At 34.8% G+C, this 72,089-nt stretch overlaps 3 protein-coding genes and 1 pseudogene across 5 annotated transcripts; 3 read left to right on the top strand and 1 right to left on the bottom strand.

The window, feature by feature from the left end:
• The first annotated feature begins 23,554 nt into the window (after positions 1–23,554).
• On the top strand, positions 23,555–26,347 carry LOC132054036 (U-box domain-containing protein 13-like; annotated as a pseudogene).
• Positions 26,348–42,160: 15,813 nt separating this feature from the next.
• Positions 42,161–43,852, top strand: LOC132052837 (dof zinc finger protein DOF3.6-like). 2 transcript variants are annotated; one of them, XM_059444532.1, is made up of 2 exons: positions 42,161–42,471; positions 42,678–43,852. In XM_059444532.1, exons 1-2 carry the CDS (start codon positions 42,421–42,423, stop codon positions 43,587–43,589), a joined length of 963 nt encoding a protein of 320 aa, XP_059300515.1. In that variant the 5' UTR covers positions 42,161–42,420; the 3' UTR covers positions 43,590–43,852. The 2 variants fall into 2 exon arrangements, with proteins under 2 accessions (XP_059300515.1, XP_059300516.1); XM_059444533.1 differs by having other exon boundaries at positions 42,421–42,552.
• An 8,086-nt stretch (positions 43,853–51,938) lies between these two features.
• LOC132052833 (heat shock cognate 70 kDa protein 1) lies at positions 51,939–54,999 on the top strand. Its single transcript, XM_059444527.1, has 2 exons — positions 51,939–52,214; positions 53,107–54,999. The coding sequence occupies exons 1-2, from the start codon at positions 52,001–52,003 to the stop codon at positions 54,834–54,836; spliced, it is 1,944 nt and encodes a 647-aa protein (XP_059300510.1). The 5' UTR covers positions 51,939–52,000; the 3' UTR covers positions 54,837–54,999.
• A 962-nt stretch (positions 55,000–55,961) lies between these two features.
• Positions 55,962–59,552, bottom strand: LOC132052836 (uncharacterized). 2 transcript variants are annotated; one of them, XM_059444529.1, is made up of 3 exons: positions 59,408–59,552; positions 56,559–56,745; positions 55,962–56,350 (listed from the first exon to the last, which is right to left on the bottom strand). In XM_059444529.1, the coding sequence occupies exons 2-3, from the start codon at positions 56,727–56,729 to the stop codon at positions 56,279–56,281; spliced, it is 243 nt and encodes an 80-aa protein (XP_059300512.1). In that variant the 5' UTR covers positions 56,730–56,745; positions 59,408–59,552; the 3' UTR covers positions 55,962–56,278. The 2 variants fall into 2 exon arrangements, with proteins under 2 accessions (XP_059300512.1, XP_059300513.1); XM_059444530.1 differs by having other exon boundaries at positions 56,559–56,741; positions 59,408–59,484.
• Between the last annotated feature and the right edge of the window lie 12,537 nt (positions 59,553–72,089).

Raw genomic sequence — 72,089 nt, 5'->3', positions numbered from 1 at the left:
AATCTGACGTAGTCCATATCTTTCGTCAATTTAAACTTCTCATTGAAAAACAATTTAACACAACAATAAAATCCATTCAATCGGACTGGGGCGGCGAATTTTGTTCACTTTCACCTATTCTCGTGTCTTTTGGAATTGCTCATCGTATTTCTTGCCCACACGCTCATGAACAACAGGGCAAAGTTGGCGAAAACATTGGCACATAGTTGAAACTGGGCTAAGTCTCTTAGCTCACAGTTCCACACCGTCTCGCTAATGGCACTTCGCATTTGAATCAACCGTTTATCTTATCAATCACCTACCATCGCCCCCTCGAACGCTAGCCACTCACCTTTTGAACTCGCTCTACATAAGTCTCTTGACTATTCTTTCTTCCGAGCATTTGGTTGCCTTTGTCCCACATATTCGACCATATAACAAACATAAATTTGATTTTTGAAGCGTTCCGTGCGTCTTTCTTGGGTACATCTCAATGCATCTTGGGTATCGATGCCTAGATAGGGTGTCAAGTCATTTATGTATTGCTCGTCACGTGCGCTTTGATGAATCCAACTTTCCAGTTGTGTGCCCCTCTATTTTAGGTCCTCATCCCTCTACACTATCCTCAGTGCAACCATGGTCTTCTTCTCCAATTTCTTTGCTTCTAACATTGCCGTCTCAGCAATCTGCTCCTCCTCAAAAAATTATTAACCCCTCACCTATTCAGTTAACTTTACAAACAGTCCCTCCATCTCTGTCCGACACTAATTCAGTTCTGCCCACTGCCTCGCCTCCCGACCTGGTCCGGCACTTCTAACATCCCAATCCGCCTATCTCGGGCGGCCCGCCTTCTCGTCGCTATACCCCTCATGGCTGACCTCCCGGGCTACTCACCTGTCCCTCAACCACCCCCGACTACTTCCCAGTCGCCTACACCGCTTGTTAGTCTCCCAGCTCCTTCTCAACGTACCCATCACATGATTCTTCATCATATGCCTCATTCATCACATCTATCCACTATTACATCCGCTTCTCTCCAAATTGAACAATCCATCGAACCTACCAGTTTCACCGAAGCCAATAAACATAAAATTTGGCGTGATGCAATGGCCTCTGAAATGAACACTCTTTTACGCAACAGGACTTGGTCTCTAGTCCCTTTTAAGCCTTCCATGAATGTTTTCGGTAGCAAGTGGGTATTCCGAATTAAACAAAACTCTTCTGCTAACATTGAACGTTACAAGGCACGTTTAGTTGCCAAAGGATTTCACCAACTTGAAGGTCATGACTATTTTGAAACATTTAGTCCGGTAGTAAATGTTATACCCCATTTTAAACGGGTTAAATTAGAGTACCACATATTGGTGATTCCTATTTTGCTTATTTTAAGGAGTCGCCACCTAATTAATTTTAAGGTGAATTAGGGCACCTAATTATTAACTAAGGTAAAGCTAACTAAACCGCCGTTAATGGTCTGCTTAATTTCAATTCTAGGTAAGGGTTCTAGTTATCCTAAAGGGAAGGGATTAGGCATCCTTTAAAATCCGTTAACTACGGTTATCCGGTCAAACTTAGGTTAATTAATGAAGGCTAAATAAGATGCCTGAAATTTTAAGAAAAGGAGCTAAGAAATGTTGCTAAGGTTTCAAGAAAAATATAAGAATATTGCGTAAAATAGGATTTAGAGAAAATATAATGATTTGCATAAAAGAAGATTTTAAATGCCACTTAAAACAAAACCTATAAAAGTTACTAGGCTTTAAATAAAAAATGCTATTTAGAATGAGATTTGTAGACAATATAATAATTTGTATAAAAGGAAACTCCAAAGTGCCATTTAAAATAAATTTATAAATATTGATCTGATTTTAAATACTAATGCTATTTTTATTTTATTTTAAAAAATAAAACGTGCAAAAGATAATTTGCATTATGAATAGATGAAAATGCGAGTTTGTGCAGCGTTTTACAAAATACTTGAAATAATTCAAATGACAAGATATTAATTGATTTTTAGGAGTATAAGCAAAATACGAAGAATAGCTAATGATAGTTTATCTCTTTTTTTTATTTTTTTTTTATTTTTTATTACCTATGCTTAAATAAGATGATGCGTGATTGACTCCAAATTTGAAAAGCTGTTTATAAAATATATATGACGTTTGAAAGGTCTATGATAGCAAAAATATGATTCCCTTTAATTAAAAAAAAAAAATATATAGTCACGTCATTTTGCAAATCAATTATTCCCAATAAAATAAATATCAGACATTATAAATAATATTAATGTGAAAAGAGAAATAAACTTATGAAATTTGTTAGTCTTCCTTAAACTAACTACCCATTCTAAAACTAAACCTACTGATTTCACTAAGGTTAAGCTAAGAAAAACAAAACAAACAAAGAGTTAGTTGCATGATTAAATGCACAAAATAAATGAGGAATGAAAATATAAATGGGCTCAACCCATTAAAAAAATCTTCTTCTTGCAATGGGATCGTTGTTGTTTGGCCCAATATGTTGCTGCGTTTATGGGCTTTGGCCCGGATTTTGTTTTCCATTTTTTTGGTCGGAAATTTCAACGAGAGAGGATATAATATTTCGTTGGGCTTTTAGCCCAACACCGAATGCGGAGGGAGACGAGTCCCTTGGACTCGTATGCGAGGTTCATGCAAAAGAATAAAAGAAAAGGATTAGTATGTAACCGATAAATATGGCTAAACATATAAGATACAGACCCAAAACAGATCAGTAAGTTAAATATATATACTGTGTATATTTAAATATATATATATATACACACCATTCAGCCAACACACACTCTTGACATACGAACAAGGCAACACTCAATATAGACAGAATCAAACAGCTTAATATTTATTGCACTTAAACGTGTATGAAGTTCAGACCTAAACAGAGAACACAAATATAGTAATCGTGGTATCAAATAAAACAGCATGAAACTGGTCTAGCAGGCTAAGCAAAATGCGGTAATCAAATGACAGGGAAAGACCTTTATAAGAAATTGAATAGTCATGGAACCACCATAACACTCATGCAACTTTCTTATAACAGATTGAGGGAAAGGAATAGATTTCAGTTTAGGCCTAATACACTCCAAATCATACTATGAAAAAGAAGCTAGCTTTCCTAAAGTTAATCAACCCATAATTCTCGAAAAACTTTAAAAGCATGCTAACCATCAATCTTTCTTTAAACAGAACAGCAAATAAAGTTGGAGAATCCTGATGTTAAAGTTTCGAAGAAAACCAAAATGGAGAAGTGAATCTTCGAGAAAGTTAAACAAATTTTCTTTAAAGGAGGAAAAGGAGCAGCCACATAAGCAATAAAAGAAGGATGGGGCAGCAATCAATTTTCCCGAAAAATCATCAACATTTAATACGATCATTATTTCACTCGGCTAATGTACAGATCCAAACAAAGGGATAATGTTGTTTACTCGATCCAAACAGTGGGCATACTAGATTTTAAATCAAAGGTAATATGCAAGATGAATGATATTCAGGCAGCAGGAAACTTGAAACGAAACTAGCAAGGGCAAACTCAATTCGCATACTTTAAACTAAGTAAGCACATGGCAACCTCCCTAACATGATGCCAATATAGATTCAAAGAAAGCAAATTCTTACTAGCCTCTTTTATAATACATCAGATTCAAATAAAGAACAGAACCTTATGTTGATCTTTAGTAAGCTTGTTATCCATTAACTAAACATTTACCCCAAGCTAACCATGCATAAATCAACTAATGCATTAACACGCAGAACTATCACATATCTGGATCTCATGAATTCTTAAAGCGTGAATCTCAGCCTAACAGAGCATTTTAACTAAGCAGAGAGGAAATCAAGACCAGCCCCACGCCGGCCGATGACAGGACAGAGGCAAAACCAGCCACCCGACAAACAAAAGAAAACACAAAGCAGAAGCAGAAGCAGAAGCGGAGCTACTGAGGATAGAATCAGAGTCGGAATCGGCCGCACAGACAAACAGAAGTAGAACCAGCCTCACGACTAATAAAAGACATAACTAAGGCATGCCACTGACTTAGCATTGTATGAAGAAAAATAGTACTGACCAAGATGGACTCAGACCTTATTTAAACTGATACTTAAACATACAGGATCACGCTACAGGTTGACATATCACATATCACTACTAGTTGACATACTTAATCACGCACAAGCCCATATGAACATATAAATACAATTAACACCGAGATTAAACTAAACCAAACTGAAATCTAAATATAGAAATACTGTTAACCACTAAGCTGCAAGCTGAGCCGAATGAAGACGTAAACATGTGAATATCCTAAACTACTTAATCGAAACTGAATTAATTAAAACGAAAACAACAGCGTGCATAATGCTACTAAAGTGCTACACCGAACCTATAAAAACAAGGGAATGAAGAATTACCTTCTTCGGGTGCAGCGAAGTGGGGCTCGAGCCTCCGATATAACCTCGAACACTTCAAATCTCCGAGTTTGCGTAGACTTGGATGCGAAACAGTAATAAGAGCAGAAAATGAGAATAAAACAAATGATTCGACGCTTCGGATATCAAGAAAATAATGAGCTCATATTTTAGGGGGGAAACTGAGGCGGCTAGAACTAATATTTTTAAGGGGATTTGGGCGGTTGGAAAACAGAATTCATTCTTAAGGAATTTTCCCCCCACTCCAAAAAAAGACTCCTCTTTCAGATTAAGAAGCGAATATTTATAGGGAGTTTCTAGGGTTTGCTAGGGTTTGAAAAGCTGAAAATTGGGCGGGATTTCTGGTCAAATATTTTCAAATCCACATTGGAATCCCTTTTCTGTTGTTGAATCAGAAATCATGGAGAAAGAGAACAAAACCATTAAAAACCTTCCTACCCGAAAATAAAAGGGAACTCATAAATGGACGATTTGGTTCATGAACCAGACAAAACTCATTAAGATTTTCAGTAGCACGCGAGACAGAAAGAAGAAGAAAACAAAAACTTTTACCTCTTCAACGGTTGAAAAAGAAACGAGAGGATACAAACATTAATTGCCTTCCCCGAAATGGCCATGCGTGGTCTGTGGCCATGAAAGGGGCTCCGCATTTGCCATTTTTGTTGAAGAGGCGAGAGAGAGGGGAGGTGAAGGAGAAAGAGAGAGAGAGAGGAGGGGGGTGTGCGGGCCGAGGGAAAATGAAAGGACCCTAGTGGTTCTTTTGTTGAAATGGGGATTGGGCAGTCGGGTCGGGTAGGTTAGCGGGTATTTCGGGTCAATTTTCTTTTGGGCTGGGTATTAAAATGTGGGCTGGTCTGAAAATTGGGTTGGGGTGAATTAAAATGGTTGGGATGATGAATTAAAATATGGACTGGATAAAAGAAATAATTTGGGCTTCTAAATTAAAACAAAAACCTATTTTAATTAATTATATAGTAACGGGTGTCGAAATTAATATAAAGTATATATTTATTAGTGCTCAGGTAAAATAAAACTATATGACGTTGTAATAGCCATGCATTAATTATTTTTGAAAGTCAATCAATAAATAAATGCTATTATTTAGTTGTGCGAAAATAAATGCGATGCGTGTGCGTAATGCGGTAAAAATGCTGAAATGATTATAATGCAAATTATGAAAATGCCGGTAATTAAATAATAATAATAATAATAATGATAATAATAATAATAATGATAATAATAATAACAGTAGTGACTACAACAGGATAATAAAATGCCGGTATTAAAAAATAACAATTATAGTAAAATACAAATAATTATTTTTAAATTGCCAAAAATATTATGAACATAAATAGATATTTCGGGGAAGACGGGACAAAATTGGGTGTCAACAGTAAAACCATCCACCATTCGGGTTGTTCTTACAATTGCAGTTTCAAAGGGATGGCTTTTGCGCCAATTAGATGTGCAAATTGCCTTTTTACATGGCCACCTTTAAGAGAGTGTGTTTATGTCTCAACCGGCTGGTTTTGCTCATCCATCATATCCTAACCATGTTTGTCGACTGCACAAATCTATTTATGGTCCCAAACAGGCGCCTCAAGCATGGTATATGCAACTCAATCAGTTTCTTATTGTCATTGGGTTCTCGCCTTCAAAAACTGACACCTCTTCATTTGTGTATGATGATGCGGATGTCCGTGCATATTTACTCATTTATGTTGACGATATTATACTCACTGGCAGCTACCCGAAATTTCTCAACAATGTGATCTTAAAGTTGGGAGCTGAATTTTCCATTCAAGATTTAGGCCCATTAAGTTTCTTTCTAGGTATTGAAGTGTGTCGCACGGCTGCTGGTATGCCCCTCTTACAGCGGCAATACATTCACAACCTGCTGTCCAAGACGAAAATGTAAACCAGTTCGCACACCTATGGCACTGAATACCAAGTTGCATACAGGTGATAGCTCCTTGTTTGACGATCCCACAATGTACTGCACGGTCGTTGGTACATTACAGTATGTCACACTCACTAGGCCGGATCTTGCTTTTGCCGTTAACAAAGTATGTCAATTCATGCACTCTCTGAGTCAGAATCACTGGGCAGTAGTTAAACGCATACCTCGTTATCTCAAGCATACTATTGATAGTCATTTTTCATTCCCGTTTCTAGTGGTCTCTTTCTCCAAGCGTTTACAGATTTCGATTGGGCTGGTTCTCTGGACGATCGTAAGTCGACCGGTGGTTATGCTATTTTTCTTGGGAATGTATTGGTTTCGTGGTCCTCCAAGAAACAACGCACTGTAGCACACTCGTCCACCGATTCTGAGTACAATGTTAGAAAAATGATCTTAAATTTAATATTTCCTATTTTGATATTTTTGTTTAGTTTGTAAAGGAATGGTGCTCCTTGTTTTGTGGAATATGTCTTGTAAGAAAGGACAATAGTAGTTGGATAAGTAAGGTGTCCTACTAACTTTTGAAATATATTATGTAAATATATGTATGTATGCCTTTTGGACTATGATATGAATGAAAAAGTTGCTACTGAACCTTCTTTGTTTTCTCTCGTGGTTTCAAATAACTAACGGTGGCATCGTGCCCTTCTTCTGAGGGATGCCGGAAGGAAAAAGAAAAAGTTTTTTCTTCAGTTTTTCTAAGGTGAGGGGAGCTAAGCAGCAGTAACATAGCTTCCAATAACTTTTTTGGTGCAGGTCCTCCTATGTTTACAGGGAAGAATTATCACACGTGGGTGATAAAAATGAAGGCTTATCTCAGAGCTCTTAGTTTATGGGAAACAATTGAAAGTGAAGCTGATCCTCCTCCACTTAGACCAAATCCAACTGTTGCATAGATGAAGATTTATGAAGATCTAAAGTCAAGGAAACCAAAGGCTCTGACATGTCTTCATTCAACACTCTCAGAAGTGATTTTCACAAGAATAATGGCTTGTGAGACACCTAAAGAAGCATGGGAGAAGCTAAAAGAGGAGTTCGACGGAAGTGATAGAGTGAAGATTGTCAAACTCCTAACTCTCAAAAAAGAAATTGAGATGTTAGCGATGAAGGAAGGAGATACTTGTGAAAGACTACTGCGCAAACTTTTGAGATTGTAAATAAAATCGGATTGTTTGGTGAAGTCCTTTCTAGATTCAAAGGTGGTGGAGAAGATGATGATAAGCTTACCAAAGAAGGCTCGAGTCCAAGATTTCGGTAATAGAGGAATCTTATGATTTGAAGACTTTATTAGTAGCAGAACTGATCAGCAAGTTGCAAGCCTAAGAACAAAGATCAATTATAAGAGATGAAGAAGTAACAGAAGTGGCATTTCAAGTAAAGCATAAAGCCAAGCAGCCTGTGAAGGAAAATAAAAGGATGGAAGGAGATAAAGTAGCAAAGGGGAAAACATGGAAGGAATCTTTAAAGAAAGGGAAGTTTCCACCTTGCAACTATTGTAAAAGAACCAATCATCAAGAAAAGGACCGCTTGTTCAAAGGAAAGCCATCTATTCAATGCAGATTCTGTAGAAAAATGGGTCATATTGAGAAGAATTATAGGGTCAAGTAGAATCAACCACAACAAAACCATGTGCAGCAGGAAAATTTCTTGAAGAGCCGGAAAAGGAAGAAGAAAGCTTGTTTATGGCTTCTCATAAAGAAAACACAACCAAAAAATCCACATAGTTCATAGACAGAAGGATGTACTAGTCATATATCACACAACGAGCTTCATTTCACACACTTGACAAGTCAATTAGAACTAAAGTCGAGAATGGGAAATGGTGAAACGGTAGAAGCACATGGAAAGGGTTCGATTGCCTTTGAGACTAAACAAGGTACAAAATTTATACATGATGTGATGTATCGTTCCTTGTTTAGCATGTGCAATACGTGCTAAATGTTGCTCAAATGACGTCGAAAGGTTAATCCTTATTTTTTAAGGGCAAGCATTGTTTGGTTTTTTGACTCAAGATAGTTTGGTTGTTAAAGTAGAAATGGTGAATAAAATCTTTCCTTAGAAGGAAATCTTGATAGTGTCAATTTTGCAAGTTTGGACGAGTCATGGTAATAAAGATATAGGCATTTTAACTATGCTACTTTAAAGTCTATGTATGAAAAAGGCTTGACTAAGGATTTACTTGAGATCACACTTGTCAAAAGAAGTTTGGGGTTCATGCCAAATGGGTAAGGTACACGGAAAGCATTTCCTAAAAGTGCTACACGGAGGGCATACGAAAAACTTGAGCTAGTTCATAATGATGTGTGTGGACCCGTACGGACACCATCTTTGGGCCAAAAATAAATATTTTGTGCTCTTTATTGATGACTTAACAAGGATGACTTGAGTGTATTTTACGAGTAACAAGTCTCAAGTATTTTCGGTTTCAAGAAATTCAAAGCTTTTCTTTGAAAGATGAGTGGTTGTAAGCTAAAGGCTTTGAGTGGACGATGGTGGAGAATACACTTCAAATAAGTTCAATAAGTATTGCGAAGATGAGAGGATTGATCACAAGTGACAATAAGCTATGCACCGAACAAAATGGGGTATCGGGGAGGAAGAACGAATTTGTAGTTGAAATGGTTAGATGTTTGTTCTTGAAAAGAAACTACTAAAAGCTTTTTTGGGCGGGGAAAATTTGTTCATACTTCGGTGTATTTGTTAAATAGGTGCCGACGAAAGTTTGTGGATGGAAAGACTCACTATTGAGGCATGGAGTGGAATAAAGCCAAAGCCTATTCTCGTATTCCTTCAATCAATAGAAGCAAACTTTAAAAATCTTTTTATTGGATATTTGTCTCATATGCTTATATTTTCAACCTCACAAGAAATATTTCCATTAGACGAGATGTAGTAGTGGATGAGCATGCTTATCTAGGATAAGGAGCAAATTGAACAAGAAAATGCTTGAACTCACGCTCAGCGACACAGGTCGAAAATTGGAAGAAGATGAAGAATCAGACGAGGAATCCTCACTTGATTCACCAATTTTGAAGACAAGGTCCCTTTCTCATATATACAAAAGGTGCAATGTTGCCTGTGACACCCCAATTCTTTTAAAACTAGCTTTTGAATTTTTGATTGACCATTATTTGATAATAAGGGTATGTTTTACTTCACACTTCCCGAATATGAACTTGACGATGTTTGAAACTTGTTTGAAGTGTTATGGTGTAGTTATTTAAACTACTCCTATTATGATTATCTTATTAAATTTATCAAATGGATTAAATATTTATAAAAGGTGGGCAACCTTTTTAATTTACTCTAGTTTATTTTATTATTTTCCTTCAATCTTCTCATGGAAGATACAATTATTTTACTAATTTTTTTCCTTCTCATCAAGTAAGATAAATACCCCTTTGTCTCTTATTTCCCCCACCTCTATAATTTTCGGTTCCTTTCTAGAAAAAGAAGACCAAAAACTTCCCTCCTCTCCTAACATTCATCCACCAAATCAATCCTCAAGAATTTCCTTGGTTGAAACAACTGGTTGAGCCCCAAACAACTCCACGCGATTAAGGTAAGTCACAAACCCGTTTTTGAATTGGACTGCTGTTAGTATTTTTAGCATAACTCTTTGTGTAGACCTCCGTTTTGAGTGATTCTGGATGTTTTAGAAAGCTAATTCATAGACCTAGAACTTTCATTCAGGGTCTAAAACCCAGTTTTGCCTGTATCCACCCGAAAAGGGGCGAAGAAGTACAGGGGAGGTGCTGTCCAGTTTTCTGTTTTGGACTTCCTACATGCACTGCTGTTAGTATTTTGAGCATATCTTTTTGTACAAAATTGCTATGGGGGTGATTCGAAATTCCCTGAGACCCTAAGACATATATGTACAACTTTAATTAAGGCCACAAAGTCTATTCTTGCCATTTACCCCTTCGAAACGAGCGACAGTACAAGACAGTAGAACTGTCCAGAATTCTGTTTTGACGATTTAGGCCGATTTTCACTTGATTTCATGTTTAGTTTTGATGTGCCGAGACTCTTGAACTTAAGTAGATATTTGGTTGTATATTTAAGGTATATATACTCTTGTACAAGCTAAGGGGAATTGTTTGACGAAGTGGACTCGGTTGGTCTATGGCGTAGGCGATGTGAGCTCTTCGGGTTGTGGTAGAACTTGTCGTATGGTAAAACGCCAAGGTTTGTGTATAAACTCGAACTTAAAATACCTTTGTTTTCTGGAATTTTTGAAGTACCTTGGTGGGTTGTTTCCTTACTTTTCATCTTATGTCACGGTATGATTATTGTTTCAAGCATTGCAAAACTTCCGCTAAATCGCCCACTTGTACGAATTGCTTGATCATTTTGCACCCTTGTTGGGACTTTGTCCTTCTTGTTACGGTGACTTTGTCATCGATATTGGCATGCCCCTCAATTCGGATCTCGGCCATCTTGACTTTGGATTTACATTTCGTCTTGACGATGGATTTTCGTCCATTCTCAAGTACGAGTGGAAGGCCACTTTCAACATGGCTCTTGATTCTCTTGACTATTGGGTGACGACCCTTCTTGATATGGGCTTCGGTCCTTCTTGATTTGGGGCTACGGCCCATCTTGATTTTGATTGTGCTTGGTGGGATGGCATGACGTACACATTGGGCGAAATTGGTTATTTGACAACTACTCTTGAATTCAATTATAAGCTTTCTTGATACTTAAGCCTACGAATATTAGCATCGATATTTTGAAACTCTTCAAGGTTGGTATTTGATACTTTGATACACTTGTTTGCTTGGTTTATTGTTATCTTATTGAGCTACCTACGACGAATAAGGGAATTGGAGAATCTAATGGCTCCAAGCCCAAAGTACATACACCACTAAGCTTTATGCTTAGCGATAGTTGTTTTCTATCGTAGGTAAGGTGCAAGATGAGATGTGAAGATGGCCGATTGGAGTAGATTTTTGGGAGCCCTTGTGAAGATCACATTTGCATTTGCATCCGGTTCTTGTAAAATTTTGGGGACTTGTACATGATACACGTGTGACACTTATGTATGAAATTTTGAAGGCTTGTGGAAAACAAGACCATATGCTTGCAACATGAACTTGGTGACTTGTTTTGCCATTTTAGGGTGTGCTTTTAACTTAAGTCATGCCATGTACTTTGGTCTATATTTTGTCTTGAAATTATGTACAAAGAAAGACAATAGTTTTGCGATAATCACTAGTTTGAGTTTTATGTATCTTATGAGCCTGCAATGGTCTTGGATTTGGAAACGAAATTTCAAAACGAAGTTTCTTAAATAAGTTGAATATTTGAGAAGGGAATTACCACTTTAAAATGATACCCTGATGTTACATTTTATCTAAGAAATTTTTGAAGGGCGTAATGAAAAAAAAAAAAGAATGCCGCACTTTTTCCCCTTTTTCGCGTGGGCTTTTTTTTTTCCGCTGTTAAACCTATTCGTGAATATCCTTTGGCATAAGCTTCTTCTAAAGGTCGTAAGTGTAAAATTAGCTTTGATTCGAAGGTGGCACCCTCCCAAAGGGGATGCTACAAGTTTTGGTATCAGAGCCTAGGTTTGTGATTCTAGGACTTTTGTTATGATTTGTTGATATGCTGTTCATTTTTGTCACATGTTTTTGTCCATAGCGCATATGCATCATGTACATGTCCCTAATGCAATGTGATCTTCCCTTATGAAGGAATCAAGTCGTGGCATCTTCTACTTCAAATAGACTTATGGAAGCCGCTCGTGAGAGTTTAAACAACTCTAATGTCCAACCTCATCTACAAGAAGGGGTTGGAGAACATTTTGCCGATTCTAATCCTCCTAGTGCAAGTGGATCTGAAGCGGGAGATAATCGAGGTACAAGAGTTGGGCCACACCTCAAATGAGTCATAGTGCTCCTGCTATTGATCCTCCTTTTCAACAAATGGCTGATTTCTTTCGTCACATGGCTAGAAGAATGCCCGACCCTGATGAAGTGAACTTCGAGAAAATGAGAAAAATGGGTGGAGTTGAGTTTGAAGGCACTGTTGATCCTACGGACGCGGAGCAGTGGTTGGAGCGGATTGAAAGAGTGTTTGAGCAATTAGAGTGTTCTGACGCTGCCAAATTTAAGTATGCTGTTTCACTATTACAAAAAGATGCCTATGACTGGTGGGTAAGTGTGCCGAATGCCAAGGCAAAACCTCCTGTTCTTACTTGGAATGATTTTGTGAAAGAGTTTCATATGAAGTATGTTCCACTCGCTTATCATGATGCAAAGAAGAAGGAATTCTTAAATTTAGAGCAAGGGAGTATGTCTATTGCTCGAATACCGCAGGTTTCTCAGGCTTTCTCGTTATGCTGGTGGTATTATTAATAACGAAAAGGATAAGTGCAGGCGATTCGAGGACGGTTTGAATAATTCCATTAGAAAATCGGTGGCGGTCCTACAACATGAAAACTTTTGTAAATTAGTTTCAGCTGCTCTTACTTGGGAAAGGATCGACAAGGAGCAAGCTAGTAGAAATGAAAACAAGCTCAGAAAAGCTGACGCAGATTCAGGAGGTCCATCTAAAAGGGGAAGGTTTGACAATTCCAAAGCTAGTACTGCTCATAAGTCAACCCAGCATAAGCAAAATAGATCAAAATCCTCTACTGCCAGCACTCCAAGCTATGGCCAAGGCCAGACTCCTATACCCACTTGTGCACAATGCGGGAAGAATCACTTTGGTACTTGTAGGAGAGCCTCCGGTGCTTGTTTTAATTGTGGGAGCTTTAATCATAGAGTGAAGGATTGTCCTCATCCTAATCCCACCTCTTCGCCGCGTACGGAAGGCTCAGTTCAAAAACCTATTACCACTCCCTCCCAAGGGAATAGAGGTGCAAGATCTAGAAACACACAAGCAACAGGTGCAAGTGGAGCCAATCAAGCTAGTGGGTCAAGAGCTACAGCACGAGCTTATGCTATGAGACAGAGGGAAGACCAAGATGGAGCAGACGTGGTTGTTGGTAAATTTCACTTATTCGGCTTATGTGTTGTTACATTATTTGATCCTGGTTCTACACATTCCTATGTTTGCTCATCATTGGCTTTTCCTGAAAATGTGAAATCTGCGAGACTTGATTGTGGTGTGCTTGTCCAAAGTCCTTTGGGTCAACAAGTTGTTTGTGATCGGATCTATCGAGGTTGTCCCTTGGTGATTCAAAATCTAGTCTTCCCCGCCGATTTGATTGAAATGCCTTTCCAAGACTATGACGTCATTATCGGTATGGATTGGCTTTATAAGTACCATGCGGTAGTTGATTGTAGGTCGAAGCAGGTGACCTTTAGAGCTCCTTCGCTTTCACACATCACTATTCAAGGTGAAAGATCATTGACATCTAATATTATCTCCGCGGTTGTGGCAAGGAAGATGGTTAGACAAGGTTGTGAAGCTTACCTTGCTCATATATTTGATACCCACTTGGAAAGTCCAAGCCTTAAAGATATACCAGTGGTGTGTGAATTTCCTAATGTCTTTCCTGAAAATCTTCCTGGATTGCCCCCGAGAGAGGAGGTTGAATTCCCTATAGAGGTTCTTCCTGGAACTACTCCTATTTCTATAACGCCTTATCGAATGGCTCCAGCAGAATTGAAGGAGTTGAAAAATCAATTGCAAGAACTTCTTGAGAAGGGTTTTATTCGCCCGAGTGTTTCTCCCTGGGGAGCTCCTGTTCTATTTGTGAAAAAGAAAGATGGAACTCTTAGGCTTTGTATTGATTACCGGCAACTAAACAAGGTGACAATTAAGAATAGATATCCACTGCCTAGGATTGATGACCTATTTGACCAGTTAAAGGGTGCTAGTTTGTTCTCAAAAATTGACTTGAGGTCTGGGTATTACCAACTGCGGGTAAGGGAACAAGATGTCCCTAAAACTGCCTTTAGGACTCGATATGGCCATTATGAATTTTTGGTAATGCCATTCGGGTTGACGAATGCTCCTGCAGCATTCATGGATCTGATGAACCGCGTGTTTAAGCCCTATCTTGATCAATTTGTGGTGGTTTTTATAGATGATATTTTAATATATTCCAAGAATAGTGAAGATCATGGAAGGCATCTCCGAATGGTTTTGCAAATTTTGCAAGAGAAAAAGCTTTATGCTAAGCTTTCCAAATGTGAATTTTGGCTTAGTGAAGTGGCTTTTCTAGGACATATTGTGTCAGCTGAAGGTGTGAAGGTGGATCCTAGTAAGATTCAGGCTATTGTTGAATGGAAACCACCTAAAAGTCCAACTGAAGTAAGGAGTTTCTTGGGTTTAGCGGGATACTATAGAAGGTTTGTCAAAGGCTTTTCCATTATAGCCTCTCCTTTGACTAAACTTTTGAGGAAGGATGTCAAGTTCGTATGGGATGACAAATGCCAAGAGAGCTTTGAAAAGCTCAAATCCTTATTGACACAAGCTCCTATACTTACTCTACCAACTGAAGGGAAGGAGTATGTGATATATAGTGATGCCTCTCATCATGGTTTGGGTTGTGTCCTGATGCAGGAAGGGAAAGTGGTTGCGTATGCCTCTCGAAAATTGAAACCGCATGAATTGAACTATCCTACCCATGACCTTGAGCTCGCTGCCATAGTGTTTGCTTTGAAAATTTGGAGGCATCACTTATATGGCGAAAAGTGTCACATATTTACTGATCACAAGAGTTTGAAGTACTTGGGTACACAGAAAGAGTTGAATTTGAGACAACGTAGATGGCTTGAACTCATTAAAGACTATGACTGCATGATTGATTATCATCCAGGTAAAGCCAATGTGGTGGCAGATGCTCTAAGTCGCAAGGCCCTTGCTAGTTTGTCTTTAAGTCATTTGCCTTTGTTTCTTGAATTAAGAGCCATGAAGGCTTGTCTTGCATTTAATTCTGATGGCTCTATTGCTGCTAGTTTGCAAGTCAAACCAGTTCTACTTGAGCAGGTGAAAGAAACACAGAAGGTGGATGAGAAGCTTGTGAAATTGATCAAAGAAGTTCAGTCTGGAGGAAAGCCTGATTTTAAATTAAGGGAGGATGGTGTTCTACTTTATCAAAACAGGTTATGTGTCCCTAAAGATGACCACTTGAGAAAAGAAATTTTAAATGAGGCACATACTTCACCATATGCAATGCATCCCGAGGCACCAAAATGTACCAAACCATCAAGGAACACTACTGGTGGAATGGTATGAAGAAGGACATTGCGGAATTTATTTCTAAATGCTTAGTTTGTCAACGGATAAAGGCTGAGCATCAAGTCCCAACGGGTTTGTTGCAACCCTTGTCGATACCTGAGTGGAAATGGGAAAGAATAACTATGGACTTTGTTTCTGGGCTTCCACGCACTCAAAGAAATCATGATGCAATTTGGGTTATAGTTGATAGGTTAACCAAAAGTGCCCATTTCTTGGCCATCAGAATGGACTACCCGCTTGAACGTTTAGCAGAACTGTACATTAATGAGATTGTAAGGCTACATGGTGTCCCTGTTTCTATTGTATCTGACCGAGACCCAAGGTTTACATCCGTTCGGACTAGGTTGCAAGAAGCTTTGGGCACAAGGTTGAACTTTAGTACTTCCTTCCATCCTCGACAGACGGTCAGTCCGAGAGGGTGATTCAAATCTTGGAAGATATGCTTCGAGCTTGCATTATGGAATTTGAGGGTAGCTGGGACAAACACCTAGCTTTGATAGAGTTCGCTTACAATAATAGCTATCAATCAAGTATTGGCATGCCTCCCTACGAAGCCCTATATGGGAGAAAGTGTAGAACTCCCCTTTGTTGGAGTGAAGTTGGTGAACGGGAATTGGTTGGTCCTGAGATTGTGCAACAAACTGAGGATAAGGTAAAAGTCATCAAGGATCGTCTAAAGGCTGCTTCGGACAGACAAAAGTCTTATGCTGATCTTAAAAGGCGTGAAATTGAGTATCAAGTGGGAGATAAAGTATTTTTAAAGGTTTCTCCATGGAAGAAGATTATGAGATTTGGCCAAAAAGGAAAACTTAGTCCTCGATTTATTGGACCATACGAAGTGCTTGAGAGAGTTGGCCCAGTTGCATATAGATTAGCTCTTCCACCGGAGTTAGATAGAATCCATAATGTCTTCCATGTTTCTATGCTTAGAAGATATCGCTCGAGATCCATCTCATGTTGTTCCTATGGAATCCATTGAGGTCACCGACTTGACATATGAAGAGGAACCTATACAAATCTTAGCGCGTGAGACAAAAGAGCTTAGAAACAAGAAAGTTCCATTAGTAAAAGTTCTTTGGAGAAATCATTCTGGCAAAGATGCTACCTGGGAGCGAGAGGAGGATATGCGAATTCAATATCCGCAGTTGTTTCGAGGATAGTATAAGGTAAATTTCGGGGGCGAAATTTCTTAAGGGGGGGAGAGTTGTGACACCCCAATTCTTTTAAAACTAGCTTTTGAATTTTTGATTGACCATTATTTGATAATAAGGGTATGTTTTACTTCACACTTCCTGAATATGAACTTGACGATGTTTGAAACTTGTTTGAAGTGTTATGGTGTAGTTATTTAAACTACTCCTATTATGATTATCTTATTAAATTTATCAAATGGATTAAATATTTATAAAGGTGGGCAACCTTTTTAATTTACTCTAGTTTATTTTATTATTTTCCTTCAATCTTCTCATGGAAGATACAATTATTTTACTAACTTTTTTCCTTCTCATCAAGTAAGATAAATACCCCTTTGTCTCTTATTTCCCCCACCTCTATAATTTTCGGTTCCTTTCTAGAAAAAGAAGACCAAAAACTTCCCTCCTCTCCTAACATTCATCCACCAAATCAATCCTCAAGAATTTCCTTGGTTGAGCCCCAAACAACTCCACGCGATTAAGGTAAGTCACAAACCCGTTTTTGAATTGGACTGCTGTTAGTATTTTTAGCATAACTCTTTGTGTAGACCTCCGTTTTGAGTGATTCTGGATGTTTTAGAAAGCTAATTCATAGACCTAGAACTTTCATTCAGGGTCTAAAACCCAGTTTTGCCTGTATCCACCCGAAAGGTGCTGTCCAGGGGCGAAGAAGTACAGGGGAGGTGCTGTCCAGTTTTCTGTTTTGGACTTCCTACATGCACTGCTGTTAGTATTTTGAGCATATCTTTTTGTACAAAATTGCTATGGGGGTGATTCGAAATTCCCTGAGACCCTAAGACATATATGTACAACTTTAATTAAGGCCACAAAGTCTATTCTTGCCATTTACCCCTTCGAAACTGAGCGACAAGACAAGACAGAGAACTGTCCAGAATTCTGTTTTGACAGTTTAGGCTGATTTTCACTGATTTCATGTTTAGTTTTGATGTGCCGAGACTCTTGAACTTAAGTAGATATTTGGTTGTATATTTAAGGTATATATACTCTTGTACAAGCTAAGGGGAATTGTTTGACGAAGTGGACTCGGTTGGTCTATGGCGTAGGCGATGTGAGCTCTTCGGGCTGTGGTAGAACTTGTCGTATGGTAAAACGCCAAGGTTTGTGTATAAACTCGAACTTAAAATACCTTTGTTTTCTGGAATTTTTAAAGTACCTTGGTGGGTTGTTTCCTTACTTTTCATCTTATGTCACGGTATGATTATTGTTTCAAGCATTGCAAAACTTCCGCTAAATCGCCCACTTGTACGAATTGCTTGATCATTTTGCACCCTTGTTGGGACTTTGTCCTTCTTGTTACGGTGACTTTGTCATCGATATTGGCATGCCCCTCAATTCGGATCTCGGCCATCTTGACTTTGGATTTACATTTCGTCTTGACGATGGATTTTCGTCCATTCTCAAGTACGAGTGGAAGGCCACTTTCAACATGGCTCTTGATTCTCTTGACTATTGGGTGACGACCCTTCTTGATATGGGCTTCGGTCCTTCTTGATTTGGGGCTACGGCCCATCTTGATTTTGATTGTGCTTGGTGGGATGGCATGACGTACACATTGGGCGAAATTGGTTATTTGACAACTACTCTTGAATTCAATTATAAGCTTTCTTGATACTTAAGCCTACGAATATTAGCATCGATATTTTGAAACTCTTCAAGGTTGGTATTTGATACTTTGATACACTTGTTTGCTTGGTTTATTGTTATCTTATTGAGCTACCTACGACGAATAAGGGAATTGGAGAATCTAATGGCTCCAAGCCCAAAGTACATACACCACTAAGCTTTATGCTTAGCGATAGTTGTTTTCTATCGTAGGTAAGGTGCAAGATGAGATGTGAAGATGGCCGATTGGAGTAGATTTTTGGGAGCCCTTGTGAAGATCACATTTGCATTTGCATCTGGTTCTTGTAAAATTTTGGGGACTTGTACATGATACACGTGTGACACTTATGTATGAAATTTTGAAGGCTTGTGGAAAACAAGACCATATGCTTGCAACATGAACTTGGTGACTTGTTTTGCCATTTTAGGGTGTGCTTTTAACTTAAGTCATGCCATGTACTGGGTCTATATTTTGTCTTGAAATTATGTACAAAGAAAGACAATAGTTTTGCGATAATCACTAGTTTGAGTTTTATGTATCTTATGAGCCTGCAATGGTCTTGGATTTGGAAACGAAATTTCAAAACGAAGTTTCTTAAATAAGTTGAATATTTGAGAAGGGAATTACCACTTTAAAATGATACCCTGATGTTATATTTTATCTAAGAAATTTTTGAAGGGCGTAATGAAAAAAAAAAAAAAAAGAATGCCGCACTTTTTCCCCTTTTTCGCGTGGGCCTTTTTTTTCCGCTGTTAAACCTATTCGTGAATATCCTTTGGCATAAGCTTCTTCTAAAGGTCGTAAGTGTAAAATTATCTTTGATTCGAAGGTGGCACCCTCCCAAGGCTTGTTGTGAAAGGTTATGCACAAGTTGCTGGTCTGGATTATGGAGAACCTATTGCTAGACATGATACAATAAGGCTTCTATTTGCTTTGAAAGCTCAATCAAATTGGAAGTTGTATCATCTCGATGTGAAACCCGCGTTCTTAAATAGGCTGTTGCAGGAGGAGATTTATGTTGATCAACCAGAATGCTTTCAAGTTGCATGAATGGAGGATAAAGTCTACAGACTACATAAGGTATTGTAGCCAGGTACAGTAAGATTGATGCTGATCTTATTCATTGTGGCTTCAAGAGAAGTGAAAATGAAGCCACTTTATATGTTAAGAAAGCTAAAGGCAGAGATGTGCTTGTGTTGTCGCTGTATGTTGATGATCTTCTGTTAACAGGAAGTAATGAAGCTATGGTGAATCAGTTCAAGTAAGAAATGGAGACCAAGTTTGAAATGTCGGATTTGGGTGACATGACTTACTTTCTGGGAATGGAGATTCACCAAGCTACTGATGGAATCTTTATTTCTCAGAGAAAATATGCATGGGATATTCTTAAAAGGTTCAAGATGGACAGGTGCAAGCCTGTATTGACCCCACTGGTTCGCAATGAAAAGATTTCAAAGTTTGAAGGAGGTGATAGGGCTAATCGAACAGTTTATAGAAGTCTAATTGGTAGTTTACTGTATTTGACAGCAACAAGACCTGATCTTATGTTCATGGCAAGTCTTTTGTCGAGGTTCATGCATGCTCCAAGTTTAATTCATCTTGGTGTCGCTAAACGAATGTTGAGGTATATCAACAGAACTGCTGATTATGGTATTTGGTTTAAAAAGGAAAAGCAAGGGCAATTGATGGGTTATTCGGATAGTTATTGGGCAGGAAGTCTTGATGGTATGAAAAGCACTTCTGGATATGCTTTTACACTTGGTTCAGGCATGTTCTCATGGAATTCAAAAAAGCAAGAGGTGGTAGCTCAATCTTCTACGGTAAGCGAATACATCGGCCGCCCCGGTGCAACTAATCGTGCTCTATGGTTAAGAAAGATTTTACGTGACTGGAGCAAAATAGCATTTTACCGTCATTAAGGTTGACAACAAGTAAGCAATATCGATGGCCAAAAATCCAAAGTGCAACATGGTCGTAGCAAGCATATAAATGTGAAGTTTCACGCTATTAGGCAAGCAGAGAAGAATGGCTAAGTTAAGCTTGTTCATTGCGGCTCGGATCGCAGATTGCGTACATCATGACCAAGGCTCTTCCCAGGGGAACTTTGAAGTTCTAAGGTCTAAGTCGGGAGTATCCATGAAAAATCTCAAGGAGGAGTGTTAGAAAAATGAGACTTTTCTGGATAGTCTCAAATTTAATATTTCCTATTTTGATATTTTTGTTTAGTTTGTAAAGGAATGGTGCTCCTTGTTTTGTGGAATATGTCTTGTAAGAAAGGACAATGGTGATTGGATAAGTAAGGTGTCTTACTAACTTTTGAAATGTATTATGTAGATATATGTATGTATGCCTTTTGGAATATGATATGAATGAAAAAGTTTCTGCTGAACCTTCTTTGTTTTCTCTGTAGTTTCAAATAACTAACATACAAGGCCCTAGACGATGCCGCAGCTAAACTTACTTGGCTTCAATCTCTATTGTTTGAACATGGTGTAACCATCCGCAATGCTCCTGTTCTTTGGTGCGACAACTTAGGGGCTGCATACTTATCCCTCAATCCTGTGTTTCATGCTCGTACCAAGCACGTGGAGATCGACTTTCATTTCGTTCGAGACAAAGTGGCAAGAAAGGATCTTTTTGTACAATTTCTCTCAACAAAAGACCAACATGCTGACCTTCTCACCAAGCCTCTAGCTACTGCCCGGTTCGAGTTTCTTAGCTCCAAGCTGAACATTGCTTTGCCACCATCATCTTGCAAGGGGAGTATTAGATAGTGTCCTACTCCTAGTGCGAGTACAATACCTATAGACACATAGCCGACTTACTTGTAGCTAGGAGTCCAAGTTCTAATGTGTTTCTATGTATTTCACATGTCTATATATTCTTCCCTTGTTGTATCAATTAATACACACAATAATAAAACACACGACTGATTCTTGAGTCGATATCCCTCGTGTTCTAATAAGAGATACCAAAGGACTAGTCCCTCAAGAATCTATTAAAGCTTTCGTTTCCTTGAAGGAAGCTCTTGAATCAACTAAGGAATTGCTCAAATTTGGCAGCAAGGGAAGCAAGATTTATCTGGTGCGTGTTACGGTTATATAGTTTATATAAGGACCCGTTTGGCCATGAGATTTATTCTTCTTCTTTTTTTGGCAATCTTTGTTTCACTTTATTTGAAAGTCAAATTTCGCCATGAAAATCCTTTGAAATTTGGGAAATACCTAAAACCCTGTTTTCACTTTTTGCACTCTCAATACATTCAAACAACCAAGTTATTAATTTGCAAAAACTATAAACAAACACAACTCCAACTTCAAAAACTCTCAGAAAAGTGAAAATATCTGGTTTCTATGACCAAACACCTACTTATATTTTCTGCTTTTCCATCTTATCTTAGGAGACGTTTGGCCCGAGCATTGTTCACTTTTTGTCCGGAAATTTTTTCACTTCATCTAAAAATCAGTGTTTGGCCATGAAAAATCCAAATACAACTTCACAACTTGAAGTTGTATTTGGAAAACACCTCAAAACCTATTTTCACCTTTTTATTTTATTTTTGAAATTTTGCCTTAAATTTTTTATTTTTATAAAACCGACCCATTTCAATTTGATCAAGTGTGCCAGTGTTTTTTTTTTTTTGGGTCGGGTCGGTCCGATCTTTTTAATTGAGTTTTTATTTATTCTATAGATTAAAAAAAGAGTAAAAAATGTACTACTACTTAATCATGACATTTGAATTAGTGAATCAATATTTTTGTACTTAACCAAAAAAGGGATCCAATTTATGACACTTAGGATGAATCACACAGAGGGGATCTCAAACATAAGAATACACTATTTTTCAAGAGACAGAAGACCTGAGATCATTGGCTACTGGCTAAGCTTTATGTTTTTATTGAGGATAACAGCAATACCAACAATATTGACACGTTTAGTATGATAGCAGAAATTGTACTTGCTATATGGCAGAACCTTTATTGAACTTTTCTGGTTCATCTCCCTCTCCTACTTGCTATATGCAGTCACATGAAACATTTGTGCTTCAAACCAACTATTTGTTACTTGCCTATTCTGGATGTCACACTGGATTGGACTTCCTTTATTAGGATAATTTTACACTAAATTCTCTGCTGAAAGGAAACTAGTTGCAGTACCTTGGTAGGGAAGCTAACATAAAGAATCTGAAGAGAGTTAGAATGCCGGGATTACATTGTTTATGTCCTCTTTTGAGTTAGATATGTGATGACCAAATTTTGAGATGAAATATAGATTCTGAGGATTGAAAGGTGTTGAAGTGTGTGTCTATCTCATCTAAAAGCTTAAACTATTAGAGAGAGTATAGTTGATTATGTCTTTAACATGCCCCTCATGTAAATGCGGGCCTGATTCATTTTTAAGGGACCTAACTATGTCGGGGAACCTTCTTCAATTTATCCTTAGAAACGGGTAGTGTGCTACCTTTCGTATCAAATGTGATCAAGTCTAATCTGTCTAAGCACATCTATTTAACATCTGCATTTCTATTGGCGCTCATGTTGTGAACAAACTGGGTGTTAGAGGTCCATAGCACTCAGTGTCGTATAACATTACGGGTCTCTCAACCGTTTATAATTCACTTCGGTTAGTATCTCCTATTGCGGAATTATGTTGTAAATAAATTATGAAGTAGTTGTTTTCTTTAGGGATGGGACTCTTTAATGGATTTGGAAGCTATTGTTTCTACTCCCGCAAAGTGAATCTTTAATAGGCTGCCTGATCCACAGCTTTTAGGTCATCAAGAAGTCCGAACTCCTCATTTCTTCTCCCCGAAGTGCTGATTTGACGTCTACTAATTCAAGCATTTGCATGGTAAAATAATTCTCATAGAGCAGATTTCTATTTCAACCCAAAATAATTCCTTACATTGTTAATGGTTTACTTTAGTCCTCGTAGAACTATTCAGGGCTAAGGAGTAAAGTTCAATTCAAGGAATTTCTCTTTGCAGGTGTTAGAAAGGGAGCAGATAATGAATAAATTTCACAAAGTGACATCCCAGATAGAACAAGCTTTGGGTGGAGTTCATTATGAAGAGCTGGACATATTTGATGAAGTTAAAGAGCTGGTAAAAGACATCAAATTATTAAGTCTTCATTTGTTGTGGATGGATACACCTTTTGATGTGAAATTCTTCTTTTCCATCTGTGGCTTCAACTTCCAGGTAGAGCTTGTTCTTTCTCAGTTCCAAAGAGCCAAAGGAAGGGTAGATACACTTGATGCTGAACTCCATAAGGATCTATTGTCCCTTTACAGCAACAGTAATGATGCTGCTATAGATCCAGCTATCCTAAGGCCATTGGTTGAGAAGTTACAACTGACTGGTATATATGATCTCACACAAGAATCACGTGCTTTGCATGAAATGATCACTGCTACTGGTGAAGATCCAGAGGAGAGGATAGAGGGGATGTCAGTGATACTGAGGAAAATTAAGGACTTTGTGCTGACTGAGACTCCGGAAATTGATTCTTTTTCAAGGGAGAAGTCCTCAACTTGTAGTGAACAAGCATCTATCGAGGCAACTCATAAGGCCCCAGTAACACCAGATGATTTTCGGTGTCCTATATCATCGGATTTAATGACTGATCCTGCCATTGTTTCATCCCGTCAGGTACCATTATTGGATCTTCATCTTGCTTTTTGGTTAAAAATTGGTCGCCTCATTATCCATTTCTCTTGCTCCCTCATGACAGTAAAGACGTTTTTAACAGAGTCCCTCCTTTCCTTCTATCTTGCATTATTATCTTGCCTTGTGCATGCATGGATATGAGTCAGACTGTCAAAACTAGGCCTTAAATCATTTCATTCAGGTGCTGCAAATCCCCTATTGTCTAGTTTCCCTCTCTTTTCTTCCTTCAGTAAATGGAGTAAATATAGCCTAAATGATCACGGAATAAACAACCTGTCTACTAGCGAGACTAGAACGTGTATTCAGTGGCAGATGCAACTATTTAGCTGTGGGTTCATCTGAACCCAGTACTTACGACGCTGAACATAAATTTATGTGTACAAATTCATTATAATTACAATAAATAAAGTCTGAAGCCTCCATAAGTTCAAACATAGAAGGGGTTCAAATCTAAGAATCATGAAGTTGAACACATAGAGCTTAAATCTTGGATCCGTCTCTGTGTATATTAAGTAATAACTCCAACACTAGTGGTTCCTACACCAAATATTACTTAGAGGCAGATTGAACATTTTTTCCCTTTTATAAAAATTTTTACCAGCTTTCAGATCCAAGCACATTTTCAGTCTTTTTCCATGAAGTGCTTTGAAATCTTTCATATCTCTTTCAAATAGAGGAAGGAGGAAAAAGTTAGAAAGGATTTCATTGTTTTTATTTTTAAAGTAGACTGATTCATAAGCAGAAAAAGTATAGACAGATAGGCGATTCGTATTCATTTTATTGCTATGGTCCCTGCTGATTTATGAGATTATTTGTTTAGCAATTCTGCCAAAATCTTGATACATGATTTATGTCGCATCTATGCTAATTCTCTATATATCCACTGAAATATTGAGGATGCACATGCCTTATAGGTCTCATGTTCATGCAAGATGTGGTTTCGTGTTGGCAGGCTAAATCTGAACATTAGTTATCATTTCCATCTCGTAGTTTGCTAACAATATAGATGGTTTGCTCCACTGCAGACTTATGAGCGTTCTTATATTGAGAAATGGCTAGAAGCAGGGCATAGCACTTTTCCCAAGACACAAGAAGTCCTCACAAGCAATGCTGTCACACCAAACTATGTGTTCAGAGGCGGATCCAGACTTTAAATTCTAGGGGTTCAATCTTAAGATTTTTAGTAGTGAACCCATTATATTCTTAAAGTTATGAGTTCATATCTACTATTTATTACAATTTAAATAATTTTTTACACATAGACTTATGCTCCACGACGAAAGTTAGGGGTTCAATTGAACCGCCACTTGCTATGCTACATACGCCACTGTATGTGTTGCGAAGCCTCATAGCACAGTGGTGTGAAGTGAATGGGGTTGAACCACCCAAACGACCAGGTAGTTTACCCAATAAGTCAGCATCCGTGTGCATGCCTGCTGCGCGATTGAAGATAGAAAATCTCGTGAGAAATCTCACACCTGGCAGCCCTGAAGATCTTCTCTCTGCCACAGCTGAAGCAGGTGCTATTCCTCTTCTCGTCAACCTTCTTTCCTCATCCGATTCTAGGATCCAAGAGCATGCTGTTACAGCACTACTTAACCTGTCTATTTGTGAGGATAACAAACAGAGCATTGTAACATCAGGGGCAGTGCCGGTATTGTCCATGTGCTTAAGAAGGGGAGCCCGGAAGCACGTGAAAATGCAGCGGCTGTGCTATTTAGCCTTTCAATTATAGATGAAAATAAGGTTATAATTGGTACTTATGTAGAAATTCCTCCACTTGTGACATTATTAAGTGATGGCACCCAGAGAGGGAAGAAAGACGCAGCTACCTCACTTTTCCATCTGTACATATATAAAGGGGACAAGGGCAAGGCAGTCAGGGCTGGAGTTGTGTTTAATGGAGCTGCTTACGGAACCTCAAGGTGGTATGATCGATGAAGTGCTTGCCATTTTAGCGATATTGTCTAGTCATCCAGAAGGGAAGACAGCCATTGGAGCTGCAGGGGCAGTTCCTGTTTTGGTAAATGTGATCACAAATGGGTCTGCCAGGAACAAAGAAGATGCAACTGCAGTTTTGGTACACCTCTGCTCTGGGTACCAGCATCATCTAGTGGAGGTTCAGGAGCTTAGGAGTAATGGGACAACTGCTAAATTTAGTAAAATGGCACTGAAAGGGGCAGACAAAGGGCACCCAAGTTTCTTGAACTTATAAACAGATACTCTGAGCAGCAAAAACAGGCCCAGGCAAAAGCCGAAGCCGATTAATGCTCAAATTCATAACCAGCTTTTACGGTTACCAACCTCATCGACAAATGCCCTGGACAACTGAATAAATGACAATAACTATTACACCTCCTCAATCCTAAGCAATACTGGATCATTTATATCTTCATTGATCCAAGTCACTCCAGTTAAGCTGCTCCTCCCATCATTCATTGTTTTCTGGGGTTGAGGTGTATACTCCAATGTAAAAAGGGCCAAGGATTGAGGGAAAAACTGAGAAAACACAAACTCCTTTGACAATTTTGAATGTCAATTGTACCGTCACATCACTTATACAACAGTACAAGTGATATATATTCCTCCGCTTCTATAGAAGGAAATGCTTTCTATTAGAATAAAACGAAAATTTGTCCCATTATTTCCCTTTGATTAGTCAAATTCTTGATAGAACAAGATCATCGATCAGTATCTTTTTCTTTTATTGTCCAAACCTGAAACAATACAACAAATACATTTTGTTGCTCAACTAGATATCTTGGAAGCGGAATCAGTTCACAATAATTGAAAATCCATTTAGCATGTTGTTACTTGCTTTATTAATTACGGTTCCACAATCAACTGGAAACAGTTAAAATTCACGATTCCCGTAATCAGTTTTGAGTTAAGGATGCTTTGGAGTTTGAAGGCCCAAGCTCTGTCCCGATAGGTGTGAATTGCCCTTCTTTTGGGTGGTCTTTAAATTTTGCCCCTCATATTTAAAATTTTTAAATTTTGCCCTTCGCTTAAACCTAAACCCGTAAGTTCCAGTGTTCGAACCCCCATACAATCAAAATTTTAAAAAAAAATTCGCAAGGCAAAGTTTAAATTTCGCTATGCCCCCACCGGCATACACTTGTGAAGGAATTACCAAAGTTATGCCGGACCCGGCATACTTATGCCTTATGGACAGACTTGGCATAAGTATGTCGGGTCCGACATAACTTTGGTAATTTCTTCACAAGTTTATGCCGAGTCCAACATAAAAGTTTGCCCATTAAAAGTATGCCCCCACCGGCATAAACTTGTGAAGGAATTACCAAACTTATGCCGGACCCGGCATACTTATGCCTTATGGGCAGACTTGGCATAAGTATGCCGGGTCCGGCATAACTTTGATAATTCCTTCACAAGTTTATGCCGGGTCCGGCATAAAAGTTTGCCCATTAAAAGTATGCCCCCACCGGCATAAACTTGTTAAGGAATTACTAAAGTTATGCCGGACCCGGCATACTTAGGGGTGTTCATGGTCCGGTTTGACTCGGTTTTTGGTTAAAACCAAACCAAACCAATTAAGTCGGTTTTTTCTAATAGTCAAACCAAACCAAACCATTAAAGTATAAATTCTATCGGTTTCGGTTTTGTCGGTTTTATCGGTTTGGTTCGGTTTTTGCGGGTTTTTTTCGGATTTTAAGAATGTATTAATACAAGAACCTTTGAATCAAATGGTAACTAAATACGGCTTTGACAGTAATCCATTCAAATCTAAGAATCTTCTTAATTAATTCATTAACTTTATCTAGGTATAGGCCTATGGGCTATGGCTATGGGTATAGGAATTATAGACGCATAACATTTACTTTTCATGCTTGTAGTTACCTCCCTATATATAGCCTTTTGATATTACGCAGCCCTTCCGAAATTTTTGTTATCTGGATTTATCGTGTTTATGAAGCATTGAGAAGAAAGCACAAAAGTTAAAACAAAAAATGATAAACAGAAAGACAAAGTCATCTACCAAATCTTTTTAAATTCCAATTGTGTCATTTTCTTCCCTTTAATTTATTACGGATAAAATGCTAGCTTATTAGTAGTAATTCAGATGTCATGTAAATGAGGGAACCGTAAAACTTAATAAGGGAGAAATTATATTTTACCTTTAGCAAATTTCTTTTTATTTTACCTTAAACTTAAATGAGCTACACTTTTTTTACTAATTATTTGAATTTGTATTGGACTTATATATATATATATATATATATATATATATATATATATATATATATATATATATATATATATATATATATATGTATCGGTTTGGTTCGGGTTTGGTTCGGGTTTTTTGGTTTAACACCAAACCAAACCAAATGTTATCGGTTTTTAAAATTTAAAACCAAATCAAGTCAAACCAAGCCGGTTTTCGGTTTATCAAGTCGGTTTGATTCGGTTTACCGGTTCGGATCGGTTTTTCGGTCTCATTTGAACACCCCTAGGCATACTTATGCCAAGTCTGCCCATAAGGCATGAGGATGTCGGGTCCGGCATAAATTTGGTAATTCCTTAACAAGTATATGCCGGTCCCAGATACAAAGCGACCCAAACCTTGCCTTGCAATTTTTTTTTTTTTAATTTATGCTTGAGCGGGGGTTCGAACTCAGAACCTCATGATTTCTGCGTGAACGCTCAGAGTTGCAATGCGAAGGGCAAAAATTAAAGACCAAAGAATATAAGGGGCATTATTTAAAGATCACAAATATGAGGGGCAAAATTTAAAGACCACCCCAAAAGAAGGGCAATCCGCGCAAAAAGTCCATCCCGATACTCCTGTGTTATCCTCTAAAAAGATCACACAAGTCGTAGTATAATATTTGAAATTTGTTACGTAACTTCATGATTATTAATCTTTCTTTCTTTTGCATCTCCACTTGTAGATAATGCATTTCTACTCCGAACAATGTACTCAAGACATAATTGTATTTGTAAAATAACATCTTTTCTCTAATCTCTACTAATTAAGTCAATAGATGAGATGATCACACTAATTAACACTCCTTGTGTTAAACATGCAAAGTCCAGAATGATCAAAGAAAAATAAAACATCAAAGTCAAGATTTGACTCATTTGAGTGATTGAGTCTTACCAAAGCCTTTCATAAATAGAATTTGTCTCACACATGATGCAACCTGTAAAAGATTTTTGACCGAAATAATCCATTATTTAAATCGATTAACGAAAATAATACATTTTATTCAAACTTTACAGAACTAGTATAAACGTATTTTTCAGTAACGTATTAGACATTATTTTATTAAAAAACAAAAACTAACGGCTGACGGAGCAAACGGATATATAAAACGTTACTGTCAGTAACGTTTTTAAAATTCGTCACTGTGAGTTACGTATTAAGGCTAGTACGTTACTAACAGTAACGCCTTATACGTGACTTTATTATGTCTTCCCTTATTGATATCACTAATATGTGTTTCCTAATACATCTGCGATAATCAAGTATGAATTCTATTATGAGCTCCATGTGTTCATAGATATGTTATGGTCGGCCTAACATACTTAGACTTAATAGCACCAATCTCCCTAATTTAAACTTAGATTCTTATATATGACACGAAAAATATCTAGAGCATTAAGTTTTAATTTCGTATCTTTCTGTAAGATAATTGATGTAATTATCCACATATGGAAAATGAGTAATTAAATAAGGTATGGGTCTTCCTTCTACATGTATTTACCTTATAAGCTAGTAAAAATCCATCCATTTAACTTTTGCGACATGACCTAGTCACCTATTACTTTTTAAACAAGGACCCTTTTCATAAAATCAAGATCCGTGTTCAGTTATGTTCTTTGTATGATAACGGCGATTAGTTTGATTTTTCAGATATGTAGATCCTTCATATGACTAAAATTATCAGAATATCAGACGACGTTTCCGTTGAAAGTCCATCGGAAACAATTACCATGAGTACGATTCTGATAATTTTTTTTTACGAAAAGTCCCTCAAAATTCTACTTTCTAGTAGTGTCGCCTGATCATTTGATAGAGCTAGGAATAAGAGCAAAAGATCATATAGTAAGCCATAAGGTCCGCTGGATTAAGGATATAAATTTTATTGGTTCAATATTTAAAGTTCTTAATATATTAAACCCATTGTAATTTGCGAAAAAGACACTGTGTGTCCACTCAGTCAAATTAATCCCACACTTAATCACAGTTTGGGCTTAATCCCACCAGAAGTCTGGTCGGCCCAAATTAATGCCAAAAAATCGCCGGCCGACCCAAAATAATGCCAAGGCTGGCCGGCCCAATAGCCTGTGCGCGCTTAAAAAAAAAAAAAAAAAACTTTTTGTAGTGGCTCAGTCGCCACAAAAACGTCGCCACTAAAGGACTGCTACAGCATATTTACATATACACTTTATATACAAGAATGATACAGTTTATATACGTATGCTGGAATTAATCATACATTTATTATGCATAAATTATACGTTAATTATACAATTATTATACACATATTATACAATAATGATATGATACTTTTTTTTTTATATATATACAATAGTGATACATATTATATACCACAATGATACGGTTTCTATAATACATTTTTTATACGTACGATACACTTTCTATACAAGACTGATACAGTTTATATACACATGCTGGAATTATATATACACTTTCTATACAAAAATGATACATATTATATACAAAAATGATACAATTTTCTATTCTATACAGGGCAGTTGCACTGTTATATACACAAATGATATATATTCTATACAAAAATGATATATACCTTAGTGATTCATATTTTATACAGTTTCTATACATTACAGATAGGTATTGTTTTATACACAAATGACACATATTATATATAAAAATCCCCTCAAACATTTTTGTGTTTGGGTTTTTATTTGAAAATTGTCTTATTTAAGTTTTGGCTAATGGATGGGATTTGTTTAATTGCTACATTTTGGGTTTGGGAAAAATTGGGCTAGAGGATGGGATTATTTATAACCGAGCAGCCATATATGTCCTTTTCCCTTGTAATTTTAAAACATTGGTTCATGCTTATTTAATGCAACTTAAATAAAATTTTACACATAAATTTATACTCATGTTAAAAGTATTGGGTTTAGATAAACCCGGTGCTTACATGTTGCATCCGCCACTGGCTCACTCCAATTCATACCTGAATAATAGAATTTCTAGTAGCCTTTCAATATAAATGAAGTGTTATAGCAGAGAGAAAAGGCTGAGAGACATAATAAAGTCACAGCCTCAGAGGGAAAGAAATATTAAAAGGTACGTAGATGTACTTAGGAAACACTTATTTAGTGATATCAAAAAGTGGAGACATAATAAAGTCACGTATAAGTCGTTACTCGTTACTGTTAGTAACATATTAGTCGCAATACGTAACTCACAGTAGCGAATTATAAAAACGTTACGGACAGTAACATTTTATATATCCGTTTGCTCCGTCAGTCGTTAGTTGTTGTCCATAGAATTTTTAGAATAAAATAATGTATAATACATTACTGGAAAATACATTTATACTAATTTTATAAAGTTTCAAAAAAGTGTATTATTTTCGTTAATTGATTTATATAATGAATTACTTCGGTCAAAAATTCAGATATTATTAATGCATAGAAGACCAGGGGCGGAGCCAGCCCTGTCGGTGGGGGTTCGGCCGAACCCAGTAGCTTTTGTCCGAACCATATATTTGTATTAGAATTTTTGTCAAATATGTATAAATTATTAATTACGAACCCGGTAACATTAAATAATTAGAACCCCGAACCCACAAGCTCTGAATCCTGGCTCCGCCTCTGTAGAAGACACACAGTTCAATGCAACGTACACTATATAGGGTGGGTTGGTCACCTGTAGTGAAAGAACACAAAGTATATAGTATCAAATGCATACGACCAATCAGAAAATGCTTGAAAATCACTTTTGCCAATTCCTTCTTATATCAAATGTGATATTACACCGTATGACCTATTAAAGTGACCAGTAGTACAGTGACCAGTAGTACTTACATGTGTTGTGTCCATCGTAAATGCCATTGCATCTGCAATTATTATAGTTTGCTTTTATGTTTTTCATACTTCTTATTCATGTTTCTATCATTCAGACCACTTTCAATCAGTATATCTATCAGTTTGAGTACCATCTTTTAAGAGTGAGGAAAAAACAAAACCAAAATATCAGGTTTTGGTTTTGGGAAAAAAATAAAAATTAAAAGCTTTTTATTTAAATTTTAATGTTCATTAGCAATGTCAATATAGTATCTATGGACGGAGAAGGTTGCTCTGGTGGTATAATACCTGAGGTACAAATTTCGCAGATATCCTATTTGGGTTAAATAGCATTTAACCTGTATTCAATTTTTTAAAATTTCTGCATGTTTATCAATATTAGAATAATTTCAGATATGCGGTGTCTAAAGTTTTATATGATTGAAGTTTATGCTTTTCTGCCTGAAATTTAGACAAAAATTGTTGAATTTCAGTCATATGTGCATGAATTTTGGACAAAAATGTCTGCACTTCAAGCAAAAATGGCTAAAGTGAGGCAAACATGACTGAACTTCAGACTGAAATGCTTAAACTTCAACCATATGAATGTCTAAAGTCAGGCTTTGTCAAAAAGTAATTTCAACCACAGCTGGCATGCAAGATGGTACACTGGATGAATATAGGGTAAAGTTTACAAACATTACGCTGCAGTTTTGAGTAATATGATCTAAAGTGTAACTCTTGAAATTTTTGAATATTTTCTTCGAGCAAATTAATTAATCACTATATCAATCGTGGCATCACGCTCTAGTTTTGACTTTTGCAGCTGTGAGAAAGATAATATGAACAAAATAATTAAGGAGAAGGAGAAATAAGGATACGTATATATACGTTGACAGAATCAATTCCATTAAGACAAAAAATATACTAGCAACTTTCTTTTGCTATTTAGACATTTTCATCAAATCCCCACCTTATTAACAGGTAATTGTCTAGTCCAAGGAAATCGGGCAGAATGATATTTCTTTTAAGAAAGGAGCTAGGATTTTACTTTTCTTTTAGTCCCCTTTTGTCAACCTACTCCAGTATTCTGATGTGAACTTCTAACATGAAATTGTACTATCTGAATAAAATAACAACCGAAAAAATAATTTGGAAAAGAAAAAGAAATCATAGATTTAATTTCTTTTTGGCAAGCATTTTGTAATGTTAAAAGTTGCAGCTTGTGGAAACTACAGTAATTTATTAATCATTTAAATTAAAAGAAATAGTACATACATACATACATTTCTAATTATTTGTAACAAGTAAATGATGTTTGTATAGTATTTATTATCATATGTTTTTAATTATATAGTAAAGCTGCAAAGGGGCTAGCTTTCCAACTACATATGTCTGCAATATAATTCATGAAAGGGTAAGCTTTTCGCGTGGAATTGCGCAAAAGCCCATATGTCTGTGAAGGGAATTAGATTCTAACACCACCAACGTTTCTTTATTAATTTAGCAGATCCCATCCTCATAATCATGCATTAATATAATGTTTTTTTTTCCTCAAAGTGTAATTACGCGTCTAGTTATATGATTCCCTTGAATTCCAACAAGATTTTTTTTAAAAAAAAAAATACAATGAATTACTGGAATAAGTAGAATTGTGATATACATGCACGTGCGTGATCTTATTTGGTATATACGCAATCTTTTAAAGTGTTGAACGTCAATTGCATGGCCTTCATTTCATACCTGCTTTATTTTAAAAAATAAGTATAGGTAATTGTCCAAATAAAATTGGATTAGTAATATGAAATATAAGATATGTTACCTTATACAACATGTTAAGATAGAGTTAATTCCTTGGATGATCATATAAGTTATGAAAATTCTTCAGTAAAGTCTTTTGTACTTTGACAAATATCTCGAGTAAGGAGATAGGACGAGTTTGATAGGTAAAATTCTATTTCTAGGAAAGAAAAAACTATTGGGAAGCTCACTCTGGATCGGGCTCGCAACAGCGAAGTAAGCTCCTATATCTGTGAAGGGCTGCTTCTCGGGAGAGGAAAAATTCTTGTCGTTGAGCTTGCCGTTAAAGTAAGCTGTTGGATTTATAACAGCTTAGATGCGTGGGACAAAGGGCCGGGCATGTAGTACCTACTAGCGCAGCTATGCAGTGGAAGGGAAGGAGCCTAAGTCGACCCCTTTTTATTTAAAGAAAAGAACAGTAAAAATAAGGAGATAAAAATCTTGGAGGAGATGTTTGGTTGCACCCAAACTACTCTTCAACCACTTGCAAAGTAAAATTTCTAAATCTATTTAGTATGAAGATGTTAACATAAGAAGACGTCTTGTCAATTGCATATCAATCTTTTCTAACAACAAAGTTATCCAAATATATACCATATGTCCTATACGCATAACACAATCCAAGCCAAAATTCATCGGTTGGCGCTCATTTTTTAAAGTGAAATTGACAAAAATAGTCGCTCATATAAATAATATCCAGTAAATGTATAACTTTTATATATTAATATATAATATACATAAAATATACACTTTTAGTAAATAATAATATATAATTTTTATATATTTAGCTAGCGAATGTAATTATTTTTGGCTGATCGGCCAAATGTGTAACTTTCCCTTTCTAAAAAGCACTATATTCAAGACCTAGGCCCAAATCAAAATTGATTTTCTGTAAGTAAAATTTTCACAAACAGCTACCTTTTAGCTCCTTCTAACAACCTATAACTACATGTTCGACATTTACAAATCGTAGTTGGAGGACCCTATATTTAGCTAGTAGACGCGTCGACTTAAATATAGGATAAATATAACGGAAATACACACGCTGAGAGTACTATATTTATGGAAACAAAATCTATTCCAATTTAAATTAAAATCAGTTTTTAATGTTCCCTGATTCACGCAAATATCCTCTCATTCCATATCTGATCTCATATCTCATTCAAACAACTAACAAGATGTTATGTTATATTGGTGGTTTAATAAGATTTGACAAGTCTACTCTATATAAACTGATTTGACCTTTTGTTTTGGATTTATGTTTTAATAGTTGTATTTCGCATATATTTTGGCTATATTTTAGTTGCATTTTGACTGATCTGTTAGATACTACTTATTTTGGTTTACTGTTAACCATATTTCATATATATTTTACATATATTGGGTGTGTATTTAGATGAAATTTTAACTACTGTAACACACTGTACATTAAAAGTGGACTTATGGAATATATCTAAGTTATATTTGTTGTATATTTCGACTGTATTTAAATGGTTAAATATACTACAAAAAATTACAGTTATGGTGAAGAACAATAAACACGAATTAACTAAAGAAACACGTGAAAAAAATAACAATAAAAATATACTTAAAATGCACATAAAATATAGATCTGGTTAAGTCACAGATCTGTAATAACTGAACTAAAAAATACAAACGAACTAAATATACTGAAAATACAACATAAATATATAGGTTAAATACACTATGAAACGTAAAAATCAGTATAGAATCTTACCTTTTTTGGGAATTAGATTTGAATTATGAGTGAAATTAATGAATAGTTAATTAGAGATAAACAAGGAAGATGAACTATTGTAAAACTGATTTGAAATTTGAGGAAATTAAGGGATATTAGGCATAATGGCGTGTATTTAGGGGATAGGAGAGAGGGACCTTTTTTTTTTTTTTTTTGCTTAAATTTAGGGGTGTGGGAAGTTATCAGATTAGAGGTAAAAAAGTGGTAGCTATAGGAAGTAAATATGTTATATTTTAGCTACTAAATATAATTATCAGAAAGTTTAGTTATGTTCTATAAATAGAATAATGTAGTGGCACAAGAAATTACAGTTTTTATAGAATATCTCGCAAAAAAATTAAGGTAGCCGCCCGTCTTCCTTTGAAAAAAAAAAAATCATAGACCAAATACAGAGTAATTCTTTCCTCCCCAACCACCGCCAAGATAATCCACACGAATTCCGTGGCCAATTCTACTATAAAAAATAATTTAGAATAGAACATAGCATAAAATCGCAAAATACTTCAAAAAGGGAAAACGAGATCAAAAAAAGACAAATAGAGAAAAAGAGGCAGATGGATTGAATATATGGGGCCTACAAGATGGGCTCAACAAGATATACAAATCGGAAAAGGGTCAAAAATGGCATTAATATAGGAAATTAACAAAAATGTCCTATGTTCATAGTTTGATCCATAAATATCCTTAAACTATGCGAAATTAAAAAAATGCCCCTATTATTATTTAATTGGTCAATAATGCCCTTTTTTATAATAAATATATTGTTGATTTTCTTTTTAAATTTTTTTTTAGTACAAATATTATTTTTATTAAAAAAATCCTGTTTCTTTTCTTTTACAATCATTTTACCAAATAAAAAAGTGGGAAGTAATATTTTTTTTTCTTATTATCGTTTTATCAATTAAAATAAAATTACTTCATGTACTTTTTTAACTAATAATATAGGTCATATATATATATATGAGATCATAGTAACCCCATCATTAATTTCCATTTAGATAACTTTTTCATAATAAAATAGGAAATATTTTATATTTTAATCTTTTTCCAAATTGAAGTAGGATAACTATTTGCTAATATAATCCTTGATTTTAAAGTTAAGATACGACATTCATAATGCCATAAAACAAGAAAATTTATTACATGCTTCAAATCAAAAAATATCTTTAAGATATCATCGATGGAGTTATTGTTGACCAAACGTTAAAACCAAGTACTATATCAGCAAATGCTTATCTTACTTCAATTTGGAAAAGATTAAGAAATAAAATATTTCCTATTTTATTGGGAAAAAGAATTTTATCGTTGTCTAAATGAAAATTAATGATGGGGGTTACTATGACTTATATATATGACCTATATTATCAGTTAAAAAGTACATGGGGTAATTTCGTTTTAATTGAAAAAACAAGATTAAGGAAAAACAAAATTACTTCCCACTTTTTTATTAGTTAAAGGGATTTTAAAATAAATGAAACAAGAAAAGGTTTCTTTAAGAATAACATTTTTATTAAGAATATGTTTTAAAAGAAAAGAAACAATATTTTTATTAGGAAAAGGGCATTTTTTACTCAATCAAGTAACAATAGGGGCATTTTTATTCAATTTCACATAGTTTAAGAGCCTTTTTGGACCAAGCTATGAATGGAGGGCATTTTTGTTCAATTTCACATAGTTTAAGGACATTTTCGACCCTTTTCCGTATATAAATTCAACTGAATTCATATTTTTATATAAAATTAAATACATGTGTAAGAAAATACAAAATTTTCAACAGATATTAAATTTTAAACTCAGTAATTTTATAAAATATGTAATAAATTCAATAATTTTTTTTTTAAAAAAAAACATAAAGATTGACTTTGTTAAGTTTAATTCTGAATCAGCCTCGACTAGCACCCTACATTATACTCCCTCTATCCCAATTTATATATACATTTTTCTTTTTAGTCTATTCCAAAAAAAAAAATGATACAATTCTATATTGTATTTAGAAATAAGCTAACTCAAAACTACCAATTTTACTCTTTAATGAAATGATTTACAGTCACACATATGTCTATGACTTGTTTTAGATCATAAATTTTAAAACTCTTTCTTGCTTAAATTTTGTGTATAATCAAACTATATTAAATAAATTGAGACCGAGGGAGTATGTACCATAGGAATCGGGTGAAATTGATGGATTGATGGGAGACTACGTTGAAGTCGTTATATTATTTAGGGGACCCTTCCCTCGTGGCTTTCACGAACTTAGGCACCCCACAAAGCATAACCTTTCTTTTCACCCTTAGCTTTTCCTCAATCAATAACGCGTATATGCATGTTTCTTCCTTTTACTAATTCCATGACGTTTTTTGTCCACTTGGATTTATATTCTACTAGCTTCTGTTCTTTTCCTGTTTCCTAAACTATATATTTTCGTTGTTTGATCATTTTTAATTTAGTAATAGGTCATGAAGGACCACTACAGGTTATGGTAGAATGAATAGGTTACCTTTCACCTTTAATTAGAACTCTGAGATAGAGCTTTGAGAATGAAAAAAAATTTAGTAAGCTAAGGAAAGACTTTTTTAATGGCCATCGCAATATTTAGTCCGTATTAATTGACCCAAAATGTGTATTGGACATTAGGTGGAAAAAAAAAAGCCATGATGGTGAAACAGAAACTAAATTAACCATTTCCTCTGTTGATCTGTACGTTTTGCACGACACTTCTTTTAGTATGTTCTAAAAAGAATGAAAAAAGGCACTCTCATAGACCGACTTACGATCATAACTTCTAAATATAGTATGTATCAAAAGTTTCTTTTCTTTTTCTTTTTTAAATTTTATAATTAAAAAAGCATATTATGCATTAAGGATAAACTGAAAAATTCAAAGTTAAAAAGCGTTATATAAATGGAACGAAATTAGTACTATAAATAAATATCTAAAATACGACACTTGAAATTTTTTTCCCATTAAGACATTAAAAATGTTGCAAAGTATGATTCATTTTGTAAACAAAATAGAACCAACTTCTAAGAATAAATTTTGGAGTAAATTCCCTAAAAGGTTATTCATGTATTGAGAATTTCCTTCAAATATCACTTTTGTTTCTTTTAGGACTAGAATATCACCTAACTATCATCATTTTCCTTAGAATATACTAAACACACAAAATCCCCCTTCTCTTCTAATGGGCATGTCATGTCACATCAAATTCTATTTTTTAATAATAAATTTATTTAACTCATCAAATCCATTTAACTCAACCCAATCTAAACTCATTTTTAACCACACAACTCGTGTCTTATACCCATTTAAACTGGTTAGAAAACATAAAAAAACATCAAAATTAAGTTATCTATTTAATGGTAAGAATATAAAAGAGAAAAAAAGAAAATTCTTAGTGGGAGTTGCTTGCGGTAACCCGCAAATTGTAATTTCATTGTTTTCGTTCTTTAATAATTTATCAATTATTGAATCCAATTAAACATTTCTATATCTCTTTCTATGTCCATTGTTCTTGTATCTTCTTTTTTTGGTGCATCCACTGATTTTATGTGTTAAAATAAAAAAATATTCTAGAATTCAGATATTTATAGTGTTAAAATAATACTATTAACTAGTAAACAAATATCAATATATAGACCCCAAAAAACAAAATCAAACTAAAAAGAAGAAATATTAATTGTTTGGTTAAATGGCTTTGGGTTGGGTTGAGTTAAATGAATTTGACGAGCTAAATAAATTTATTATTAAAAAATGTAGAATTTTATATGACATGGCATGCCAACTAGGAGAAAAGAAGGGTCTTGTGTATTTAGTATATTTAGAAAAAAAATGATAATTGAATGATATTCTAATCCTAAAATAAATAAAAGTGATATTTGAAGGCAATTCTAGGAAATTTATAAATGTTTTGATTCGGTTTGGGAGAATGGAAACAGTGCTTTTTACTGTTCAAATTGATTTGACCCAAAATTGCAAAAATTGCACTGCGTCACCCTACTAAGAATAAAGTACATTATATCTTGACGGAATTCAAATTAGAGTCTTAACTTTTAACTGTTAAAGTGAGATTTCATTAACTCTGAAGATCATTTGAGCTAATTACGGCAGGGTATGTAAAACCTAGGAATCATTTCATAGACAGATTCCCTTCTTATTTAGCTTTATAACAGTAATTTTTTTGTGATTCCAATGGTACTTTCATTCTTCTTGTTTTGATTTATTTGTAGCAAATTCATTTTATGAATATTTTCTTTAAAGAAATTCTTTTAAAATAAAATACAAAACTTGTTTTGTTTAATTAAATACAAAATGTAAGGCCTACATATTGACTCCCCCTTGGTTTTGTAATCCCACTACAAAAAAAAAAAAAAAGTAACTAGCTATAATTAAATTTCGTCACTAATCTATCGCTAAATTGCTCATAACTAACAAGTTTTTTGATAATCTGTCGCTAAATAGAATTAGCGACGAATTCTGTTGTTTAGCTATAGAATTTGTCTTGTCGCTAATTTCTATTTTTAAGTTGTGAAAATCTGTTTTCTAATTTCCATAATTTGCATCAATTAAGTGCGTTCATAAGCCTTAGCTTCTCTCGCTAGAAATGTAAATGCATCAAATCATCAGACAGTTAGGTTTACAAATTGGATTCATTTTGAGAATGAGCTTCGAAATTAATTTACATGAGCTTTTTTCAGTATTTTTGTCCGGTTTAGCTCTAGGAAGACATTAAGAGAGGTAAAACGCTTCCACGAAGTAGTAGTATTCAATTTTCAATCTAAGGGTCTGTTTTCTATGGAGAAAAATATTTTCTGAAACTATTTTCCAATTTTCTCATGTTTGGTTGGTCAATATGTTTTGAAAAATATTTTCTCTAGGAAAACAAGTTTCTCTAAAACGAGGAAAATGACTTCCCCAATGGAAGTAGGAAAAACAAGTTCCACAAGCGACATTTCAAGTTGATTGTCTCCTCCCCATCCACCCAACGCCTCCAACCCCCACCCCTTGACCATCTACCCCCTACCACCCCCCTTTGCCCCCCCCCCCCCCCCCCCCCAAACTCTCCAATCCATCCCACCCCCATTGTGGTTTGCTAAATTATATATAAATGTCTTTGGGATAATAGTTTTTGATTACTTACCAAACACTAGAAAATAAATAAGAAATCCACTTGTTTTCCAATAAAGTTTTTCTAGGAAAACATTTTCCATGAAAAATACTTTCCTTCATTATACCAAACACATCTGACGATTTTTTCCCTAAGGTTAATGCCTGAAATAAGAAGTATAGTGTTGGGCAAATCACTTCAAACCAAAGTGTATCCGTTTTCCAATTAGATGTTGATTGTTAGAGTATATGACAGCAATCGAATAAAAAAGAAAGATAGAAAGACCACCTTTAATATATGACATCAAGTTCACCTTCTTAATCTCTTATTTTGAATTTTATAGCTATGTACTTATCTTGTTGCTATTAGAAATAAAACTGTTATCCTTCCACCATAATCGTCATTCCCTTTGGCAATAGGAGAATTATTCAGAATTAACAACTTAATTGAATGTCTAGAGATAAGTCCAGAAGCTCAAGGCTCAAGCATGAGCTGAACACAAACTAGAACTCAGCTATATGCTCTTTGGTATAAATCAATGGCCTAGACCGGTTTTTCCGAAGGTAATGTCGGCACATTAATTATCACAATTCGATTAGTAACACGATTTTGGGGACAATTACCTTATTGAGATTGTATTGAAAATCGAGCCATTCTAGCAACAATAATATTACTAAGAGAGGATGTCCGTTTACGGGAAAAAGAAAAGAAAACAAAAGAGAGGATGTCCATTGTTTGTTGATGTAACAATAACTCAATAACTACAGTAGCAACAAAAGTTGAGAGAAATGACATTTCAAAAAAGCTGTTTCTTTTAGTCAATGAACCTAGGGTCGGGATTGAGAACTTCGAACACTTTTATTTATTTTTTAAAATATTATTAATATCAGTACTTTTATTTCTTTAGCTCTCTTGAAATTCTGGAGAACTAGCTAAGAAGATTTGAAGCTTTGGAAACTTACAAATTGCACATTTGATTACTTTAAGTGACATATCAAATTGCATGTGGGACGATTAAAGAAAGCTACCCATAAACTCAAACAGACGAGCATAAAGCAGAAAAAGAGAGGAGCATGAAGAGAAGAAACCTAACTGTTGGGCTAATCACCCCCAAGGTACCATAAAAAGTAGTAACATTTCTTAGTTAACAGTATTATCTATCCCAAACAACTTGAAAAAAAATGGGTCCAAAGAATATCATTATGTAGTTGCAATGATCCATTGACTGCCCCATTTAGAATTCAAATACGTATGAGAGGATCCCACCATAAAAGCTACTATAGCTGATATAATAGAGTCACTACGCTTTCTTTTTATCAAGCACTAATATTATTTATGTAGTCCAGGGGTATCAACAAAGAAAGCTTAGATGCGAAGGAACTTCCCCCCACTCAAATTACAAAACCCTAAAAATATAGTAGTAAAAACAAAAAGAGAAAAAAATTAAACTAAATTAAAGCTCTCTATATGCTAGCTCCCCCTTTTAATTTTTGCCTTCATCTTCTTTCTTCTCTTTTCCTTTCTTTTTATTGGGGCTCTGGTATTCCCTTCCTCTCTTTAGTGTGATTCTCTCCACCACATATTTCCAAAAAACTCATCAAACTTTTATAAAAGAGATAAAGATCAAAGAGATCAAAGAAAGAAACTATGGTTTTCTCATCTTTTCCTGTTTATCTAGATCATCCCAATTTGCATCAGGTATGGATTTAAATCTTTAATCCTCCACTCATACATATCTTCTTCATCCAAAAAGAGAAAAAGAAAAGAAAAAAGATAAGAGTAATATTCATATTCTCTACTAGTCTTGTTCTTGAATATACTAGGTATAGATGACTACTTATATAGAGTTAGTGAATTAAATTCCCTAACTTTGCTTCTTTTTTCCTCTTCTTGATGTTTTTCAGTTACAACAGTCAGACCATCAGCAAGCTGGAAACCCTGGGCTAGAAAATCCCCAGCTTCAGACTCTGCAGCCCCCACCTATGCAGGTGGTGGCCAGTCCGGGCTCGATCAGACCTGGCTCCATGGTAGATCGAGCCCGGCTAGCAAAGATTCCACTGCCAGAAGCTGGACTAAAGTGTCCAAGGTGTGATTCAACAAACACTAAGTTTTGCTACTTCAACAACTACAACCTTTCACAACCAAGGCACTTCTGCAAGACCTGTCGTCGTTACTGGACTAGAGGGGGTGCCTTGAGAAGCGTTCCGGTAGGAGGAGGATGCCGGAGAAACAAGAGAAGCAAAAGCAGTAATAATAACAGCACAAAGACCGCGGGCAGTAACAACAATAGTACTGGTGAGAGACAAATAGGTACTGCTTCCACTTCAACAAGTGCAAGTCCTTCAAGCTGCAACACGGAAATAATTAATGGACGCCACCACTTTCCACACGAGCAATCGACACAGTTGACTCCCCTCATGGCGGCCTTCCAAAACCTAAATCATCACTATGGTGGATTTCATCCTCCTTCTTTGGTCTCAACAAACAACAATGGGGCCGCGCTTGGTCAAGAAATGGGATTTCAAATAGGGGGTAACAATACAAATAATAGCAACAATTTATCTGCACCCTCTGGAGGATCTGACCATCAGTGGAGATTGCCATCTTTGGCAGCCAACACAAATTTGTACCCTTTTCAACAAGGTGAAGGAATTGAATCATCATCTGGGAATAATATTTCTCATGATGATCAAGGTTTAAATTCGACAAAACAGTTTTTGGGGACTATGGAAAATAATAATCAGTATTGGGGTGGAAACGCATGGACAGGGTTTTCTGGACTCAACTCCTCTTCTTCTGCCGGCCATCTCCTTTGATTTGATTAAGTTCCTCATGAGCTTCATTCATGTAAGTCAATTTATGTACTTGACTGAAGGGTTAAAATGTTGTATGTGTTGGGTCTAATTTAGTATAGTATACGGGCATATTTATGTTTTTAATCTTTGTTTCCTTGGTCATCACTTGTAATTTTACTGGATGTTCTTTTAGAAGGTGTGGGAAGTTGTATGTGAGTTTATTAATTTGGGTTCTGACATTATAATCTGTTTCCATAAAATATAAGTATCTTGTAGTTGTTTGATTTGTGATTATATAACTCATTTCACGATCCCAACCCTAGGTGATTACCACGTATATATCTCAGTGTCTCTTTTTTGAGTTCAGTGATATTCTCAGTATCACCTTGTATGAAATTGTATCCCTTGAGTAAAAAGTACACTACTACATCCATTTTTCTTGTTTGATGGAGTTATATAACCTCGTCGATTTCAATTTTCATTATTTGAAACGAACTAATCCACGTTACTTACTGATGCTAGCTTAAGTGTTTCATCACTCACTTATTATGTTGCTCGGACTCTTCAAAAGATGTGCCGGATGCGTGTCAGCTTCTCGAAAAATAATGCAATTTTAACAAAACGAGTGTGATATTTTTGGAAAATCTGAAAGAACATGTTATTTTTTAAAATTGATCTTGTGATCAGGGTTGAAGTGCTTGTAAGTTCCACTTTGATATGATCTTTTATATTATTATCACAATCGAATCTATGATTTTTAACTTGACAAGTTTAACTATTACAAGTTTACTACCATACAATTATGAATTCAGAATTTAGGGCGAACAGTTTGACTTTCCATGGAGTATGCAACATTTGCTATATATGGTGATATACTCTTAGCTAGGGTGCTACTTCTGTATATATATGTGGTTGGATTAAATTCTAAAATTTCTGCATGGTATTTTCATATGATTGAATTTTACAAATGATATTTTATATGATAGGAATAGACAAGTTTATATGATAGGAATAGACAAGTAAGATTCCTTGTCGGTTGTGAGTGGGATAAGTGGTGCTTGACAAGATTTAGCAAAGAACAAAAGGAAGAACATTAAAGCATTAGTCAAACAAAGGAAACGCCAAAGTTCCACTAAAAACCATGCAAATGTAACCACATGTACCCAAAACACAAGAAAATCCAATCACAGAAAAATCAAAAGAAGCAAAAGGAGGATTCTCTCATTATAATCCCAGTGTCATCATCATTTTCCGTTAAAGAGAAGAACGAGAATTAATACTATCATTGACATGATATCACCCCCACGTTCATTCATGCAGCAAAATGAACTCTAGCTACCTAGGTCAAAGGTCTCTCAATATTTAGTATTCTTTGTTGTTAGCTTGAATTTTTTAAAGAGATAATTTGGAGGAAAATAATCATAAAGATTCATAATTGCATGAACAGGGAAAAAAGTATAGTACTAGTAAAAATACAAAGGTGGTCTAAAAAGATAAAGGAAGTCCAGAGGGAAGAATTTTTACTTTTGCAATGGCCAATGCTACATCTCGAGCAACGAGGGTTTTGAATAAAGCGATAAGGCCCCCCTTAGTCTGTTAACCTTAGGTGGAAATATAAAGCTGATACTATATATTATCACAAAAAAGCAAGCTTTAGTTTACCCCAACTCGATGTTTCTTACTCCCACGTTGAATCTTATTCAAATTTTAAATTTTGATCAGTTCATTTATGTTCCTACCTTTGAATTCATTGCAGTTTTGACAATATGAGTTCAAAACTAAGTATATGTTGAAATTTAAATAAATTTTTATACGTATATATCTACACTCTATATTTAAACCAAAAAAAAAACACTAATATTCAAGTGAACTACAATCCCCTTATGTGTAGTACTTTGTTTTAGTATGTCTTAGAATTTTATTTTGCAACAATTTAACTCTAAATTTCTCGTTTTATTTTTAATGAAACGATTTATACTTATACATTAATGTCTATAACTTGATTTAGATAACAAATATAAAAAATAATTCTTTCTTTTTTATATTTTTTACCTGGTCAAATTTTGTCATATAAGTTGGGCGACGAAGTAATAAACTAGGCTAGTCTTTTGTTTTGTTAATAAGGAATAAACTAGGATTCGCCTATGCATGTCTCATGTTCCATCCTCAAAACGAGATACTCCAAGAAGAAAGAAATGAAACCCTTCAAACGTTTTTCTTCTATAGGTATTATCAATTATCAAAGAGGGGTTTGTTGTTTCAATAGCAGGGGTTGTAATGTGGGGATTTATTAGCACATATATAGGAGTGGAAGCAACAAAATCAAAGCTAATTAACAAATTAAGGGCTAATGTATGTAATGCATGAATTTGTGCTTTTTATGCGGCCCACCTTCGGGCATGGATAAGCGTGATATGTTTATCTTTTTGCTATTCTGTTCCCCTCATACACCTTTAGCTTTTTCTACACTAGATACATAATCTTTTCTTCTTTTTCACTAAGGTAAAGGCTCTAGAGCTAAAGTTTTGTAACTAATACTAGCAGTTGTTTAATTCGAAAAATATTCCTTCTGAGGTACCTACGCAGTGCCTGTTAAAAAATGCATTCTGCACCACACTTAAACGAAAAAAACAAGCTCGTTTAAATGAGAATTATTTGATATCTTATAAGGGAACACCTCATGCCCTCAATTACTAATGTTAGCCGGACTCGGGCAGTATCAGATTTATTTATCGTATGATATGGAAAAGGTCTGCGTACATTTTACCCTCTCCAGATCCCACATTATAAGATTCTACTGGGTATGTTGTTGTTGTTGTTGTTGTTGTTGTATGATACGGAAAAGAAACATCAACTAGTTTAGATTACATATATAATCGCCATAATGTTGCATGAAAAATTTAATCATCAACTACTGCTTTCATGATTTTTAAGCGGATCATAGACAGACACTACAAGAAAGTATAGAAATTGCTGTGTTACTTTTGGCAACAAAAATAATATAGTTGGCAAAAGTCAATATTTGGTAACAACTTAGTTTTATTGTTGGCATATATGATGAATCTTTAAAAATGAACTTTTTTTGGTTGCCAAAAATTTAATTTTGTTGTCATATAGCATTGACTATTGTTGCAATAAGTATTTTTAGCAACTAAAAAAAAAAAAGTTGTTGCCATCGTCGTTAATAACAAAAAAAAGTTTTCGCAAGATGTTGTTGCCAAAAGTACTTTTTGCAACAATAATCTATCTATGGCAACAAAAAAAGATTTGTTGCCAAATATCTTCTTTCTTATAGTGAGAGAAATGAGAAGATAGGCACTTTTCGGACAACTAATTAATATTTAACTACTGTTTTAAAATTATCCCATATTCTTTAATGCAGAAATAAAATTTGACCCCTAGCTATAACATTTCTGAACTCTTGGAATTTTTCATGGAGTATTAAAAGCCCACCGTCCAAACTTCAACATCTTTTTATGGAGTTTGAAGATAGCTCCATGAATTTTTTCTAAAATTTAAAATGTGCAATTCAAAATCTAGAATTTTTTCACTCCAGAAGAAATTCCTGAGGTTTGACCATTTACTGTCACACTTTTATCTAAATTTTAGTTTTGCATTAAAATATAATTGTTATTCAATTACATTTCAAATGGCAACTAAACTTTAAATTCTGGTCCAAAAAGTGACTAACCAACTTATTTTTTTTTTTTACGAAAATAGAGGGTAGGAATCCTTCCTTGCTTTCCTAACTGCAAAGATCGACTTTGGGCTTTAAAACTCCAAAGTGGCAAGCGTGGGCCTAAACGCAAACAAATATGAGGAAATTCCACACATTTTTTTGCGCGGATGACCCTTCGTTTGGGGTGGTCTTTAATTTTTGTCCCTCAAATCGGTGGTCTTTAATATTTGACCTTCGCTTAATACCTAGAGGTCTTGGATTCGAACCCAGGCTCAATTTAAAAATAAAATTAAAAAAAAAAAACGCAAGCCATTGAGATTCGCAAGGCATAAGTTGGGTCGCAAACTTTTACCCAAAATTAGGCCTTAAGCAAAATCCAAAATTAGGCCTTAAGCAAAATAATTTTTTTTTGTCTTAAGGTAGAGTTTGAAACACAAGGCATAAGTTGGGGTCCAACTTATGCCCTGTGAATCCCAACTTATGCCTTGCGATTTTTTTAAAATTTTTGACTGAGCGGGGGTTCGAACCTGGAACCAAGAGGCTTGTAGTGAAGCTCAAAAATTAAAGACCATTGATTTGAGGGACAAAAATTAAAGACCACCCCCAGCGAAGGCCAATCCTGCAAATTGCCAATTTCACAAAGCAATATATTTTGCAGGCTATTTACAACATTTTTTTGCTCGGATTATCCTTTTTTTGGGTGGTCTTTAATTTTTTTCCCCTCAAATTGCTGGACTTTAGTTTTTGTCCTTCGCTTAAAAAGGTGACTGAAAATATCCTGAAGTTCTGGGTTCGAACCGTCGCTCAGTCAAAAAATAAAATACAAGGCAAGGCTTTTGCAAAAAGTCTGCCTTATGCGGTAGACTTTGCCTAAGGCATAACTAAAATTTTACCTTAAAAGGCAAAATATGCCATCTCCAGCATAGGTTCTATGTAATTTGGCCTAAATAGACATAAATTCATAGAAACTTATGTCTTGTGAAATTATTATTATTTTCGAATATTTGAATTTTCACAAACCGTAAGCGCATAAAAATATTTTCGTTATTTTTAAGCGATGGCCAATAATTTTAGAGACCAGCGAATTGAGGAACCCAAAAATTAAAGACCAGTCCGTCCCTCCGTATGAAGGCCAATCGTGCAAATTTCCCTATTTTCTGTGAGTAGCTAATATTTGGTATACAGGTTATTATGAATCCTTCGTTGCTTTCCTAACTGGACCTTTATTACGGCGATGATTCTCCTTGAGGCCCATCTTAATGATATGAATTGCTTCGCGGATCTAAGCCCCCGTTTGGCCATAAGAATTATTCACTTTTTTTCGAAATCGGCGTTTGGCCATTAGAATTCCGAATACAACTTAAAGTTATATTCCGGAATATCAAAAACTCAAAAAATTTGTTTTTAAAAAAATTTCACCTTTTTACTACATTTCACCAAAAACTACAATTTCTAAAACTATGGCCAAACACAACTCCAATTGCAACTCCAACTCCAAAATTCTAAAAAAAGTGGATTTTTTTTTGGTATCTATGGACAAACGGGGCCTAAATTTTTCCAACAAACTCTTGCTACCGCTTATCCTGGTCTATCTACTTTTTTTTTGCGCGGATTTTCCTTCATTTGGGGTGGTCTTTAATATTTGGCCTTCAAATTGGTGGTCTTTAAGTTTTACCCCTTGCCAAACACCCCGAGGTTGTGGGTTCGAACCCCAGATAGGCTAAAAAAAAAATCGCAAAGCAGAATTTCGTAAGGCAGACTTTTGCATTTACGCCTTCGGGACTTTTGAAATTTTCAAATAAATGTCCGCCGAAAAACGAGGTAATTTGGGCCGCATAAGCAGAATTTACATGATACAGGCAGAATTTCTGTCCATGTAAATTCTGCCTGAAGGGCAAAATTTAAAGACCACCATTTTAATGGGTAAAAATTAAAGACCACCCCAGCGAAGGGCAATCCTCCAAATTGTCCTAGGAATCGCTGGTCAAGTACACAACGAAAAAGTAGCATATTTACCAAATTAAAGAATCATTGAAGGTTTCAACTTTCAAGTGAAAAAGGGGATTATAAAATCTCCAACTATCACAAGTGAAGAAGTAGTCGTCAGGACCTGAGAGGCCAATAAACTATAGCAATAAACTGCTGCTGGAATATTGGATATTTATCCAATTATTTGTGCACTTAAATAGCCTTGTAATATCCCTAACTTAATGCTATAGTGTTATTTGGACTTTCAAGAATTTAACCACTAGAGTGCTTGCCTTTGGAATCATCACAAACTGTTTCATATGTCTAACCAGATAATTGGAAATTTAAAGAGATTGGACTAAAGAAAACGAAAGAACAAAACACAAAAGTGAGACTTTTGGCCGTCAGAAGGTATCGAATGGCAAATAAGGAAAATGTAATTGATTTACTGTCTGGCATGGTAAAACCAAGCTCCTCACAAATATTATTACACAACTCGCGATTCTCACTCTTTAGTCTACAAAAAATCAAAAATGTAACAACAACGAAGAGGATTGCATCTAAGCCTATGTGGCAACAAAATTATTTTTGTTGTCATAGATTGATTATTGTTTCAAAAGTTTTTTGGTAACGAATAATTTTTTTTTTTTTGTTGCGATTTTTTTCAACTGTTATTTAATAACGCCGAAACAACTTTATTTTTTGTTGCCAAAAGTATTTTTTGCAACAATAATCAATATTATGACAACAAACAAAATTAAATTCTTTGGCAACAAAAAAGTTCATTTGCCAACAATAAAACTAAGTTGTTGCCAAATATTAAATTTTTTGTTGTCATTTCTGTATTTTCTTGTAGTGCCTGTTTGGCCAAGCTTCTAAAATTAGCTTATTTTGAAAAGTGTTGTCCAAAAATATATTTTTAACGAAAAATAATTTGTGTTTGACCAATTAATTTAAAAAGTACTTTTGAGCAGCAATTAGTGGAAAAAAACTATTTTTTGTTAAAAACATATTTTAAAAGCTTCTTATTTTCTTCCAATTTCTCCAAACACCTTAAAAATTTTCTTTTGGAAAAAATAAGACTTTTGGGAAAAAAATAAAAAATTGGTACAAATAGGCTATAAGTATAGCAAAATTTTTTGAAGTTTGATAAAAAAGATATTACTTATTGTTATTATTATTGTCATTTAACGCACGGAAACATAAGAAAAATAAATGTTTTTGTATTCTAGTTTAGTTTTATTGTATATCAGGCTACGTGGCGTAAATATTTTCAAAAGTTGTATATGTTTTAAAATATCCTACACTTTTACACGTTTTTAAGAAAAAGTTTAATATGAAAAGTAATTTAACTAGTTTACTGTAATTACTTTTTGAATTTTCTACCACATTAATTTTAACCTTAGTAATATTTTACTCTTAACTTCTTATTTTTCCTTAATTAATCATGACTGCATGACATGCCACTTCGTTTGATATTTTCTGGAATTCATGCTCCTCGATAATTAAAAATCTGGTAGGATTTGCAATAAAGTTCACAAAAATATTGTGTGGGGCAGCCGTCGGTGTGTTATATTGGAAAGAGTATGGTCGGTCCAACACGGATACGTAATACCACGTCTACAGGGAATAGGAACATTCGAGAACCCATAAAACACGTTCAAATAAGGAATTTTTACTCATTGTAACTTCTTTTAAGACCTAATTATTAATATTAACTACCCTTTTATTTAATTATATTTAGTAGCTAATTAACTTTTCTAAATTACAAATGGTAGCTATATCAAAAAATACATATATATCTTTCTTTTTTTTCCAATCAAGTCGATTTAAAAACCCAAAAAATCTGTCTCCCTTAACCACCGCCATGGCCGCATCCTCTCTCTCTCCCGCCCCCCTCTCTCTCGCCTCACGTTCTCTCTCTCTCTCTCTTTCAAGAAAACGATCGTGTTTATTAAGATGGAAAGATGGCGGCGGAGAAGATGACGTGGAGGTGGAGAGATTAGGGTTTTGTTGGTATGTGGAAAGATTAGGTTTTTTGGTAGTGATGGTGTCTCGAATTTTTTGATGGTGGTGGTGTCTCGGATTTTTGGTGGTGGTGGAGAGATTAGGGTTTTTGGTGGTGGTAGTGTAACCTGTAGTAATACATTTCTACATCTCACAAATACACTATTTTTTAATTTTTGTCATATATTAATTTTTTGTCATGTTGAAATCCATTCAAATACATGAATATATTTGGCTTCGTTTGATGTCTTTGTATTTGAAATACATCAAAAAAACCCAAAATACATCAAAAACAAAAAAAACAAAAAAAATCGATACATTAAAAAAAAATCTACATAAAAAAAAAAAAAGACACGAATATACATTATAGCAAAAATAAAAATCAACAGTACATCAAAGCAAAAAAAAAAAAATCAAAAATACGTCAAAAAAAATATATATCAATATCTAATTTAATAGCTCCACCGTTAAAGGTGTCAAGGACCACTTATTTTTTTTTTTTTTTTTAGATGTATTTGTTGGTCCACACGCGACATACACTATTTTGTCAAAATATACGTCTACAGGGAATATTTAAAAGGGTAGTACATTCGTAGAACCCATAAAACACGTTCAAATAATTCCCTGATTGGTCAGATTTAGGTAACACGAACATTCTAGAACCCGTAACACGAACCATTATATACCCCTCCTCTCTTCATATCTCATCATCATATATTTTTTTTTAGTTCTTTCTTCACAAAGCGTAATATAATTCAACTCTCCTCTTTTTAAAGCAATGGCTGGAAAAGGTGAAGGACCTGCTATTGGTATTGATCTAGGAACAACATATTCTTGTGTCGGTGTTTGGCAACATGATCGTGTTGAGATTATTGCTAATGATCAAGGAAACAGGACGACACCGTCTTATGTTGGATTTACTGACACTGAACGTCTCATTGGTGATGCTGCTAAGAATCAGGTCGCCATGAATCCCATTAACACCGTTTTCGGTAAGCTTTTTTATTTGACGATCTAATGTCATAGTATCTCTTATGCTTATTTTGTATGATTGTGATTTATTGCGAGATGAAGTTTGAGGAATGACGTTGTGGATTGTTAATAATATCAAGTTGACACGATATAATTAATAAGACCAGTCTGGTGAATTGATCGTGGCATAACAAAATAACAACATATAGTGAGCCTATAAGCTCGGCACTTGTGCTTTGTTAAGTCAATTAATCAGGCAACCTTAGCCTGATAACATGTTTGTGTATTAACAACAAAAAGGATAAGTCCGATCTGCCTTGTATTATCAGAATTTGACTGGGATGGACTGCATCAGAGTGTATTTGGGTGTCTGAATTTAATTGAATTTGTAATGTAGATCTGGTGTAACAGATATTGATTCTTATTGGTTATGCTGAATTTGATATGTTGGCAGTCTTTCAGTTCCTTAGTTTCTTAGGGCTTGTTTGGTAAGGTGTATAAGAATAGTGCGTTTGGTAAGGTGTATAAGAATAGTGCTGAATAGGGGTATTAACTATGCCGGTATTAGTTATGTTGGATTATTTCTTATCCACTGTTTGGTTTGGTGTATAAAAAATAACATGCATTGCATAATTTCTAAATTTATGTTTTTGGCATTGTTTTTATCCGGAAAGAATTTGAACCATGCAATGCATTGGGATTTTTGGCGTTGTTTTTATGTGGAAAGGATATCATAGCTTAATAGTCTGATCTGTTTAACCAAACACTTGTTGGTAGCAACTTGTTTCATGGGTTTCAGGTCTATTTTACCTATACACTTCGTGTTATATTGATTGGTCATATTTATTTACCTGCAGTGTTAATATTACTTAAGTTTAGTTTCTTAGTGCTGACTGTTCTTCTAATTGGCAGATGCAAAGAGGCTTATTGGTAGGAGGTTCAGTGATGCATCTGTACAGGGTGACATGAAATTGTGGCCTTTTAAGGTTATTCCTGGACCTGGTGATAAGCCAATGATTGTTGTAAACTACAGGGGTGAAGAAAAGCAGTTTGCTGCTGAAGAAATCTCTTCTATGGTTCTAACAAAGATGAAGGAAATTGCAGAGGCCTTCCTTGGATCAACAGTGAAGAATGCCGTGGTGACTGTGCCAGCATACTTCAATGACTCGCAACGTCAGGCTACAAAGGATGCTGGGGTTATTTCTGGACTAAACGTCATGCGTATTATTAATGAGCCTACAGCTGCTGCCATTGCCTATGGATTGGACAAAAAGGCTTCTAGTGTAGGTGAGAAGAACGTGCTTATCTTCGATCTTGGTGGTGGTACTTTTGATGTATCCCTCCTCACCATTGAAGAGGGTATCTTTGAGGTGAAAGCCACAGCAGGAGATACTCACCTTGGAGGTGAGGATTTTGATAACAGAATGGTCAACCATTTTGTCCAGGAATTCAAGAGAAAGCACAAGAAGGATATTAGTGGTAACCCGAGAGCTCTAAGAAGATTGAGGACAGCTTGTGAGAGGGCAAAGAGAACTCTCTCTTCCACTGCCCAGACAACAATTGAAATTGACTCCTTGTATGAGGGAGTTGACTTCTATTCTACCATTACCCGTGCCAGATTCGAGGAGTTGAACATGGATCTTTTTAGGAAGTGTATGGAACCAGTTGAGAAATGTTTAAGGGACGCTAAGATGGATAAGAGCACCGTTCATGATGTTGTTCTTGTTGGTGGATCCACTAGAATTCCTAAGGTGCAGGCGCTTTTGCAAGACTTCTTCAACGGCAAGGAACTTTGCAAGAGCATTAATCCAGATGAAGCTGTTGCCTATGGTGCTGCTGTCCAAGCCGCCATTCTTAGTGGAGAAGGTAACGAGAAGGTCCAGGACTTGCTGCTATTGGATGTCACACCTCTTTCTCTTGGGTTAGAAACTGCAGGAGGTGTGATGACTACCCTGATTCCAAGGAACACCACAATTCCTACCAAGAAAGAGCAGGTATTCTCGACCTATTCTGATAACCAACCCGGAGTGTTGATTCAGGTTTTCGAGGGTGAGAGAGCAAGAACAAGGGACAACAACTTATTGGGTAAATTTGAGCTCTCTGGTATTCCTCCTGCTCCTAGGGGTGTGCCTCAGATTACTGTCTGCTTCGACATTGATGCAAATGGTATCTTGAATGTCTCTGCTGAAGACAAAACCACTGGACAGAAGAACAAGATCACAATTACCAATGACAAGGGTAGATTGTCAAAGGAAGAAATTGAGAAGATGGTCCAGGAAGCCGAGAAGTACAAGGCAGAGGATGAGGAACTCAAGAAGAAGGTGGAGGCCAAAAATTCATTGGAGAACTATGCCTACAACATGAGGAATACAGTGAAGGATGAGAAAATTGGTTCTAAGCTTAGCTCGGATGACAAGAAAAAGATTGAGGATGCCATCGATCAGGCAATTTCATGGCTAGATAGCAACCAGCTGGCAGAAGTTGACGAGTTCGAGGACAAGATGAAGGAGCTTGAGGGTATCTGTAATCCCATCATTGCGAAGATGTACCAGGGTGCTGGTGCTGATGCAGGTGTACCTACGGATGATGCACCGCCAGCTGGTGGTAGCAGTGCAGGACCTAAGATTGAGGAGGTCGACTAAAGGGTTGATAGATACTAGCTGTTTTCTTTTCATTAGTATAGTTTAGGAGATTACTTTGGACTGGCTCTTATCTTCAAATTTTTTGTGTTGTGAATTTCATGCTGGTGTTTTTTCATTATTGTTGGTATTTTAAATAGCAATGTTTAGTTGGTAATTTCTTCCAGGTAGCTGTTAATACTCTTTCTGGATGTCTGCTCGAGCTTATATTTTTAAAATTGTGCGTGCTCTGGCCAGTAACAAGGAAAGAATTACAACATTTAGACGAAAAGGCAATATGAGTTGTAAGGATTGCCTCTAAAACTAGCAAACACGAGTGAAGAGTCTAAAAAATTTCAGGAGGTAAAGTCACTTTTTCAAAGTTTTGGGGAAAAAATGTGGTAGTATCTTTTTCCTGCCAAAACTATCAAACTAAAGCAACTTCCAACCTAGAAGAAAGTTTCAAGCTAAAAAATTTTACCTTATGAGAAAGTAAGCCTGCTGCTACAATTTAATAAGGTTAACCATACTTAATAATAATAAGTTCGATTCAAAAACCAAATCTATGAGCTCTCCCATTCACATAATTCTCTCCATCAACTGCAGAATATGCTATTGCGTTTGAATGAACAATTCAAGTACAAGCCACTGATTTGTTATCCTATGGTTTAAACACCAACAGTTGGTTTGTAGTTTTCAAGTTCTACTCTGGATCATGGACAAATTTCTTGGTTTTTTTTTTTCCTTCTTTTTTGTGATAAGGTAAAGACAAATTTCTTGATGTTAACTACCAGGATCACAATAAAGTTATATCCTAAGCTACGATCTCTTGAGAGTTCCTCCAAAATACATCCTAAAGTCTCTCTAGGACCCAAATAAAAGACGGAACGCAACCACAGGACCCAAATAAAAGACGGAACGCAACCGCAGAAGACTCTTTAACTTTAATATTACAATTTATTTACAAGAAAACTGTGAATTTCACATACAAGTTTGCAGTTCCATCACTGCCTGACATTTTAAAGGTTTCAGCTTTTAGTTCTTCATTATTTCTGAAGAAACAGCCTAGGAGTCCTTTAGTTAATATTGTCAGAATTACATTGCTAAACCGGAGCTGATGTTCCCAGAATCCTTCACTTTGAAACATAGTTTATAGCCACTGACAACAACAGACATGTTAACTATCAGTATGACAAATGGACAACAACATCACTGAAACACAATCATTGTCAGCTCTCTAAAGCTACAAGTGAAAAAGTCATAGATAAAATCCAAATACAGCAAGACATGGTAAAAGGTTTTATTAAGTCGAATGCTTGCTAAGTGTGACTTAGCTTCGTCAAGAATTACATTGACCACCTCAGTAACAAGCTGACAATCAAGGAAATCTCAGCAACTTATTGAAATATTGACACACTGACGCGCAATACTGCAGCTTATGTTATGCACAAGTAACTCGATACAAACTACCTCCTTCCCCTGTTAAGCCTCTGGAGGTGATAATTAATGCTACCCCAAGGCTTTCTATTTCTGCCACTCTGCAGAAAAGGCATATCACAATCAATGTTAATGTTCATACTAAACAGTCTAAACCATGTACTATCTGTAGCAATCAAATGAATAAAACCATATATTTTGTCTGAATAACAATGAAGAACAGAAAGCAAACAAAATTTGCCTGTACACTTATGCTAAGAGCCAAATAAAAAAATCGTATACGTTATATAAGGACACCAGAATAAATACCTGAGCCTCCATGCATGCACTTAAAAGTGATTTTTGCCTGCCGCATTTATCGTCCTTGTTATAATTTAGAGTCAAACAATTAAGAAATGCGACAAAATCCTTCACACAAGGTTTTTGGAGACTTCCAAAGTTCTTTGGGTTTATGAATAAGGTACCAGCTTTGCGTCCCATCCTTCACCGGTTCTAACTATCAAGTATGAAAGACAAGATCAGAGTTGGTATAGCAGGAAATCGAATCTGCAGTGGGGCTAGTAGGAGAAAGGTATATGCAAGCAACTAGCAGTGCAGCCATACAAGATAATAATCTTCAGGAATGAGACAGAAGCACAATGAACTAAATTTTCATAAAACAGACAGCAATAATTTCACTTAGGTTGGCCAAACAAGTAACTCTCAACCAAGGTTCAGAGAAGAAAATTTCCACTATTAATCACACTACTAGGAAAACTAGTAAATGAAAGATAATGGTATAAGGGTATATATAATAGGTAACAAAGCTTTTACCGGTATACTTTCCTCCCGCTGTTGTTTGCTCTAAATCTGAACTTTACAACAGGCTATTGTACTCTTTTTTCTTGATAACTATTAATACATGGTACTTATTCAGAGGTGAAAATAAGAATTCCATACCGCAGCTTCAACTAATTCTTTCCAACACCTAATGTTAGACATTTGGATTATTGACATTCTTTTGTGGAAATATTTTTGAATTTCTATAAAATAGCATCCACATAATGTAAACTATAGTGATTTGTACAACAGTGATAGCTTTATGCATTTGGAATTCCCCTCCCCCTCCTTTTTCCAGCACTTCATAGTCAATCAGGTATATTATTGAAAACATCTCTTTTTGGTTGTTAACATTTAGTCAAAAGGAGCAACTTATCCCCAAAAAGACATTCAAGGAGCATAGGATCACAATCTCATATTTCATGGGGGTTAAGGTAGATTTTACTCATTGGTTAGAGAAATCAATAATTTCAATCAATTAAAACTGGATGGTACTGCTATGGTACTGCTATCTCACTTGATTCCTAACAAGCAGTATGAAATCACATGAAAGGAAGGAAGAATGTATGAGCTGCGTAGAAAATCATGACCATCTATGACGCAGGAGCTAGGAGCTTGTCACTTGCTGATGCAGTCGCTTACCATATATGGTGATGCAACAGCTTATCACCCTATCTTTGTCCTTATCTAGATAATATTATTTGTCAACCTTACCCAGATAATACTAGTTGTCCTTATCATGTATTAGGTTTCAGTCCCACATTGGTTGGTGAACCTTTGCTTTTAACAATTTGTAAGTCTATATATACAGGCCTTTAACCCTTAATTTTGAGTGCATCTTTTCTATAAAGCTTTGAGCTTAAGTTTTCTTCTTTAAGTGTGTGTGTTTCCTCTTAAGAAGTAAGTCATAAGTGAGTTATCCTTGGAAATAGCCAACTTACGTGGCTTCTTTTTTGGCTACCATGTCATAGTGGAGTTCCTAACCTCGTCAATATTCATCAGAGCCTCTTGCTCGGGTATTCTTATATCCTTTGCCTTTTTATATGCTACTTATATTTCTTGATAAAGAAGTGAATGCTATTTATTATGATAGCTCCCACTTTGCCCCAAAGCAATATCTACGATGTCATATATCATGTCTAAGACTACATTTATACCCATTAGGCATTAGCTACTAGCAAACCTTGTCACCACAATACCCACAATTCAGCTTTGTTCAGTCTCCTAAGCCACTAATTGTATCTTTCCGAAACCTTACAGTCCCATACTTGTCCTCCCTCACTAAATGACCGCGGAAACTTAATTCTGTTTTACTTTTTGAATTGGCTTGAGGTATTAGAAGAAACCATACTTCTTTTAAAACCACTACCTGTTATTTGACATAATCACGACACTTCCAAAAAAACAGTGTATTGATGTGTAATATCAGGCATATCTCTATCTAGAGCAGGCATATAGATTGATCAAACAGCTGAATTACCCCATTTCCCCTTCTTCCAGTTTCTTCCAGTTTAGTGACTATAGGTATAGGGTGGTCATCTTTTTATTTTTCAAAAATAAATAAATACTAATTAAATGAGGTGGTCATATTTCAGGTCCGGAACAAGTTGTATCATACAAAAAGATTTTGAAGACTCTGACATCTAAGTATAGTAGAAATTTTTCATAGGTAACTAAAATCTTGAAAGGAAAAAAAAAAAAACTTTTGGTAGGGGAAAACTTATCGTTATTATCAATATTGATTATCAAGTTCTCTAGTGTTCTAAAAGTTCTCTTTTGATAACTGAGAATCCCCCAGGGCCAGTGGCATGCGATTTCAATCTCGGTAAATAATGAGTCTAATCCTCTACCTTTCTCCACTTATATATCAGACTTTTGTCTGCAATAGACTTCGAAATCATGATATGCGCTTAATCCACACATCACACATAACATTAACTCAATAGCCCTCATGGATAGACTTTTGTGTTTCAAAAGGTACCTCATTCCAATCCTGTAAAATCTTTAAATTTGAGATGACCATAAAATAGTACTAGTAGTCTTTTGGAGTACCATGATATTGAATTTTCTAACTTCATCTGAATACCGAAAGTTAACAACAAATATGAACACCAGAGCACTATAAAAATACGACTTCAGGTTGTCTTAGAAATAGATTGAGTATCCATCTTTTGTTTCCTAATTCTCTATTTCCCTTGTCTAAGAGAAATATTCAGAAAACTGATCACAAAGACTTAAAGCCATATTATACATCTCACAAATGTGTGGTAATAATCACATAGAAGCAAACTACAAATGCACATGAACTTGTAAATATTAGTGCAAAGAAGGAAACTTACAACTCTAATTCGCCAGAGAAGAAGATTTCCAGTGAGTTCGCCAATGTTCACGAGCGATGGAGACTTGTCACAACTTGGTCGAAGAAAGTAGAAACTCAGTATGGGCCATATTGGAGTACGGATTTGTAGTGGGTCATTTGCACTTTTGTCCCTGTTTTGTGCTGGTCTTTAATTTTGGCCTGTCTTTAATCTTTATCCTTCAAAATTGAACTTATACCTAGAGAGACATAAGTTACGCATCATAATATTCACAAATTATACTCACGCCATTAAAGAACTTATGCCCTCAATTTTAAAGGGGCAATTCGCAGGAATGCCCTTATTTTTGGGTGGTCTTTAATTTTTATCCCTCAAATCAGGATCTTTAATTTTTTTTCACCTAATACCACGAGGTCAGGATTCAAATCCGCACCGCTAAAAAAAAAAATCACAAGACATGAGTTTTATAAAGAAACTTAGCCTATTCGGACCAAAGTTAGCCCAGCAGTGCCAGTGAATTTTGCCTACTTCAGCAGAGCTTTTGGGCGCCTTCAAAATGTCCCACGTGCACTCGCCTAAGGCCTTGCAAATCATGATTTGCGCGAAACCAAGCCTTGCGAATCCAAGTTCTACCTGGCAAATTTTTTTTAAATTTTTGATTAAGCGGGAGTTCGAACCCGGAACCTAAGAGTTTTAGGCGAAGGACAAAAATTAAAGACCAACAATTTGTGGGGCAAAAATTAAAGACCAAAGGCATTTGAAGGTCACTCCGCACAAAAAAAAATGATTTTAAAGAAAAAATTAAAGACCAGCCCATTTGAAGGACAAAAATTAAAGACCAGTCCATTTTTTCATTATATATAAGCGGCTTGTGGGGACGAACACGGCTCCCCGAGCTTGTACCAACAGCTTGACGAATTGTACCGGCATTAAATTTTAAAAATTACGAGCTATATAATTTATACACTTTATCCAACTATTTTTATATCCCATGTAGATACGTGTCATAGTACTTAAACATTTATTCCCTTCGTGTATAGACATATGCACTTTAAATTTAATTCTCCGACAGATTTATTTCCTCCGTGCACTTTTACTTGTTCACTTTTGACTTTTCGTGTTCTACCTGAATATTTATTCTCTTCTCATGTATAGACATATGCAGTTCAATTTTAATTCTCCTACACAAATTTATTTCTTCCATGCACTTCAATTTGTTAACTTTAGACTTTTCACATTCTTTGAGAATTAATAAATCCTACGTGCATATATGCTATAGTAGATCGAATATTTATTCTCTTCTCATGTATACACGTGTGCACTTCTATTTTAATTCTCCGACACATATTTATTTTCTCCGTGCACTTTTACTTGTTCATTTTGACTTTTCATGTTATTTAAGAATTAATAAATGAAGTAATCCTTCCGTCTCATACTACTTAATCACATTACTATACTTGACTTTTCACGTTCTTTAAGAATTAATAAAAATGAAGTACTCCCTTCGTCCATATTACTTGGCCACATTACTAAAAGTATATGTCTATTTTTCTATTCTATATTTATCTTCTTTTCTATTTCTATTATCCCCGTTTTCCTTCTTTTTCAATATTTTAACGTGAAGAGAGGACGAATAATAGCAATGCAAATTTGTACCAAAAGTTATTTTAATGCTCCTACACATAGCTTGTTCACTTTTGACTTTGCACGTTCTTTGAAAATTAATAAATAAAGATATATTTTATCATAATATCCATATTTATTGGTATATAGTCTCAATAGCCTCCCAATTTGAAAATGAATAATTAATGTGAAAGGTAAAATAAGAAGAAGAATTTTTTTTTCCCTTGATATGTTAACGTGTGCAAGTAAAAGTAAAGGAGGGAGACATTTATCCCTTATTTCCTTCATTGTCAATACTTTACTTATTTACTCTCCTTTTTTGATTATTGTTTCTATTTAAAAGGCTCATAAATACCCCTAACCTATTCAAAAAGGCTCATAAATTACCACCTTTTGGTCTAAAAATATCTTGTTTTTAAATATACCCCTCAAACTAACAAGTTAAAATTAACTCTTTTAAAAAGCCAAATGGCATTTTGTAATTGGTCAATAATAAAATTCCGTAATTTAAAAAAAAATCGGATTTTTTTTTTAAAAACTGATTTTTTTTTTAAATCACGGAATTTTTAAAAAAATTCAAATTTTTTTTTGACCAATTACGGAATTTTTAAATTATGGAATTTTTAAAAAAATCTGGAATTTTTTTTTTAAATCTGAATTTTTTTTTGACCAATTACTAATTTTTTAAAAATCTGAATTTTTTTTTTAAACCTGAATTTTTTTGACCAATTACGGAATTTTTAAATTACGAATTTTTTAAAAAAATCTGAATTTTTTTTTTAAATCTGGAATTTTTTTTTAAATTACGGAATTTTATTATTGACCAATTACGGAATTTTTAAAAAAATCTGATTTTTTTTTTTTAAATCTGGATTTTTTTTTAAATTAAAAATTTTATTATTGACCAATTACAAAATGCCATTTGGCTTTTTAAAAGAGTTAATTTTAACTTGTTAGTTTGAGGGGTATATTTGAGCCAAAAACAAACCTTAAGGGTATTTTTAGACCTAAAAGGTGGATGGAAGGATATTTTTAGACCAAAAAGGCGGGGCGTATTTATATGGCCTTTTTGAATTGAATAAGTGGTATTTTGATTTTCCGTTGTTTCTATACATTTATAAAATGTATTACTTTATATTTTCATTTCGAATTAAAATTTGGTGATTAATGATATAACATATATCTTTCTAATTTGATTTCTTAGTAACAATTAATATAAAAAATTATAATATATTTTATAATTAATTTAATAAAAATATTTTAATCCAATATATACACCAAAATGGTTCTTATGTTTGGATCCTAATGCTACTTAATTGAAATGATAGCAACACAGCATAAATATATATAAAATATTAAAGAATTTAAAAGAAAATATTTAGAATCAAAATATTAATTTTCCCTCATATTCTTACTAATTTTCTTTTAACTTTCATTGTCATGATAATGATAAAAAAAGTCAGACCCTTTCCATCTCAAAGACTTTTAATTACAACTAAAGTGATGGTACATAAAATACATTTTGTATATATAATAACAATTAGAATGTTTTTAAAAGTTATTTTCAAAATACAAACCTTAAAGACTAGCTAATTAAAGTGAATAGATATGTTCGGCCCGTGCATCGCATGGGCATGTATTGCTAGTGAAGGATAAACCGTGCAATTACTTCATTTGTAGTCCACTTTATCGGATGATTTTCAGAAATGATCATTTAGAGCTGTTGATTGAAATATACCTAAAAGTGGCTCCCTAGTAGTATCATTTTTACCACTTTTTATCATGATAAAATTTGAAAATGACCATTTTTCATCGTTATGATTGAAAAGTAGTCACGTCATGAAGTTTTAAATTCCATTGATAAAATTTCAGGATATTGTAATGAAGTTTTACTTGTGAAATTTAAAACTTCATGATAAGCCAAAAAATGGTCAGTGAATGCTGTTATTTCTACCTTTTATCGTTCCATAATTTTTTAAGGAATTTGAGCTTATGTTTGGAATCCAAACGATCTAGTCCTTATGCATTTGTGTTCCTTTTTTTCCTTTTACGCCAAATTCTTTATCAACAAAATATGAATTTCAATGTCGTAGAATGTAGACCTTGCACTTGAAAATATTGCAAAGTTGTGACAAAAGGTCTTGTCGCACATATATTCTTTTCCTTGTATCTTACGAACTTATTTTTTTTTAATCAATTTTTCCGGATGGCTTCCAGGGGTGTTGTATATCATAATACTAGATAGTTTGTGCCCGTGCAAGGCACGGGCGTTCGTTACTACTGAGACGCAAATAAAGGAGAGATGATTAAACTAAATATTAACATGACATGCTTCATAATATATTACATTCATTTGTGGAACAAAGTTACATGAGTAGTTTGCAGAAAAGGCAAAACAAAGACATAGTTTGTGGAACAAAGTTACATAGGTAGCTTGCTTAGAAAGACAAGTAGAAGATTTGTAGGTGCTCCAAACATCTGTATGAGATTGGGCGGAATCTGAATTTTGAATTTGAACATGAGTATGTTTGCAAGATGAAACTCTTTCATGACCTGGGAAGAAATTGAAAGAATATACTTACACAATCCAGTAGATAGCAAAGTAATACTGTAAACATAAAGAAAGTTAATGACTCTTACTTTGCTTATCGGGATAAAGAATAGAACAAATGTCGATAGAGAAGAAAAATAAAATCAAATAAGAACTTGGAGAAAAATTGAGATTTTAGCTTTAATTCTTTTGAATTGTAAAACTAGCAATGTGCAAAAAGTTTACCTAAAGTAGACTATTTCAATCCAACAATTTTGCTCTTCACATACACCATCAAACACAAACAGTGTGCCCTATACGTTGCTCCCGTTATTTGCACAACTACACATTTCAAAAGAAATATTCAACATCGTAGGATGATACATATTTTTAGCATGATTACTAAAATTGAAGTAATACCATAAAGCTGATTATATAAACATTTCATACTAAACTCATTTGAGGAACAAAGTATATTCTGTATAAATGAACTTGCCATAAATGGCCTCAGAATCCTTTCAGGCTTCTCTCGCCTTCGTAAAGCTTTCCTGCGCCACTACTTCATGAATCCTCCAAGATCATTCATGCCTCTATGCGCCACCGGGCTATTCCAAGTGCCAAAACAAGTACAAAACAAGTGGACTCTCCAAAGATGGAACAAAGGAAGGATATTCTCGTTCCATTTCATCGTAAGATGTGTAGCTAGAGCTTATCCAGCCCAGTTTGCTATGGATGTGAACAACTTCCATAATACAGAGGTAAAGAGATTGATGCCATTAACTATGTTCTCATAGATAAGACCATAAGACGACGATATACGCTCCTCCTCTCCTATAGCAAAGGAACAAACAAAAAGAATATTAAAACCACGAGATTTCAATCCATCATCTCTCTAAGTGAAAGTCGATATTAGTTGTAGTACTACTCAACCGAATAGATTACAGCTCATTAAAACGTGATTCGGCTACCAAAGGGACTCTAACAAACCTAAACATATACTTAACAAGATAATTATGTGATCGCTTATCTTATGCTAAACGAGGTCCTTTTTGAGTCCCGGAATTTTTTTTACTGCCACAGAGCCAAAATGGAAATTAGAAAATATTGCTTTTTATCATAGCACATAATAAATGAAAACCTGAAAGTGTAACATGCACTAAATCACATCATTAGAAAGTGTTGTAAGATTGTTAGGAGTTCATCAGCAGATAAACCTAATGTTCACATCTAATCAATCAAGTCTATTACTTAAAGAAAAGTTAGTTTGTTAGCTTGTTGAACAAAAGTTAAGAACCAATTAAGGGCCACAAGTGAATTTCCCCCCATAAAAAACAGACTACAGTTTGATGTCGCCAAACCAACCATCAAGAGAAAAAATCACAATTTTGTGATAGGTATTATCGCTGAAGCTCAAGTAGACTTTTTCAACTTGTATTATTATATCACACCTCCAAAAAAGATGGTAAGTCGGTTGGTAAATGACTACTCAAAGATTAAGATAATGAACAAACTTAATCAATTGTTTATGTGATTAGGTCGCTTAATGGAAGGAGAATAATCATCACCTTAGAGCAAAATTTTGAGTGGATAGCATGAAAAGAAATATTTGGATCGTAGTATATCTTGATTGCTTGCGTAGCCGAGAGCACACCTCGTGCTTCTCGATAACACATCAAGCACAAAACACAACCGACAACATTGCAACCCCCAATGAAACAAACAAAACAAGGAAATTCATGTTCGAACTCAGTAAAATCGCAAAACATATCAAAAATCCTATTAGGTCCGGCTTCTTACGAATCCACTTATTAGTTTCACAATCACATATTTGAGCAGATAATACCCTCATTACCTCAACCAATATGTTCGAAAAAACAAAACCTAGAGAAGTTCACACATTCAACCATTTCTAGCTTTTTCCCCGAGCTATAAGTAAGATGGTAACTATAGAAGGTGCATCGGGACTATAACAAAATTCTTGGAGGACAATGTCCAAGTTTCCATATTATGCTAAATCACATGACAGAGACTTACTACCATCATCATTTAGGGAAAATGATAAAGATCTAGGTGTTTCAATGTCCATATTTCCATTCTATATACTAAGTGAAAACTTAGAGAGAAACCCACTACCATCGTCATTCAGTGATTCATACACAAATATTTTTAGAAGCCGCCGATTGGTATACGAAGAACTCTTGGACCGCTTAAAGAGATAAGGCATGATGTTTTCTCTATCTCAAGGATCATGCACATTAATCTCTTTTCCGCCTACCTCAAGCTTTTTCCTTATCCTCTCAACCACTAAAACATACACAGACAAAATAAGTCCAAGAGAGGATTCTTCAAGTGCCGACCTCCTTATTTCGCCAAAAGACAACCGTTCACCTTTACAGAAATTAGGACAAACAAAAGAGGTTTAGAAGGCTCAACCTGAATTAAGCAGTAAACCACTATGCCATTATTGTGCATCACTTATGCTCAATCTTCAATTCTTCTGGAACTAAGATGGCACTGTAGAAGATTTCAAATGCTTCCTTATATCAAAACAAAAGAGACCGTAAGACGTGTTAAAAGGAAATTGTAAAGATTATCAATGTCATAACTCATAAGGAATATCCTATAAGTTTTTGATCAACAACTCATGTTGGATTCATAGTTCTCAATAAGGAGTATAACAACAGAATTAATATGATACATAGGAGGTTCAAGCTTATCTTATACAAAAATTGAAACCTTTTGCTATTTTTTTCCCGAAGTCGGTAAAATTGTATCCTTAGCCTTAGGACATGCTGGAGACTTCCAAAAAGTTGTTAAGAACGGCTAAACTACTTACAAAGACTAAGAGATCTACTAACGTTCAGCCTTCTTCTATTAAATGTTCTTTACACCAAAAAACAACCGTAGCAATGCAAATTCTTGCTATCATATTAGAAATACCCCAGCAGTGGCCACATTTATAAGATATTGTTCCTTCTAAATTTGTTCAACGTCACGTTTATTTCTTAAAGAAGGAACTTTTCCAAACCAATAAAAAACATGACAACTAATTATAACATAATGAAAATCCATGTTGAAATTGTTAATACATTTAAAATGATCTATCTACTGAGCCAAATATCATATTCCTTATTCAATGGTATGAAGCATATTCAACAAACATGACCTGAAACCGCCTTTATTCATCCATCATGATAAGTGATTTAGATCTTAGTAAAAATAGTTATATTTTGACATTATAATTAAAATAAAAAGGAAATACCCATTCTTCTTAGGTTCTTGAATGGATATCACTCATCCAAAGTGAATTAACACTTCAAAAATTCATAACTCTTCCTTTATAGATTATTTCTTCTTAGCTAGGCGAATTTGCCGAAGAAAATGCTTTAAGCACTCCAAATGCACTATTTTGTTATTTGGCAAAGATTGCATACGCTCATATCGAGAACAAAGGTAAACCTTTTTAGCAAACAGATACTTCATCGTATAACAACCATTCAATCTTTTTATTTTACACCAATTTCGCATCCCGCAGTCCTTTGCGCTGAAAGGCGTAAAAGATTACCTTACCCAATTATATCTTCAAGAAACATGGTAGTAAGTCATTATTAGATGCAATCAAATTTTAAAACTTCGAATCCGACCATGTATTGGTGCCTCACTTGAAAAGCAAGTGGCCGCTTTCGAGAACAATGCCCCAAGATAAGCAAAGACACCCGGCTTCTATGTCGTACATGTCTAAATCTAATTTGCAACTCCTTATTGATACTAAGGGGTCGTTTGGTGCACCAGATTAGCCGGGATATCCCTGGAAGACTAACCGGGATTAATTTTGTACCAAACAACGTATAAAGTGCATCCCAAACTTAAAGACGGATAATCCATCTTATCCCATTAATCCTGGGATTATTTTATCCCATCCCCTAGATGGGATAAATTAGTCCCAAGAGATGAGATAAATTAGTCCTAAGATTATAATCCTGAGATAATTTTGTCTACATACCAAACGAATTAATCGAAGGTTTATCAAGCTTTGTGCAACTCTCAAACACATCATATGAATTTTTTGGAGAAAATGTAACATATAGCATTTCATAATGCATTCTTCGTCATATCTTTTTTCTTTGTACAAGAAAATACGTGATCAATTAAATAAGAAAGATATAATATGGCTTTTGAAAACAAATGAGGTAAGAATGAGTGCATTACCTTACTTGAAAACATGCCGCTTTGTGTAGCCTACATTCTTCCTGCATCTCCAGTGTCCACCTACATCAATTATTACCAAGAGATCAATATGCCGTGGGCCGAGCACGGCCTATGCCAAACAACGTTGTTAGTATTATTTGCACAATTTCAAGATTACCAAAAAGTTCAACAAAATAATTTCAGGTATGGAAACATACATAATCGGAAAACTCTATATTCTTTATTTCTCAATTTGGCTAAAGCAAAAGAGAATGTTCCAACATCTAACTTGCTTCGGGTACCTAGCTAAAATTAAGGGAAAAAAAGTTCCGATTTGGCAACATCGTAACATAAGCTATTTCCACTTTTTTGCTCGGAAACTTGGTAAAACTCGAAAGTTCCACGAGTCCACCGTGCTTTCCTTGCATAAATTGCTCATGTCTCCTCGGGCAACAATAGGATGTCTCAAAATGGTTTGGATCCCGCCTAAATCCATGTTCAAATTTAAATAATAAGATTCAAATATAATAGTCGCTAAATTTGAGCATTCCGCTATTCTTAATTAAAGAAATTTAAACTCGACAATTTTTTTCTTTTTTGATGACAAACTTGACAAATTATTTGGACACTAAGACATTAGAAGGGAGTAAGAAATGGAAAGTAAACAACTAAAGTTTGAAGGAGGCAACTTACTAAGTTTTTTGAAAAAATGAGAAGTCACAAATATTTTTTAAAAAGTATATATGAGTGTCAAATTATGGATGACATGCACAATTTAATTTAAGATTAATATACTTAGTGATATAATAATTTTTATTTTTAGTTACATATTTTCCTACATCTACTATTGACAACATTCTCTTGGATTATAAATTGATTTTCAGCAGAATTTAAATGGTCACATTTGACATGTTATTTGATCATGATGTCGATTTTGATTTTCTCAATAACAACCTCTTGGAATTATTTGTGTCCACATGTACTTGTGACAACAATAGTTACATTTCTGTTTGGCTATCACCTGTTACATCTGTTAGTTCTAGAAATCATACTCTTTTCTCTACGTTGTTGATCCTGCTATAATCTTGAGTATTTCTTTTAAAATTCTAACTTTGTGCAGACATCTATGAAAGGAAATATATTGCTCTCTCTCCGTCTCAACTTATGTGATATTTTTTGCTTTTCGAGAGTCAATTTGGCTAAATTTAAAGCTAAATTTAATTAGATTAACTCAACATTTCAAGATTAAAGTTTATATATTTGAAAACTACATGAAAAATACTACAAGTTGCATTTTGAAACACCATGCACTGAGTTTCTTCATTTCTTTATTATTATTGAAAAAAGGTTTTAAAACTATGATAATCATAATGTGAAATATTTTGAAAAAAATAAACCGTATAATTCATATCGATAAATAATTGTGTTTTCTTATTGGTGAATAATCATAAATGTATATTCGCAGAGGTTGGTATTATGAAAGAAAATTGATTTTTTTTTTTTTGGTAAAGTAATCAAATGTCATTAGTAAAGCATCAAGAAGATGCAAGGTTACAGTGTGAGCAAAAGAAGTTACTTCAATCAAAAATCGGGAAGCAAACTTAGACAAAAACCCGTAAAAACAAAAGGAATCCTGCCTATTGTACTAAGCTAAGCTAAAGACAGGGAACTAACAAAATCCAAAAAAGTATCTACACTGTGTACAAGGGTAAGAAAATGCCAACTAAATAAGCACTCTAAACATCTAGCCTTGAGAGTACTAATAGGAGTTGAGATCTAGCCTTAAATTATCCCAATACTAAAAGGAAAATACTGAGTTAAGGTATTAAGTCAATTGACAAGTTAACAATAAAAGGCGACGTAACAATTTTTTACAATATTAATAGCTAATATAATAAAGTTAGGTGAGGTTAGTTTTTGAGTTGTAATTAAAAGATAATGTATTAGAACTAAGTATGATTTGCTTAGAATTTGAATTGGAAGATTATATTAAATTTGAATTAAAAGATAAAATTATATTCACATGTCTTGACAGATTAAGCAAATAAAAATAGAAGTCAACTAATTAGTAATTATTTTTTAATATCATAACCTTTTCTAAATATTTTACTTTTATATGATAAGAATATTCTTTCCATATAAAAAATGTCTAAATTAATTGCAATTGTGACAGGATATTAAGTGTCAAATTAAATTTTTAATATAAAATTTTTACTTAAGTATAAATCATTGATGACGTTAAATTTATTATATTAATAGTTATATTTATTATCTAAAAAAAGTATTGATTTTATATCTAACATTTCTACGATGAACATATTATTATCTAACATTCAGAGACACTCACTCGACAACCTATGAGACACCCTAACACAAAGAACATAACAAGAACCAAACGTTGAGAATCACACAACATGGATGTGTTGGTATGGTTTCAACACCATGTTAACAACATGGATCTTCAACATAACTAAACTGCAAAAATTAACTAAACAATGTAGATTTATTAAAAACATAGAAGTAGACAACACCAAACACTCTTAAGACAGATGATTACGTTCTAACATTAGAGAGCTATCATCACTTGAATAAACAAAAGAAAATTGAAAAAATAAGGAAACATGGTGCATTAGATAAAGAAAATTCCACAACAAAATTTTATAATAAGTCCTAATGAAAGAATCTTTCAAACATGCAAAAAGAGAAAGATATTTAAATAGGAGAAAACTAAAGAGTAAAGTAAATCCATCTGAACTTTTCTAATTGATATAAAAAACAAATTTAAGTATTTATAAATTGCATGAAACTTGAAAATCATGATTACCACATTAAAAAGGAGAAGACTTGGAATGTCTCGTATGGCTATATCCATTACCTAACCGCATCCACATACTCGAGAAAGCTTACTATTACAGACATGCTATTATACTTTGATGCTTTGGTGCAACATATCTATACACATGGATTTACCAACTATATTCAATTTTCGCTTTTATATGCTTACTTCAATTATGTACCAAGATCTTCTAAGCAAAAGTGAGTGGAGATAATTGAATGGAGAGCTATAGAATTTGACAAAGGACCGTATGTCCAGAAGAGATAAACTCCTTTAAGCTATACCAAGTTACCGAATCTCAAATTGTCAAGTGCGTTAATAAATGAAACATACACCGAGCTTTCTTCCTTCAGGAGCGGAAAAGAGGGTTAGACTTTTGGTATCAATGTTCAGGTTTGGTGAAAAATGACAATACGGTAACATATTGGCTAAATCCTATGATCTCATCGTACCCTCCTCACTGGCGCATTACATTAAAACTACTGATCTATTTGAATTTTCTTTTTAATCAGTACTACCAACCCATTTGAATAAAGAGAGCAAATTATCTAATATATAGTAATTGTTTTAGATGGAAAATCTAACATTTCAACTTCAATCTTTACATCAAAGCATTATCAATAAATTCATAAATTGAGGGATAAGTCACTTAAGGTCGGGGATGGCTCCCCATCATTTAGTTTCTCTTTACCATTTTGGCTAATTGTTTCAAACTTCGGCAAAAGCTACAGGTTTCAAACTAACAGTACCATTAAGCTATACCTCAAAAGAAACAACAAACTCAATGTATTTTACTACCGAAGAAGGACAAAGAAATACTCAAGCTCACAGTACGATGAGAGCCATACGGTTTAATCGATTTAAGGGCGAAAATCAATCAACAATCGGAGCAAACATAAAGGATGTACAATTCAAATTTCAAGAAGAAGTAAAGTGGAATAATCGCGAGGGAAACTTTCTTCGCACTAGAACTTTTTAAGTTTTGATTTGAAGTCATTATTTGGCATAGAGTTACGACCATAAATTCTAACACCACCACAAACTCCCACCCTATTATGCACAAAGAAAATATTCATAGGAAGCAACCGAAAGTATCAATCGTGCAAGGTTTTTGTTCATGCAAACATCAAGCCGAAAACCGCACCAAAAGAATACTATATTGTAATATTTAGAACTAAAGATCCGTGTCAAAAATGACCTTAAATTCCACAATAGAAAGGTAAAGAACTAAAATTAGTAATCCGTTCTCTCTTCGCTAAAGGACAAGGGAAAAATGCACCATGAAATCGCTCACACTAATTTAAAAAGCCACGAAAAGTACAAACTCATAAAGAATCAAATGTTGTAAACACCGCAAACTTACCTCTACCGATTATTTCTTGTTTTTTTCCCCGCTTTCTTCGAGCAAATTTAAGCTTCAAAATCTGCCGAAATTAGGGCGTGGCCAACCATTACATTCCGGTCAAATTGAACATGAATGATCACTACTCGCTATGTATTGAAATTCAAAGAGGTTTCGGTCCGAC

Source organism: Lycium ferocissimum, chromosome 4, assembly GCF_029784015.1.
Source record: "Lycium ferocissimum isolate CSIRO_LF1 chromosome 4, AGI_CSIRO_Lferr_CH_V1, whole genome shotgun sequence".
In the NCBI taxonomy this organism is placed as follows: Eukaryota; Viridiplantae; Streptophyta; class Magnoliopsida; order Solanales; family Solanaceae; genus Lycium; species Lycium ferocissimum.
The sequence above is the reverse complement of the archived record's forward strand: the minus strand, read 5'-3'. Positions and strand labels throughout refer to the sequence as shown.

Coding starts and splice junctions, on each gene's coding strand:
- LOC132052837 (XM_059444532.1), top strand. CDS start 42,421: ATGGTTTTCTCATCTTTTCCTGTTTATCTAGATCATCCCAATTTGCAT. Junction 42,472..42,677: donor ATCATCCCAATTTGCATCAG/GTATGGATTTAA, acceptor GATGTTTTTCAG/TTACAACAGTCAGACCATCA.
- LOC132052833 (XM_059444527.1), top strand. CDS start 52,001: ATGGCTGGAAAAGGTGAAGGACCTGCTATTGGTATTGATCTAGGAACA. Junction 52,215..53,106: donor TCCCATTAACACCGTTTTCG/GTAAGCTTTTTT, acceptor TCTAATTGGCAG/ATGCAAAGAGGCTTATTGGT.
- LOC132052836 (XM_059444529.1), bottom strand. CDS start 56,729: ATGGGACGCAAAGCTGGTACCTTATTCATAAACCCAAAGAACTTTGGA. Junction 56,351..56,558: donor GTGCATGCATGGAGGCTCAG/GTATTTATTCTG, acceptor CCTTTTCTGCAG/AGTGGCAGAAATAGAAAGCC.